This window comes from Paramisgurnus dabryanus, chromosome 2 (genome assembly GCF_030506205.2).
Source record: "Paramisgurnus dabryanus chromosome 2, PD_genome_1.1, whole genome shotgun sequence".
In the NCBI taxonomy this organism is placed as follows: Eukaryota; Metazoa; Chordata; class Actinopteri; order Cypriniformes; family Cobitidae; genus Paramisgurnus; species Paramisgurnus dabryanus.
In genome coordinates this window covers 11,787,963-11,860,051 of record NC_133338.1, presented here as the reverse complement: position 1 = coordinate 11,860,051, position 72,089 = coordinate 11,787,963, and the positions used below count along the sequence as shown (strand labels likewise).

General features: G+C 37.0%; 5 long non-coding RNA genes across 13 annotated transcripts; 3 read left to right on the top strand and 2 right to left on the bottom strand.

The window, feature by feature from the left end:
* Positions 1-12,620: 12,620 nt before the first annotated feature.
* On the bottom strand, positions 12,621-26,033 carry LOC135783576 (uncharacterized). 3 transcript variants are annotated; one of them, XR_010545685.2, is made up of 9 exons: positions 25,899-26,033; positions 25,556-25,638; positions 25,370-25,448; positions 24,405-24,470; positions 23,437-23,525; positions 21,657-22,600; positions 20,632-20,729; positions 19,201-19,286; positions 12,621-13,332 (listed from the first exon to the last, which is right to left on the bottom strand). It is a non-coding gene; the product is annotated as an uncharacterized lncRNA (long non-coding RNA). The 3 variants fall into 3 exon arrangements; XR_012335097.1 differs by having other exon boundaries at positions 25,556-25,610; positions 25,899-26,024; XR_010545686.2 differs by lacking the exon at positions 23,437-23,525.
* Positions 19,811-26,209, top strand: LOC135783575 (uncharacterized). Its single transcript, XR_012335098.1, has 9 exons — positions 19,811-20,039; positions 20,148-20,244; positions 22,269-22,613; positions 24,423-24,482; positions 24,579-24,623; positions 25,388-25,465; positions 25,576-25,629; positions 25,872-26,043; positions 26,153-26,209. It is a non-coding gene; the product is annotated as an uncharacterized lncRNA (long non-coding RNA).
* A 3,089-nt stretch (positions 26,210-29,298) lies between these two features.
* Positions 29,299-33,118, top strand: LOC135783577 (uncharacterized). 2 transcript variants are annotated; one of them, XR_010545688.2, is made up of 4 exons: positions 29,311-29,366; positions 29,466-29,540; positions 32,597-32,670; positions 32,874-33,118. It is a non-coding gene; the product is annotated as an uncharacterized lncRNA (long non-coding RNA). The 2 variants fall into 2 exon arrangements; XR_010545687.2 differs by having other exon boundaries at positions 29,299-29,540.
* LOC135783574 (uncharacterized) lies at positions 31,979-36,967 on the bottom strand. 3 transcript variants are annotated; one of them, XR_012335096.1, is made up of 4 exons: positions 36,953-36,967; positions 34,641-35,033; positions 32,883-32,937; positions 31,979-32,653 (listed from the first exon to the last, which is right to left on the bottom strand). It is a non-coding gene; the product is annotated as an uncharacterized lncRNA (long non-coding RNA). The 3 variants fall into 3 exon arrangements; XR_012335095.1 differs by lacking the exon at positions 36,953-36,967 and adding an exon at positions 36,126-36,381 and having other exon boundaries at positions 34,641-35,029; XR_012335094.1 differs by lacking the exon at positions 36,953-36,967 and adding an exon at positions 36,126-36,380.
* LOC135783573 (uncharacterized) lies at positions 35,390-41,459 on the top strand. 4 transcript variants are annotated; one of them, XR_010545676.2, is made up of 6 exons: positions 35,395-35,669; positions 36,728-36,895; positions 37,005-37,031; positions 37,180-37,350; positions 39,746-39,890; positions 40,678-41,459. It is a non-coding gene; the product is annotated as an uncharacterized lncRNA (long non-coding RNA). The 4 variants fall into 4 exon arrangements; XR_010545675.2 differs by having other exon boundaries at positions 35,399-35,669; positions 37,212-37,350; XR_012335093.1 differs by having other exon boundaries at positions 35,390-35,669; positions 36,728-37,031.
* The last annotated feature ends 30,630 nt before the right edge of the window (positions 41,460-72,089 follow it).

Sequence of the window (72,089 nt, the reverse complement as noted above, 5' to 3'; positions counted from 1 at the left end):
TTATAACAAAAACAGAATAATGCCTAAACACTGATGTGTGACTAGGCAAGGCAAGGCAATTTTATTTGTATAGCACATTTCATACACAGAGGTCATTCAAAGTGCTTTACATAGAAATGAGAACACAAAAAATCCAATATACATGAATTTAAAATATCAATTTAAAGAAAATATATGTGATTTTAATAAAAACTGTTTAAATGTGTGAAAAAGAATAAAACAGGAATACAGGTATAAAACTGTTAAAAATAAAAATAAGAATAAAAACAAGAGAAATAAAAAGAATTAAAATAGTGCATATAAAATATAGTGCAATCAGTTCGGACGCAGCATAGTGCTCATTCAGTAAATGCATAGCTAAACAGATGTGTTTTGAGTCTGGATTTAAATGTGATTACTGTTGGAGCACATCTGATCTCTTCTGGAAGCTGGTTCCAGCTGCGACTGGCATAATAGCTAATAGCTGACTCTCCTTGCTTTGAGTGAACCCTTGGTATTTCTAGCTGATGTGATCCTAATGATCTGAGTGATCTGTTGGGTTCATATTCAATGAGCATATCAGCAATGTATTGAGGTCCTAGTCCATTGAGTTAATTATATACCATTAATAATACTTTAAAATCAATCCTAAATGTAACTGGTAGCCAGTGTAGAGACCTGAGGACTGGTGTGATATGTTCATATTTTCTGGTTCTGCTCAGAATCCTGGCAGCAGCGTTCTGAATGAGCTGGAGCTGTCTAATGGTCTTTTTGGGAAGGCCAGTGAGGAGGCCATTACAATAATCCACCCTGCTGGTGATGACAGCATGCACAAGTTTCTCTAAGTCTTGTCTGGAAACAAAGCATCTAATTCTTGCAATATTTTTGAGATGATAATATGCTGATTTAGTTATTGCTTTGACATGACTACTGAAACTAAGGTCCGACTCCAGAATCACACCAAGATTCCTGACTTGATTTTTAGTTGTTTGACCCCTAGCGTCAAGGTATGCATTCACCTTGAGAACTTCATCTTTGTTTCCTAATGCAATGACTTCAGTTTTCTCTTTGTTTAACTGAAGAAAGTTTTGGCACATCTAACTGTTAACTTCATCAATGCATTTGCACAGGGGGTCAATGGAGCTATAGTCGTTAGGGGATAAAGCTAAGTAGATCTGAGTGTCATCTGCATAACTGTGATAGGCAATTTGGTTCTCTCTCATTATTTGGCTTAGTGGGAGCATATGTGACCAGTCACGGAAAGTAGGGACACAAGTCGGATCTGGGCATTTTGAGTTATTCACAGATTCTGAAAGTGCAGTTTCTAAGCTTTCCAACGATGTGTAACACATGGAAATCTGATAAGATTTGGAGAAGTTGTGGCCATTTGAATATAGGAACTCAGAAAAACTCAAACCGAGAAAATCGAGACGAAAGCAGAGTATGTGAGCGGAGTGGAGTGGAAAGAATTTGCGCTCCGCGCTCAAAGCATTTCATTATTAATCCGTTCAAGCTCCGCTCTGGGTATACAATTTTCCGCTCCTCGCTCACTCCCCGCGCCGTCCTTACTTACGAATCGCTCCGTTTTCGCTCTACGGCAAAAAATTTTTTGAAAAACAACGAATATGCAGTACTAAGAGAAGAACATCATATACTTTATTGGAATTTGAAACAGTAGCTAATATTAGCCGAAATTAGGCTATTATTTAGCTCACTTTTAAACAAAGCAAAACAAAAAATGTGTTGAAATTAAATAAATTATTAAATGAAAAACCTCATATAAAATAAATAATCAAACGAAAAACATCACATTAAATCAAAGAAAGAAATCACAAACTGAAATATTAATTTAAACAAATAGGCAAACGAAAAAATATAGAGCTACTGCCTTCACTTTATGCCAACTTTTATAGGCTATTAATTACAGAACTATTCTGAACAAAACAAATGCTGGCTGGTTGAACACATTTTTTATTAAAGCTATAACTCCAATGCTGTATTCACTTTAAGAAAAACGAGCTTTTGCCGAGTCGCAGGTGCCAAGCACTTGCGCTGAATTTCTATCCGCACTTGCCCTGAGAGTGTGCACGCAATTTATATCTCTTCAATCACTTCCATGCAATACAAATGCAAACGAATGCAAAATATGTTAAGAAACATTTTAAGTCCCCCTCCGTTTTTATTCACAGTGGTTTGGTCCAGAGTCTGACGAGTCCTGACTCGTAATTGAGAGATAGTGGAGCGTTTTCGGAGCGAGAGAACATCACAACGCTCCGACATAAAAAAAAAGCTCCTCGCTCCTGGCAAAATTACGCCACTCCACTCCTCGCTCCGCTCCCACTCCGCTCACATACTCTGGACGAAAGGGACTCTTCTTTTCAGCTGGGGGAGACAATAGGGCTCATTTACATCTCATTTAGCTAAGCCATACCCCCTGTAAAACCCTTTTTGAGATGTTCTAGCATCATATGTAGTATTTTATGACCAAATGACAACCCGCAAAAATAAACATGACTCTTTTACCTTTGTGGGGATCACAAGTCGAATCCAGTCTGTTTCAGATTATCCAATGACCATATTTGTCCACAAATGCGTATAATCCGTGAAATATAGATTGTTTACATCAGATTTCGCATGAATGTCTGGTAATACAATATAATATATAATCTGAAGACTATTTAAATCGTAACACGTAAGGGTATATGAGCTTATACTCCGTTAAACACATGAACCCGCCTTCAAAGTTTGTATTTAAAATAGGGAAGTAGTATAATAGATCATCCAAACAGCGCCGTCGAAAACGTGACATCCTTTAGAGATGTTACCAATGGCTCGCTCGTTCCTCCATCAGCCAATGACTTCATGGAAAATATTGATAAGACAAAACATGTAGCCAATTATATGAAGAATACAACGATATCTGTGTAACGTCTGTGTGTCTGGACTCATGCTGCGCTGCAAGAACTGACATAGAGATATACTCGCGGTACTTTGACGTCATCCCACTGCGGCGCCGCATAAAGTCAGTGACGCGGCTGACGTACGATGCGGCTGACTGTTATTTGTTCCGCCCCAGCTTCTTGTATTTTTCTTTTGTTTTATGCGCCCGAGCTTTACAGTTTGGGGAGACGCACGCTATAAGTTAAAAAAAAAAAAAATTAGCAAACATGTCTGAGGAACAGGGCAGTCGGGTCACTACAGTCACGTGACTTCACGCTCGAGCCGGAAGAGAAGACAATGCTGAATAAAGTCGTAATTCGGCTATTTTTGGACCAAACTGTATTTTCGATGCATCAACACAATCTTACTGACCCACTGATGTCACATGGACTACTTTGATGATGTTTTATTACCTTTCTGGACATGGAAACCATACATAGATTTTCAATGAAGGGGATAGAAAGCTCTCGGACTAAATCTAACGATAAAACATCTTAAACTGTGTTCCGAAGATGAACGGAGGTCTTCCGAGTTTAGAACGACATAAGGGTGAGTCATTAATTACATTATTTTCATTTTTGGGCGAACTATCCTTATTTAGTAGTCACGCTGTTCCCTTTGGGGGCGGAGGCGAAAACAAAAGCTTATACAGTATGTAAATATACACACAGACAATGACGCCCCCCGCTGCACGCTAGAATCTCCGGAAAAACAAGCCTATTTTAAACGCAAAATGTACGCTTTTAAATATACAAAAACTGCTATCTCAAACATGGAGAGGCTTCTTCGTGATCTCAACTAACAGATTCTGCAATAAAACGAAAATCACAAATTTTGAAAAAAAAACTTTGTTTCTCATTTTCTCGAAACTTGTGCTGCCGACTTGTGCCCCTGGTTTCCGTGACGGGTCACATATGTGATTGGTGCAGTATATATGGGACTGCCATATGGCAGATAGGTGGGTTTGAAACCAGGAAAGGCCGGCCTATAACACATGCTAGCGAAGCCTGACACATACTACAGGCTATGCAGGTACCTAATGAAGTGGCTGTTGTCAACTGCCTAATAAACCACTTATATCCCAAACCATGGTTTCCCAAGACAGAGTTAGATCTGACAAAATTGACAAACACGCACTGGAATTGACATATAGTTTCGGGGCTGCTTGTCACCCCAATGCCAGAGTAAAGCTGAAATAGTGAACCTGACTTTGACATTAAAACTTGACTTGCCAAAATCTGTGCACAGACAAAAATAACATGGCTTGACGCATTACCAATTGCATTAATGTCTATTCTAAATGCTGATTGGGTCTCTAATAGACACAGGTGTGGACCTGAGGACTCAGGTCCAAGAGAGGGAGGGTGGTGAACAGACAGAACCAGATACACCAACACCAACACTGCCTCATCAACAGAACCAACAACCAGGTTGTAAGATTGTACATAAAAAAGGTGACATTTTTTTCCCAGGTGACTTTTTTTTTCCCAGCCCAGCAACAGAACCTTTAGCACACTGCATAAGTGCAGACTGTGCCTACGGAGCAGGTATGGCTGTACAATTCAAGGCCAAGTACGGAATACAAAAGGTTGTAAGTCAAAACAAACACACAGGTGAATGTGCAGTTACTCATGAGGACGACGGCAGACTGATTTTTCAATTAATAACCAAACAAAACTGTACTGATTTACCAACATATGGGAATTTTACCAACAGCCTCAGATGCATGAAAGATTGGTGTGAAAAAAAAGGAATAACAGGTGTATCCACTCCCCGGCTAGGGTGTGGTCTAGATAAATTGGATTTCCATAGGGTGGTGGAAATCCTGATAGAAGTGTTCAGGGACCTGAACATCACAATTACAGTTTATTCATTGTAAACGTCATATAAGTTTATTTTTTCTTTTCCATCATTTTAGTTCTTTTGCTATACTCTTACCTGTTATTAAGTTTCAATTTAAGAGTGTTTTTTGAATTTAGCCAATAGGCATAAGTGTATTTTTCCACAGAGATGAAGCTATATGGAAATTGGAAGGTTCTGTGGGCCCTAGGGGTTATAACTGCAATTGTAATTACCATAATATTTAGCATAAACAATGGAGGTAATCTGAAAATTGACAAAAGGTCCAAGACAACACCACAAGATCAGTGCTTAAAGAGATATGGGGGAATTGAATTGAATTACACAAAAAAATTCAACGACATTATACACCTTTGATTTATGCAGTGTGATAGACTGTGGAGGGCAATAGTAACCTCTATAGTAGTGTCCATTGGTGTATTTGTGGCTATCCTGGTGACCTGTGGATGTTGTTGCATTCCCTGTCTTAGATCCCTATGCAACAGACTGATAGTGTCTGCAATAGAGAAAAAAGAGAACAATCCACCCCCATATAGCATGCCCCTATTAGGCTTACAGAACCTGGATGAGGAAGAAAATGTGTGACCTCTTTCAGAGGTCAAGAGAGGGAATTGTGGGATTTGATTTTGTTTTACTAATCGTGCTGTTTGTAATCTTAATTCATGTGTATTGTTACAACAATGATTTCTGTGCTGAGTACAAGAAGAAAGTCTCTTACAAAATAAACCGATGGACCTTTGAAACAGTCAACATTTCACATCAGCTAGTTTGTCTAGTATTTCACTTTTAACACCATTGAAAATGACCATTCCTGTTCCATCTCTGGCATAGGCATCATTTGCAGCGCTCAACTGAAGTTCAACATCATGAGAAAAATCAGGAATAACAAAAGGATCAGGCCAATCCACTGATGAGGCACTAGTAGTATTTGTAATGCAAAGTCAGAAACCGAACCAGAAGCTGTGAACAAAACTTTCAGTGTCACTCCATCTGATGGTAGATCTTTAATATCAGTGAAATTGCAGAGCTCATTTCCAAAGTCTGGATCTTCAAAGTGTAGAAGAAAGTTTCCTTCCAAGCCCAGAATGATGCACCATGTCACACATAGCTCCTTGACTGACTCAGGAACACTCTCTAGGGTGACACACCTTATTTCTTGAGATGACACAATAACTCTGAGAGGTATCTTAGGGCACCAACTGCTGTAGAAGTGAGAAAAAAGAGACTAAAGTTAGAAAAAGCAGCCTAGGCTTAGCTTATGAAATTGTACTATGAGTAAAGAACTGCTAAGTCTAAAGAATAAGTACCAAGTTGATAGCATTTGGCAACATTGTTTTTACAATACCTTATGTTAACTTGAACGTCGTCTAAGTGATGGCCAGCTTTTCTTCAATAGCGTGTGGGGCCACAAAGATGCAGAGTGACAAAACGAGACAAAGTAGTAAAAGTAGATTAGGAAAAAAACATGAAATTGTATGAGTGTAGAACTGCAGTTTACAGTAAATTTATTAAGTTAATAGTATTAGGCCAACATTGTTTTTATAATACCTTATGTTAACTTGAACGTCGTCAAAGGGATGAGCAGCTCTTCTTCCATGCAGCCACACAGATGCAGAGTGACACAACGAGACAAAGTACTAAAAGCAGACTAGAAAAAAAACATGAAATTGTATGAGTAAAGAACTGCACAGTTTACAGTAAATGTATTAAGTTGATAGTATTAGGCAACATTGTTTTTACAATACCTTATGTTAACTTGAACGTCGTCAAAGTGATGGCCAGCTCTTCTTCAATAGCGTGTGGGGCCACACAGATGCAGAGTGACACAACGAGACAAAGTAGTAAAAGCAGACTAGAAAAAAAACATGAAATTGTATGAGTAAAGAACTGCACAGTTTACAGTAAATCTATTAAGTTGATAGTATTAGGCAACATTGTTTTTACAATACCTTATGTTAACTTGAACGTCGTCTAAGTGATGGCCAGCTTTTCTTCAATAGCGTGTGGGGCCACAAAGATGCAGAGTGACAAAACGAGACAAAGTAGTAAAAGTAGATTAGGAAAAAAACATGAAATTGTATGAGTGTAGAACTGCAGTTTACAGTAAATTTATTAAGTTAATAGTATTAGGCCAACATTGTTTTTATAATACCTTATGTTAACTTGAACGTCGTCAAAGGGATGAGCAGCTCTTTTTCCATGCAGCCACACAGATGCAGAGTGACACAACGAGACAAAGTACTAAAAGCAGACTAGAAAAAAAACATGAAATTGTATGAGTAAAGAACTGCACAGTTTACAGTAAATGTATTAAGTTGATAGTATTAGGCAACATTGTTTTTACAATACCTTATGTTAACTTGAACGTCGTCAAAGTGATGGCCAGCTCTTCTTCAATAGCGTGTGGGGCCACACAGATGCAGAGTGACACAACGAGACAAAGTAGTAAAAGCAGACTAGAAAAAAAACATGAAATTGTATGAGTAAAGAACTGCACAGTTTACAGTAAATCTATTAAGTTGATAGTATTAGGCAACATTGTTTTTACAATACCTTATGCTAACTTGAACGTCGTCAAAGTGATGGCCAGCTCTTCTTCAATAGTGTGTGGGGCCACAAAGATGCAGAGTGACAAAACGAGACAAAGTAGTAAAAGCGGACTAGAAAAAAACATGAAATTGTATGAGTAAAGAACTGCACAGTTTACAGTAGGGGTGTCACGGTTCACAAAACCCTTGGTTCGGTTCGTATCACAGTTTTATGGTCACGGTTCTCTGTTCAGTACGGTTCTTGTTGTTATTTTTTTCTTTACATTTTTACAGGGTTCCCGCGGGGTCTTAAAAAGTCTAAAATTCAGAATCTTAAATTTAAGGCCTTAAAAAGTCTTAAAGCAACACTATGTAGTTTTTTTTTACCTTTAAATAATGTCTCTAAAATTATTTCAGTGATAGAACAACTTTTAACTGGACAAATTGTACTGTTGCTGCAACCTGAGCAGCCTCCTAGCTGCTACAAGCACACTCTGAAAGTGGCGGTGGAGGGTAGGAAACACAGCCCCGCCCCTCCCCCTTCCTGCAGAAGAGTGTCTGATACCAGGCACTGTTGCGCTTTTCAACCACATGGGGGAGCTGTAAGTCATTTTTACATGGAAACTACATAGTGTTGCTTTAAAAACAGCCAGATTTTTATCCTAGGTCTTAAATTTAATTTACCCAAGTCTTAAATTTCTTACCTCCGTTTATTCCCGAAAAGCATAAAAAATAAAATAGTAATTTAAAACACTGAAGAACTAACTTAATCAGTGGCGGAGGCAGAATGTGTATAATGGTGGGTGTCTGTAAAAAGAAACCTTCCGCACTTTGTCGTAATCCACGCTGATCTTGCCATAAGCTATATTTCAGGTGTTGTGATCTGACTGTATGCTGTGGGTTTGCGAGAAACGATCCTTAAATTTAGTTTTGTATCAGCAAAAATCTTTTTCGGGGTAATTTATAAGCCGTGGCTTACCTGAGCATTAGCCAGATTCAGAAACATAGAGGACCCAGAAGCGAAAAAAAATCAACAGTGCTTTATTGAAAATCAACTTAACCTCTCGACGCGCACTAGCTCGCGGACGGAAGGACGTCAGTTTTTTTTAATTCTGCTAACAATATATATATAGCCTACTGTGTACAAACAACAATAATAATAACACTACTATACATCGTTTAAAAGGTCTAAGGGTTTAGCGTCAGTGTATGGTGTCCGTTTTGAGATTAAATTGCTCTAGTATCATAAATATAGTATTTTATTACAGAAGTCCAGATAACAACATGCATAATATAAACTGACTCCTTACCTTTGTGCTGGTATAAGGAACGCGAATCGAATCCAGTCTGTTTCAGATGTGTGAATAACCCATAAAAACTCTCCAACAAAGTACATCCAATGACCAGTTTTGTCCACAAATGCGTATAATCCGTGAAATATGGATATATTTTCCATTGTTTACATCAGATTTCATATGCACGTCTTGTAATAGATTATAATATACAATCTGAGGACTATTTACATCGTAACACTTGTATATGAGAGCACACTTGCGTTCAAAACCAGCGCTCAAACTTGATTGTACAAGTAGGCGGGAGTATAATACATAATATCCAAACAGCGCTGTCTAATATCGTGACGTCATCTGACTCGCGCGTTCCTCCAATGACTTCATGGAAAATATTGATAGACAGAACGTGTAGCCAATTAGAACACGAATTCAACGATCTTTGTGTGAAGCTTTATTTCCTGGTGTGGATACGGCATTTTATACGCTTATATAAGGATAAACAATAAAAAGAACGAACGTGTATGCATGTAAACAAAAGACTTTTATTTTGTGGCTGACTGGCACTTAGAAAAGGCACTAGTCTTACAAAAACTCTTGCAAGAACCTCATTTTTGGGTCTATTGACTTCAAACGTGAAATATAACTTCTTTAGACTTGTGGCTTTGGCCTCATTGCATTTATAGGTTTCACACATATATTTATCATTAAGATTTTTAGTGTTAAAAAAGATGTTATGCAAAAAAAAAATTATTACAATGTACTTCAGCCTCTCTAACTTTTTTTTTTTAATCTTAAAATAATTTTGAAACATGGAAAACGAAGCTCAAAGTGTCTTCTATCTAATGATACCACAGTATGCTTATACTATAAATGGTTTAGTAAAAACAGCCCTTTTAGTGAAAGTAGGTATTTTCATGGTTTCGGGCCAGAATGGGGGTGCTTTTCAAGAGGTTAAACAGTTGGGCCGTCGAGTCACGAGCCACCAACAGTGTATAAACTTTAGTGTTACACAGTTTTATATTTTATACTTTAATATTGCTCTCTGCTGCAATGCACTCGAACCTAACGTTCTTTGCTGCAGAGCCCTTCAGCTCTTCACAAACAGCAGCGATTGGCGGACGGAAAGCAAGAAAGTACCGTAATAAACCATATATTTCCAAAAAGCGCAATTGTCTTCTTTTAGAAACAATTCAAATTTTTTTGATAGAGCAAATGCTACAGGAGTTACGGTTAAATGAATAGCGGTAGAATCAAAGCCCTTTAGGCCGTTTCTCAATCCGAAGGCTGCAGCCTCCGGAGGTCGCATAGGCAGGCTGCTGCATACGTCATCAAGCCTAGTTTATTTTACGTTAACTGAGCATTACATTCGCAAGTCATAAGCATATTACAACAACTTACGATTAACTAAGAAGTAGAATAATCAATATTTTAAAGTTAATTATATTCTGAAAATAAGACAGTCTTTGACGTATGCAGGATAGAAATGCGACCGTTCAGAGGCTGCAGCCTTCAGATTGAGAAACAGTCCTCGTGGATAACGTTAGCAACACATAACAAACCACGAACAGCGGAGTGTTTTTGACTCTGATCTCTAACTGATCTCATATTAGTGGATTTTATTTGTCAAAAAACATTGTTGATAGAATTTTATAAAAATACTACTTGCACATATTAGTGTGATAGATAAAATTTGCAAATCAATGCATTTCTTGACTATTAATTAAGAAAAATCACAGCTATTTTCCCTTTAACTCAATGTATTTCAATGGCTCACTATGAGCTTCCATGAACTAACTGAAATCATGAACTAACTGAAATCTCTATGAATCACGTGGGGTTTCATTTATTTGTCAGAAGTCTCTTCCTAAAGGGCTATGGGTAGAATTTTTCAGCGGCAACAATCTTGGTCTAATAGGGTTAAGCCTAATGTATTTTCATGTATTTTGATTATCTGTTTTAATACTGTGCTTATTTTATATTTTTCTATAACTGAATCAATAAAAATAGAAAGTTTTGAGATTTTCTGAGATCATTTGAATGCTTCTTCTAGTAATGTGTCGTGTTGGTCTTAAATTTTACTCATAATAGTCTTAAAAGGTCTTAAAAATGTCTTAAATTTAACTTGCTGAAACCTGCAAGAACCCTGTTTTAACACTCCAGAAATGTATTATCTTATTAATGTATCAATTATCTATAATTTAGGATACATCATTAAAAAAGTTATATCATGTAATCATGCACAAACTGAATTTGACTTTAAGCACATTATTGGGACCATCCCTGAGGAAAGCCAGGTGAGATTTTGATACAGCAAGAGGGAAGACATAGACGATTTCAACATGCTTTTCATTTATTTGGCAAAAAAGAGAATGTGTATTGCCATCTACATGAACTTATGTGCTTTTTTAGCACACAAAGATAACTTGCATTTATCAAAATGCCAACTTCAGTGTAGCTCTAAGATTTATCATTGAGAGGCTGCTTAAATACTGCAGAGAGTATATGTGGACGAGAGAGAAACATAACCTTTACACCTGTAATATTTAAATCCGTCTCTTTTTTGTCCACTTTTGACTACTTCTGTCCTGATTACTTTGAGGGGCAATTTATGAAATAAGATCGCGCAACTTTCACACGCTAGCAAAATGAAACTACGCGGAAATCAGCCGCTTTCGTTTTATCAATAAAAGGCTAAAAATAGCGCTGTTCATGTGTTCGCAGAAAAGACGTGAAACAGTGTACCTCAGATTAGATAAGTGGTCGGAGAGAAGGCGGTCTCCTGTGGCTGTTCGAACACATTCAACCCATAGACTGCAGTTCTATCTATTGTCTAATTTTCACTGTCATCATACGACGCTGGCGCATCCTCCAACTCCGGGCAGACTTCCATTTCTCTCCCACTTGCCATTTCTACACGTAACATAACCTGCAGTACTTACACTCCACACCAGTCACCTCTTCTTTCGCGCGAAAGGGAAACAAGCTATCTGAGGTCACATACAGGGCATGAGGTTACATTGCTCATGCCATGAACCGTTGAACCGTGCGACGCACACTCGCTCCGAACCGAGACAAGCGAACCGAACGGTTCGGATTTTTTTCATGAACCGTGCCACCCCTAGTTTACAGTAAATGTATTAAGTTGATAGTATTAGGCAACATTGCTTTTACAATACCTTATGTTAACTTGAACGTCGTCAAAGTGATGGGCGACCACAAAGATGCATAGTAACAAAACAAGACAAAGTTATAAAAGCAGATTAGGAAAAAAACATTAAAAATTGTATGAGTAAAGAACTGCACAGTTTACAGTAAATGTATTAAGTTGATAGTATAAGGTAACATTGCTTTTACAATACCTTATGTTAACTTGAATGTCCATAAAGTCATGGGCAGCTCTTCTTCAATAGCGTATCAGCCACAAAGATGCAGAGTGACAAAACGAGACAAATTAGTAAAAGCGGACTAGAAAAAAAATGAAATTGTATGAGTAAAGAACTGCATAGTTTACAGTAAATGTATTAAGCTAATAGTATTAGGTAACATTGCTTTTACAATACCTTCCCAGATAGCACACGTACGTCTCAGATACGTCTTGTAAAGATCTTTACATCTGCTGACGATCGTCTTTGAATAATACGTCTTCCATATCTCTACAAGACGTATTTAAGATCTTAAAAAAATTCTAAATCCTACCTGCCTGCAATGCATCTCCGTTTGGTCTTGAATCCGATCAAACGCAGACGAATCAGCAAAGACCTCCAACTCATTTCATTTTTTAAATAAATGTCTTGTTTAATTGTTTAAAAAATATAGTCAACATGTTTTTAAGGGTTGGCATTAATTTTGAAACAAAAAATATAATTAAATATAATTAATAAAAGCCCATATCAAGTATAATAAAAACAATGTAGACATTTTGCGTTTAATCCAAAACGTTAAAAAGGCACTTACCGTAGATAAAGCACCATGCACAAGAAAAGGTGATCTCATACTCTTTCTGACTACAAAATATTAACAAATACAAAACACACAAGAACATCATTGCCAACAGCCACTGCCCCTCTGACTGTTTTATCAGTCTGAAATGAAAAAAGTTATACATTTAATTAAATAAAACAATTGCCAACAAGCTGATTATCTTAAGGTGACCCTGCTTACTGCAATTCCTGCTTATTATAATTACTGGGTGTGACTCACATTAAGTGTGTTTGTCAACAGTTATATATCTAAGCTTGAAACTTTTGATAGTTTTTGACCCCACGCCATCCATTGAAATTGTGTAACACACCTTGCATTTTCACAACATTTAGTTTTAAAAATCATCTGAACAAACTCTGAGCAAACCAAAGGTGATATTGAGAATGTTTATATAGATGCATACCTGTATTTGTTTACCACTAGCGCATGTTGATGACAGATGTCGCAGCTTCAGATGCAATAGGTGTCTTCATCGACAGTCTACTGCTGAAGTTTAAACAATCCTTGTCACACAGTGTGATAAGGTCTTATTGGATTGCAAAAATCCTGCTGTGTATCCTGGGCTTAATATGTTGTGGAATGAAAAGTTTGGAAACCCCTGCTTAACACAAAGTCTCATTTAAAGTTTATAAGAACTTTTGCAATAGACCGACACTAAACGAAACTGATGGCAGATGAGGTGTTGGGATGACAATGGGCCAGAGTTGAATCTGTGCATCTTAGCAGATCACAGGCAGGTTTCTCCTGAAGTGCTGCATTAAGAAAAGAAAGGAAAAGATGTTAGAACATTTTTAAGGAAATTTAAATAATTCTCACAATCAATATTGGACTATAAACAATAAATTATTACCAGTGCAATAACATGCAAACAGACCTGTCAACCACCTTAATAATAGATACTACGCGGTAGGCATGGGCTGGTTACCAGTTTTAAGGTACACCGTGGTTTTAAACAGTCAAGGTTACAAAACCACTAAAATGGTCTGTGATTGATTTGATGTTTACATATATACATTTCGAAAATATTATATAAAATATAATTTAAAGGCTTTATTTTTACCTGCCATTTAAAAATAAAAAAAATTAGTGTAGCAATGGGAATACCGCAACACTGTGAAACCGTGGTATTTTCAGAGGTGTAAAGAGTAGCTGAAAGCCATACTTGAGTAAAAGTACAACTTCCTTACTGTAAAAATTACTCCACTACAAGTTACAAGTCACCAATTTAAATACGACTTGAGTAAAAGTATTAAAGTAACCCAATTTAAAAGTACTCAAGTATTTTTACTCGTACTGAATGTTGGCTCAAAGATGCACTAGTCCTCAACACAAAGAGACACTGTAGGTCTGGGCAGTGAAAACTAAGAAAGTTTATTTATGAGGTTTTATTTCCTAATATAGAAAAGAAATCAAACACCTCAAAATTTTGACCTGGCAGAACAAACACAGATTAAACATAGTCATAGTCTTCTTTTGACTAAAATTTTAGTCATATTTTTGTCATCTGAATTGATTTAGTTTTTTTTTGTCTAATTTTATTCAACTAAATGCCATAAGATTTTTGTCTAGAAATCTAAATTACATTTAATTTAAACCCATTTAATTTTAGTCTAGTGTCATTGTGTACTTGAATGTGCCATGCTGAAAAATATATAGCCTAACTTTGTGATATAAATATATGGTAACACTTTATAAGGTTAATTAGTTAACATTAGTTAGCTACATTAGTTAACATGATAATGAGCTGCACTTATACAGCATTTATTCATCTTTGTTAATATTAATTTCAACAATTACTAATACTTTATTAAAAGCTTGTTAACATTAGTTAATGCACTCTGAACTAACATGAACAAACAATTAAAGCTTACATTTTTATTAACTAACATTAACAAAGATGAATAAATGATGTAACAAATGTATTGCTCATGGTTTTTTCAAGTTGGTTAATACATTAGCTACTGTTAACTAATGAACCTTTTTGTAAAGTGTTACCAAATATTCTTATATAGGCCTATCCTAAAAAAGATATAATTTTTATATTTAGAAAATTCCAGTAAACTAAAATTACACTAACAGAAATATGATAATGCATATTAAAAACGTGAAGTTGTTCATTTGAAAGATTAATTGGAAACACATGTAGTACGTAACACCACTATCTCATATTAAGTGAACTACATTTCTTCCGTCATGCATCCGTCTTTACAGTAAATACATTACAGCATACTTGATTAAATGTGAGGACAGTAAAATTGTACACTTATTATCAATCTTATAATGTTCTAGGGCAATCAGTACAGGACCTCGCTGGTTTATTTTGGTTTATATAGTAAGTTATATCAAGTTATGTACCAGCTCAGGTTAGCTGATAAGGTAGCATCAGAGTATATAAACATTTGTGCTTGCCCTTGAGTTGCGGGATGACCCTCCTGCAATCGCGCATCACTTTTGTTTTGATTGTAGCATCACATGTTTAAAAAATGGTCCCTTGACTGAAGCAAATGTGATATGCATCCATATGTTTGCTCTTTATCTCTTCTCTCAGACCAGACGCGAACTTTTCTCTACAGTTTATGACATACGCAGCACGCAGATGTCCCGCTACGGTGGCTCAACGCAAGCCATTCAGCGTTTGACATCAAAGTACCGCGAGACCAGACTTCTCCATATGCATTTGATTCGCTCTCGCAGTACTTTGATTTCATACGATTGCTCTGCGCAGAGCCAAATGAAGTCCCTCAGTTGCGTGTGTGCGTGTAACCTCGCGACCACACATTCTATCCATCATCACCCTCTGACACTTTCGTCTCGTTTTTATTTGACGAATAAACAATGTAGCGAGTAACGTTAAGTGTCATTTCAAATGTAGTGGAGTAAAGAGTACAAATACCCAATCAAAAATGTAATTGAGTAGAGAGTAAAAGTTGCCTATATTTTTGATACTCAGTACAAGTACAAAGTAGCCCAAAAAATACTTAAGTACAGTAACGAAGTACATTTACTCGAGTACTTTACACCTCTGGGTATTTTTGCTAAAGGTAATCATACCGCCAGAATCTTATACTGGCCCATGCCTACTAAGCGGTTGTACCATGTGTGTCACGAAACATGAGAGGAAGCAAATGCAAGTTAAGAGTTTTATTGAAAACAGAGTGAAATGAATGATGCGAGCAGCTGAGCGGGTGACACAGGCAGTTGAGGTGGCCAGCGTGAAGACAGTGAAACTCCAGTGTGATATCCACATCCAAATCCAAAATACGATCACGAACACGAGAGCAGGAACACGGAAGACAGGAACACACACAGCACGAGACCTCACCAACAGCTAGACATCCGGAACGATCTGACAAAGAACACGAGAACTGAATGAGTATAAATAGGTGAGTTGATGAGCTGCAGCTGGAGCGAGTGATGATCATCAGGTGCGCTGGAGGTAAGTGCCAAACACACCCACACACACAGACACCACTACACAACACAGCCATGTGAATCAGAAGGAAACAATGTATTCATAAACCGTGACAGTACCCCTCCTCTTAGGAACGCCGCCTGGCGTTCCCAGACTCCTTTACCTGTCGATTGAATTCCTCGATAAGAGAGTGATCCAATATGTCCCGAGCAGGAACCCAACTTCTCTCCTCCGGACCGTAACCTTCCCAATCCACCAAGTACTGAAATCCGCGTCCCCTCCGCCTAGAGTCCAGAATACGATTTACCGAATACGTGGTTTCCCCATCTACGAGACGAGGCGGGGGGGGGGAACCGGGGCAGGCGGATTAAGGCGTGACAAAAACACAGGTTTAATTTTGGAAATATGGAAGGCGGGATGAACTCTCCTGTACGCAGGAGGAAGACTAAGGCGGACAGTCACTGGATTAATGATTTTAGTGACCTTGAACGGGCCAATGAACTTGGGAGCTAACTTATTAGAAACGGATCGGAGAGGAATATTCTTGGTAGAAAGCCACACTCTTTGACCAACGACGTATCTCGGAGGCCTAGACCGGTGGCGATCGGCTTTGGCCTTGGTGCGCTCCCGCACCTGGAGTAAAACCTCACGGGTTCTAGTCCAGGTACGACGACACCTCTGAACAAACGCGTGAGCAGAGGGGACCGTAACTTCGGATTCCAGACTGGGAAAAACAGGTGGTTGGTAACCTACACTACACTGAAACGGCGATAGGCCCGTAAATGATACCGGTAAAGAATTGTGGGCGTACTCCACCATAGAGAGCTGTTGACTCCAGGATGAAGGATTCTTGGAAACCAGACATCGCAACACTCTCTCCAAATCTTGGTTGGCTCTCTCGGTTTGACCATTGGTCTGGGGATGAAACCCAGAGGAAAGGCTAACAGTCGCCCCTAGTAATCTACAAAACTCACGCCAAAATTTGGACACGAACTGGGGACCCCTGTCGGAAACCACGTCTGTCGGGAGGCCATGTAAGCGAAAGACGTGGTTTACGACAATCACCGCTGTCTCCTTGGCTGATGGTAATTTGGGCAAGGGAATGAAATGAGTCGCCTTCGAGAATCGGTCCACCACGGTCAAAACAACCGTGTTGCCCTGGGAGGGCGGGAGGGCGGTAACAAAATCTAGAGCGATATGGGACCAGGGTCTCGAAGGGACAGGCAGCGGTCGAAGTAACCCATCAGGAGGACGATTGGAAGTCTTACCGCTGGCACAAACCGAACAAGCCAAAACAAAACTGTGAATGTCCCGAGCCATACGTGGCCACCAGAATCGTTGCTTGACCAAAAATCTGGTTCGACTTACTCCAGGATGACAAGCAACATTGGAACAATGACCCCACTGAATAACATTGGACCTTAACTTCTCCGGCACAAATAAGCGATTCGGTGGACACCCGACCGGAGGCGTTACCCCTTCTAGAGCCGCTTTGACTCTCGCTTCGACCTCCCATACGAGTGCAGAGATAACTATGTTCTCTGGTAAAATACACTCGGGAGTAGACAGGCGTTCGGAACGATCAAAAATGCGTGACAAAGAATCGGGTTTGATGTTTTTGGAACCCGGACGATACGAGAGAGAAAAATCAAAACGACCGAAAAAAAGTGCCCACCGAGCCTGCCTGGAATTCAGTCTTTTAGCAGTTCTAATATATTCCAAGTTCTTATGATCGGTCCAGACAATAAAAGGTACCCCGGAACCTTCTCCTCCCGGGAGAGTCGGGCTCGACCCACCTGCATGGGCTCGGGATCGTAGACAGGGCTGACCACGTCTCCACCAGTGACTCGAACTTCCTCCGTTCTGCTGATACCGGAGCTGGGTTTGACTCTGCGATTCATACGAGTCAACCGGGAGTCGACTCTTAAGGCCAGTTCAATGAGTCCGTTGAGTGTAGTGGGTAACTCCGTGGTGTAGATCTCCCGATGGACGCGGTCAGCCAACCCATGCAGGAACATGTCCCACTGCGCCTCCTCATTCCAATGACACTCAGCAGCAAGAGTTCTGAACTCAATCGAATAATCAGAAACTGACCTCTCTCCTTGCTTCAACTCCGCCAGTAGACGAGCCGCTTCCCTACCAGCGAGAGCCCGATCGAAGACTCGCTTCATCTCTTCTGATAGTGTCTGGAATGAGGCGCAGCATGGATCCTGGTTCTCCCACACCGCCGTTCCCCAGAGCGCCGCCTTACCCGTCAAAAGGGTTAACACAAACGCCACCTTGGTCTGTTCGTTGTTGAAGGTTCTAGGTTGCAAAGAGAAATGCATTGAGCAACGTGTTAGAAATGCTCTACAAAAATTCGGCTCACCAGCGTAAGATTCGGGAATCGGTAGGCGGGGCTCCGAGGACGTGTTGTTATCCGGTGGTATGGGTTGAACAGGCGGTGTGGGCGGCGCAGTGGGCATCTGAAGTTGTTGAAATTGTTGGGTGAGCTCCGATACCTGTGCCACCAACGCCTGAACAGCACGACCAGTCTCACAAAGATTACGTTCTTGAGACTCCATTCGTCTATTGCTGCGATTGAAGAACTCCTCCATGGATGTAATATTTGAACTCGCTGCTTCCATGATGTGGTCAGATCGTTCTGTCATGAAACATGAGAGGAAGCAAATGCAAGTTAAGAGTTTTATTGAAAACAGAGTGAAATGAATGATGCGAGCAGCTGAGCGGGTGACACAGGCAGTTGAGGTGGCCAGCGTGAAGACAGTGAAACTCCAGTGTGATATCCACATCCAAATCCAAAATACGATCACGAACACGAGAGCAGGAACACGGAAGACAGGAACACACACAGCACGAGACCTCACCAACAGCTAGACATCCGGAACGATCTGACAAAGAACACGAGAACTGAATGAGTATAAATAGGTGAGTTGATGAGCTGCAGCTGGAGCGAGTGATGATCATCAGGTGCGCTGGAGGTAAGTGCCAAACACACCCACACACACAGACACCACTACACAACACAGCCATGTGAATCAGAAGGAAACAATGTATTCATAAACCGTGACAATGTGTTAGAAACATCAAGATTCTCAAATTTTTAGGGCTAGCGCAATACCACAGTTTTGGCTATTCTTCATGTTCTCTAGGGCAGTTATTTTGCCCCAGTGACAGAAACAGCGACAGTAATCAAATAATTCATTACCTTATCTACATGTGGGTAGAGGCCCACAGGTGAAGGAAGATTTTTGGCCTGCACTTTCACAGCTGGTAAACATGGATTGTGGTGGGCTAGTGACAGAATGAAGAAGATCAGTTTAAAATGTGCTTTACAACCAGAGGTTGCATTATTTTGACAGACAAGGGCTGTAAGAAAATTGTCAAAATCAATAATAATAATGAGCCAACAGCCAAACAGTAACAACTAAACTCAATCAACTATCTTAATCTGCCTGAACTCAAATCTTGTGGTCTATAAAGTGGGAGTTTATCTGTGTGTAATTCAATCATCATGTTAGACTGAAGGAATTGCAGTTATCATTAGATTTCCAGACAGCACTGGACAAGTGACTTCTCACACTCAGTGTGACTTGAGACAAAGGATAAACAAAGACATTGCGTATGTTTACATCCACATAATAAGAGGACAATTATCTTATTATGATATTAAAAAAATCAGCTTATTACATTAACATGTTTCAAGCGTTTTAATTTACTTTTATTTGTGAAGTTTATCTATCACAGGTGGAGACATACGCACATACGAAATGGCAAAAAAGACGTTAAAATCTGGTTTAAGAGCAAAAAAACTACCTGTGCCAATCAGTTTTTGCCATTTATGGGCTTTACCCTATAAAAGAAAACCATTTTATGCATTTAAATGACCTTACACGTTATCAGTTTATTAAGCGTTTAGACTATGTAGACACACTCACTGTGCACTAAAATTAAAAAAATTGGTTAACACGACCACTCGTGGTGGCTTCACTCAGAGGTTGGAGAAGACAACCGGTGGACTAAACATCAAGCCTCTGCACGATTCAGGTAAGTGGAATAAAATACATTGTAAATAAACATTATTAAAACAGATTGTGAAGTCATTCATTCAAAACTTGCTATGATCTAAGCCTAAATGACTTATTTTCTTTTTAGAATTAAGACAACCTTAGCAGGAGAGCCCCAGCAGTAACTTTCTCTCAAGCAGATGAGCAATAAGTTGCTTTGTATGAACACCACCCTAACAATCAAGGTAAAAGAGCATTAAACATTAAAGGTATTGCGGAGAATTTAGGTTTTCCGGGTGGATCATCAAGACTATTGGTCCTCCTAGTTGTCAATCTGGAGTGTTGCGCAATTGCATTTTTTTTTAAAGCGGAGACGGCGGTTTTTTTTAAATTCGAGAAAATCCTCCGCTACACCTTTAAGTGGAACATTTCTATAGCATGCTGCTTATAGCTAGTGAGAAAGATAATCTAATTGATCTACCATGCATATCCTTCAAATAACTTAACAGAACAACTGAACATGTATAATATAATTTAATATGTACATTATTAATAATAATTGTTAATAATATTTAATATTTGTGAAATTATATACTTGTATAAACATTGCAAATAAAATGAATTCACATTACCTGTTTTTAGGTAAACAGATCCATCAGTGGGTGACTCAAGGTCGGCTCTGTAAATACTGTAATCTGCATGTTTCCGAGCACACGTTTACCAGGACACACTAATATTAAACAGAAAAACAACATAAATCAGTGTTAAACACAAACAAATTTTAGGTAAATTAAATAAGGTTTTCATTTTCAATCAATATAAAAGAAATAAACGCAATAAAAAACAATGTCAGTGACGTAATAAATATGTGTAAATTTACACGCATCATTTATTAACCATTATAAAAAAATCCAGCAATATTATTAAACTTTGGCGAGCTGGTCGCGAGCATAGACAGTGGTCGCGAGGCCATTCGTACGTCACCTGAGCGCCATTTTCATCATATGACCGTTTTCCCTCAGGCACACTTCAACATTTTCTTCGCATTTAACATCATTATTAACATGTAAATAATATAATTCGTAAACATAACGTTTATGTTAATTTATAATGTTTTTTTTAATTGTTGGCTTTAAGTTAATTTGTCTGTCAGACTCAGTTTGTTCGTGTTGGTAAGTAACTTAACGTACGTTATTAACGTTACGCTAGCCTTTTGTCATGTACGTGTTGTTAGAAACTGATAAAAATACGAATTAATTCACAGATATAAATAACTTTATAGCTAATAGAACTGATAAAATATATTAACTTAATTATCAAACCACTTCGCTATAAAACTTTAAGGCTTCTTGTGAATACCGGTCGTTTACATAACGTTAACTTACTCCAAGCAAGTCGGGCAGGAAGATTGATACATTTTATAACTCAAGTAACTTTAAGTTAAACAGGGGCTGGTCTAGGCTAACTTAGCAAATGTTTACCCCACCACCGCTGAGAAAACGGTTACATGTTCAACGTGCCTTGCCTTCAGGATTTGCAGATCGATTTTGGCTTGCATTGATAAACGTTACAAACAAACAAACCAAAAAAAGAATGATCATATACGACAATCAATCTTTAGATCCACTACATGCATAACATAATGTTGGTTACTTACCTCTACTGATGAAACTCCTTCGTCAGCGTTGTAACTTCACATGTTGGTTTTGGTAAATCACACGAGGCCAAAGATCGAGGTGAAAAAGAGAAATAAATCGTTCTGCGATCGTTTAACGCGATGAGACACGAAGCCTTAAAAACCACAGGCTACTCCAGCCCAAAGATTAGTGTAGCCCTTGTGTCCGGCTTCACGTGGCTTAGCGTTAACCAGTATGACATCACAGTACCGCGTGATTACACTGTTTCGTGGGCTTTTGAATCACTCTCGCGGTACTTCAATGTCTGCGCATGTCTGCATGAAGTCAACCACTCATGCTTGTAACAGGGGTAGCGTTTGTGCGCTCAGTGATTTAGGGTGTTACAAAACAATATTATTACATTAATATTATCAATTAGTATTGTAATAAAGCTTTTTAAATGTTTGTTAATGATTAAGTGTCATTAACAAACTCTGATTTAAAACATCAATATATATGCTACGTAAATTTTCCTTAAATCATCAAAACATGCAAATTCAATGAAACAAAAACAACAACAATGTATTTAAGATGAGACACATTCAGCATTTATAATTTTTTCTCTCTTTTTTGTTTGACTTTGTTTTCTACAGTAGCCTGTTAACAGTAGACCAAAGGTATGATGATCAATTATAAATGCAATATGGTTGAAAGGTCAGTAAACAAACAACAAAAAGGTAATTTCTTAATAGAATGTCTATACATTTTTTGCTTTTGTTACATATTTCATACATCAAAATCATTAAACGTTAATAATTATGTATTCCAACTTGTTGCAGCTTGACAAAAATGTAGCTTGAAGGAGAAGGGACAGCTGAGTAACAAAGTCCTGGTACGCAGACGACGATACTATTACACTGACAAGAGTGTAATGATGATGGAGACACAAGCCAGAGAAAGGGGGACCAAACACCAGGCCAGAATTCTGCATGAGTCAGGTAAGCATAATGAGTTACAGCAGTGGTTCTCAACTCTGTTCATGGAGTCCCACTGCTCTGTGCATTCTGTATGTCTCTTTGATTTGACAGACTGATGCTGCGTCCAAATATCACTTTGTGCATCCTATCGTGCATCATGTTCTGGATGTAAAGCATGAGACTTTTAATTGTATGTTAACATTTCTATGGTGTTCACTGCATTATTGTTATGCATTTTGTGAAACATCTGCAACATTGTGTCGTTTATTTAGGGACTACTGAATAAATAATACACTTTAATAAAGCTATACTCAAAACAAAGAGCTTTTTTACAGGAGCAAAGAATTCTGCATCTAAAAGTTTGATATAAGCAAATGTTCATTTCAGAGTGTTCATTTTATTTACAGAAAAACTTAAAAATGTTAAATATAAATTAAAAGTAGTAAATAAAACACAAATACGTTTTGGTGCAAATTGCTGGCACTACCTGGATTGAAATTTTTACACATGCTAAGTGTGTCCCATCGGATGAATAATTCTACATGCACGCTTAGGATCTTCACGCCCACTAGAATACTTAGGCCAAATAAAAAAAAAACGTAATGTAAGTAGTCTAGTGCAAAGACAACAAGTGTGAACATTTGGACACAGCCTCAGTTCAGTTCATGAAGATCTCTACTAATGAGCTGATGATTTGAATAAGGTGTGTTAAATAAGGAAGACATACAAAATGTGAATAGCAGAGGACCTCAAGGAACAATGTTTAGGTACAGTTACACTGTATAAAACATTAACTAAACAGACAAATTATTTGTCATAGCTTCAATAAACAAAAGAATGTCACCTGCATTTTAGTTTCAAGCATTTTTCCACAATGAAGCCAAACTGGCAGAAAATAAGCTTCTGCTTTGCATCTGACATCAATTCAGAAACCTGCAAAAATAATTACAAGAGAATGAAGAATGTTTAAAATATCATAGAAATAAGCTCTAAGGAGCGGCATGGTTTACAGTAAAATTATGGGGTACTCACACTATGCATACTGTATCGTACCAAAGTATGTTTTACCTCCAAAGTTTGGTGTTACTAGTGTGAGCGCTCCGTACCCTACTACACTTGGTCTCTGCAACAGTCCAGTTTAGTTCATGGTAGGGGGGCATATTTTGAAACATAAATATTTTCAAATTATTTGCGACCCTTACAAAGACACTAGTTTCCCACAGCCAGCAACAGCACAATGTTTGTCTGACATCACAATCTTACTGTTATTACAACTTTATGATTGTCAACAACTACTACTTTAGACTGAACACCAGTGGGCGGAGCCAACGATATAATGATGTGCTGTGTCTTTCTGTGGGGAGGTCAAATGAAAATTAATTTAGCTAGTGACATCACTACTCCAGCCATTTTACATTCGTAAAAGAAGAATGCTGTCTGCGATTCACTTATGTTTCCATGATTGCAAAAACCTTTATCGAAGTACATATACAATTGTTTAAGTGTCATAATTAAAACATGCCTAAATTGGCAGTGACCCTGGCTTAAGTCGATACAAAACTCAAGTGCAAATCATGACACTCATATTAACTGTAGTTTTGCAAATTATTGTAACACCGATATCAGATATGAATAGTGTCTTATGTAAATATAAAAAGAGCAGAACAAAAAATGAATATAGTCAAAAAAATGTGATCTGTGCATTAAGATTTGCATTGTAAATGCAGTCTTATTGTTACGAAAAAACTTGGTTATTGCTGGAATCATGAATGGTCTGAATAGGATTTGAGTTTGTTTACTTGTGAAACTTACCTGCACCACCATTTACAGATCCAGTGGGTGCAGATCATCATACAGATGGTTCAAGTGTGGATCCACCTAATATTCAAGGTAAAAGAGCATTTGTTCACAGCATTATCTAAGAAAACATATCACTAGATATTACATATTAGATGTTAATGTCTGACTCTGATCCATACAAAACAGATTTTCTGTCCTGGGACACTTGGCTAACCATCAAGAAAGAACACAGTAGGTTAACAAGAATCTGACCTCACGTTTGATCATTACAAAATTATTGCAGTACATTACACATTTAAGGACTGTTATTCCTCTGGCTGATTTAAAAATACCCAAAAGTTCTTAAAAAGAAGCAGCCCTAGTTATTTTGGCTTGTTAAACACAAACTATATAGACATAGCTATTGCGACACCTCCTTCTAATAAACAGGTTTAAATACTTTACTTATTTCCATGAGCACAAATCTTAATGCTACAGCATATGATATTCTAGAAAAACCGTTTGATGCTAAATTTATAGCAAGAGTTTTGGCAGGGCCCTTTTCAATACCAACTTAAGAATGACCCTACAAACAAAGTAAGGTTCAAACAGAAAATTAGTGATTCAGTCTGGTGTGGAAGAACTTTGACTGGTCTGAATAAACCCCAGACCTTAACTCAGCTAACACCTTTGATATGACTCAAAGGTTTTTAGCCAAAAACTCATCACCTAAACCTATCAATGACTTGTACAAGAAGCTGTAGTCATTTCGGAACAGAAAAAGGCACTTACAAAACTGTTGCAACAAAAATCAAAATTCTTTGTAGTGGTATTATATGGTATAGCATTTATATTTGTTTTGATTGGACATACTGGAATAAATAAACATGTTTATTAGAATGAGGCCTCCCAATACTTTTGTCTAGTGTATTTGTCACAGAAAGGGTAACGCAATCCTTAGAGTGTGCTTCTTTGTAAATGTGACAAATGAAAATGACCTGATCCATCATTTCCAGCTCCAGTGGGCATCCTTTATCCATCCAGACCCTCATACAGATGGTTGGAGTTTTGATTAATCTAAAGTACCATGCAAGGTAAGAGAGCATTTGTTGACATAATTAGGAAGAAAACATAAACGCATTGTTCATGGCATTTAAATACAACATAACACTGTTTAATACTACCTTTTCTGTTCAATCCATAGAGCACTCATTTTCCCTCTTGAGACCATGGTGTGACCTGCAAGGTCGAATGGAGAGTAAGTTGCCTAAAAAAAAAAAAAAAATAAATGTATTTAAAATCGTCATTAGCTAAACATCAACATGTCTGAGGCAGATGCAGGTCTGATAATCTGTCCAACATTCAAAACCTCACAGTAAATCTACAGTCTTGAGTACTGTTTTAAATCAATGTATACATATGCTCATTATGAATTTTAATAAAAAATAGTACTAAATGTATATAAAAAGCCTCAATTCAATTATTTTTTTGATATTGCAGCTGTAAACGAGACAATCTTGGAGTCACCTGCATTCACTGGTCCAGTTGTTAGTCCAATTACAGATGGAGATTATAGAAGAGGATGATGTCTTTTCTCCAACATCTTTCTAGACTGATAAAAGATCTAGACAGGCTTGAACAAAAGTTAACAGAGGGGCTTATATAGAGAATGGTAAGAACCATTTTATCCGTCAAACTTTTTACCAATTATTGTAAACATAAACAATATTATAGGGCTTAATTTGTTTTAACATTACTTCAATGTACTGTATCTGTTTAAGGTGAGCAGCTACACATAAAAGAAGAACATGGAGAATCTTCCCAGAGGTGTTTATCAGCAATGCAGCTATACAACTAAATTGATGCAGGCTGAAACAATGTGTGTATGTTATGTCCAAATGTTGTTATGTTCAAATGTTTTACAATATACTTAAACAGGTGGACCTGTCATTATTGCATTAGTCAAGTACAACTGAGTAGGTTAAGTTTACATATCAACGTCAATAAATATATATAAATAAATATCAGTCTTGACAGCAAACATAATAATGTTAAATAAAATAATAATTACAGCTTTTTAAGAAATTTACACGGGCTAAAACTATCAGTGAAATTAACTATCAAAAACCTAAAATAACCACAGACACGTGAATAAAAAAATATCTAACGTGAACTAGCTAGTTACTGTACATACATTGCTTATTATCAACGAAATTTCTAGTTAACTGATCCCACACCCAGCATTATTAAAATGTATTATTACTACATACCTTAAACAAATGTTCCCTTAAATCGCCAGACCAGGACAGGTTTCTTTCTTGCCGTTCTTCTTTTGCATTGCGACGTCGATATAAGTGCATGGTGTTGTGTAGCACAAATTTAACGCAAAGACGCTCATATTAATAATATACACGATATTGACGATTAATACGGATGATTTTATCTTTGTTTGACATTCTAATCAGAGTTATATTGAGGAAACAAAGAAAACATATGACATAGTTTGTAAAATTAATTTTTCCTTATTTTTGTAATGGTTTCTTTTAGAATGCAGCTGCTGCAGATGAAGAATCCGTCCGTCTAGCACTGAAGGAGATGCGGAAAATCGGGAAAAGATGTTCTTTGCCCGAGGAAGCATTTGATTAATTTAAAGATATTGTGTTTCTTTGTATGTTATAGAAAAACGTTGCTTTTTTGCATACACTCGTGTAAATATGCATCTTATGAATGTTTTCCTTTGTCTAATTTAATAAATTTTACGCAATCAACTGCCTGTTTTATTGAAAATACTGTTTTAATTGTTGTCAATGATATATTGTAATAATATGTGTGTATAACTGTGTAGAATATGTAGTTTAGAGCAATTTATTTTTAATGATCTTTTAATCGTCTTTTAAAGCTCTCAGAAACATCTTAGAAAGAGCTCGATTAAAGCTCTTATAAAGATCTTTTAAAGATCTAAGAAACATCTTGGAAATATCTTAGAAACATCTGCTAACCATCATTCTACCCAGATAGCACACGTACGTCGCGGAGATGTCTGCGCGATGTCTTCTTTTTCGTCTGGAAGACGTATTATATAGGGCGTTTGCTCATCTGGAAGGCGTCGCCGAGACGTCCGACCCAGCTGTTTGCAAGACACCCAGCAGATCTTTACAAGATGTATGTTATTTAGAACGATGGCGAGCCGCCGTTTCCCAGATCTTTACAAGATGTTAGAACAGCAAGCCGCTCTTTCACAGATCTTTAGAAGAGCTTTAAAAGATGCCGAGTCGCTCTTTCCCAGATCATTAGAAGAGCTTAAAAAGACGGTAAGCCGCTCTTTCCCAGATGTTTGTAAGATTAAAAGATCCCTCATTAACAAATTGAATTGCCCTAAACTACAGCAAATTATTTCTACACACATCTACACATGCATGCTGTGTCGTCGATATTAAGTAATTAAAACACCATTTTCAATTGATCTTAAAACAGGCAGTTGTTGATTTTATAAAACACATTTATTCAAATTAAACAATGAAAACTTTCATTCATTTATCTTTAAAGATGCATTTTACACGACAGTATGCGAAAACAACAACATATAAACATAACATATTTAAAATAATAAAAACCTTTCCGCGTCTGCTTTATTAATCTCCATTCTGAAATAAAACATTACAAAAAATTACCAGGAAATAATCGTGAAAGGCTGTTCTTTCTTCATAGCGTTAATTAGGATCTAGAAGATAAAATTACCCGAAAGTGTTGTCATTGTTAAATAAATTACGAATGTGCGTCTTTGCGTCAAGGTCATGATTCTACATAACAACATCCGCTTGACCTCGCAATGCCAAGAAGAAGAAAGGCGTGGAACACATGCTTAAGGTATGTAGTAATAATGCATTTAAATAATAAACTGTTTGCTGTCGGATCATTTAAATAATACCTCGAAATTGGGTTGATAACAGTTATTCATGCTTTAATATTGATCTTTCGCCCACCTGTCTGACGTTAATTTATTTTGATCGTTCATGTAACTGAGTCTTGTGTAAGATTCTAGAAAGATATAGTGGCTTACTTTTTTAAAACGATCAGTATTATGGTTGATATTTGTATTACACTTGTTAATATTTGTTTTTGCCCCCATTTTTCATTTCATGAGCTGAACTTAAATATTTTCTATGTCCCCAAAAGGCCTATTTCTCTCAAATGTTATTCACAAATCTGTCTAAATCTGTGTTAGTGTTGCGTTTATAATTGTGGTTAGTGTGTGTAAGGCTCTGCCTGTGAAAACCCAGCTAAAGTCTTTTTTGCGATGTACTGTTTTCTACATAAAATCATCCTAAACAATGAAAAGAACATTTTGTAAAAATATCTTATCTTTAATATTGGCTGAGTAAGATTCTTTGTATAAACCCTCAGTCTGTTAATTTTGTCTCCAGCCTGTCAAGATCTTCAGATGATGTTTGAGCAAAAAGTCATCATCCTCTTCATCACTCTTCATCCGTATTTGGGGTAACAAGCACCTGCTTCCCACAAGACACTGGACAGCTGATGTCAGGTGGTTAGTCTTTATTTGCATTCATCCTAGTACCATCAAGACTGCTATTGCAGCTGCAAAAAGGCAAAGATAAATGAATTAGGAGTGTAGCTTTTAAAATGCTTTTACTATTAAATGCATTATTTTGATTTATTTAAACTTAAGAATCAAATAGGTGTGTAGTTTAGGTAAAATTCTTATAACTGCATTTGTCTGTTTTACAACAGATAAACAGTAACCAAGAATAAATGTACTGTTTTTTTATGTTGGATGGATCATCAGACCTGCACCTTCCTTGAACATGTTGGTAAGGTAACACTTCATGCAAGTTAATGATGATGCTTTTTTATAAGAACTTTTTATAAATAAATATTTTTATTGTTTTTTTAGGTAACTTACTCTGTATTTGTTCACGTTGGTCACCCCAGGGTCTCAGGACTCAAAACGAGTGCTCTATGGATTGAACATAAAATGTAGTATAAACAAGTGTTATGTTTTTAAATGCCACTAATAATGTGTTTCTGTTTTCTTTCTCATTATGCTAACAAACACTCTTTTACCCCTCATGTTAGGTAGATCAACACTCCAACCATCTGCATTAGGGACTGAATAAAGGATGCCCTCTGTAGCTGGGAATGTTAGATCAGGTAATTTGCATTTGATATATTTTTAAAGACACACACACTTATGCTGCTTTTACACCGCCAGCGACTAGCAACACAATCTCGTTCATTCCAATGAAAGCTTTGCCCCATTAAGCAACATGAGCAACTGTGACCATTGACAACAGGAAGTGAGCATGTCCAGCTATGCCACAACTTTGAGTAAAGTTCAACTTGATGAAGGACTTTTGGGAGCAACTACCAATGAGAGTGAAGCAGTGAAGTTCATGTCATCCGTCTTTTGTCATTTACTGAGAGGATTGTTACTCATTTGTTTATAGTATTTACTAGGACAACCAGAATTGGGAACGCCTTCTAATAAATGCAGCATAAGGCCTTAACTGTCTGTGGCAAATATTTTTAGCACCCAAAATAAATAGGGGTGCTGCTTTTAAAGAAAAACACCACAGTTTTTCAATATTTTACTAAGTTCTTACCTCAACTTAGATCAATTAATACATCCTTATCTTTCATCAATGCATGCACTTAATATTTGTACAGCACGTCGTGAATGTGTTAGCATTTAGCCTAGCCCCATTCATTCCTCGGCGCGCAGTAACATCATCACTCCTGACTACTCCCCCCCTTTTGAGTTTGAGCGAGAGGTGGAGTAATCAGGAGTGATGATGTTACTGCACGCCGAGGTCGAAGTGCTGCAAACTTAGTGCTCTTTTGCCATACAATATAGTTCTCATTTTTATCCGCATAAAAAAATCGCCACGTTTTATTTTGTGCCACCATACTTACTCGTGTAACTACTCATGTAACCGTCTTTAAATAAGGAAAACATGAAAGGGTTGGGTGGCTTCTAAATTCATCCCTGTTTGGATCCTAAGGAATGAATGGGGCTAGGCTAAATGCTAACACATTCACAATGCACTGTACAAAGATTAAGTGCACGTATTGAAAAAAGATAGGGATGTATTAATTCGTCTAAGGTAAAAACATAGTAACATTTTGGAAAGCGGTGGTGTTTTCCATTTAAAGGGATAGTTCACCCAAAAATGAAAATAATGTAATTAATGACACACCCTCATGTTGTTCCAAACTTGTAAGACCTCCATTCATCTTCGGAACACAGTTTAAGATGTTTTAGATTTAGTCCGAGAGCTTTCTGACCCTCCAAAAAATGTATGTGCTGTATACTGTCTCATTTCCAGAAAGTTAATTAAAACATCATCAAAGTAGTCCATGTGACATCAGTGGGTCAGTTAGAATTAGTTGAAGCATCATAAATACATTTTGGTCCAAAAATAACGATTTATTCAGCATTGTCTTCTCTTCCGGGCCTGTTGCGAATGCGCGTGCACAGTGGCGCTGCTGACGTACGACGCTGCTGACGTGTTATCCTCAGACATGTTTGCGAAGATTGTTTTGTTTACAGCGTCTCTCTCAGACTGTAAACGGAAAAAAAAAGCTTGGGTGCACCAGATAACAAGCCAACAGCATCGTACGGAAGCAGTGTCATGCACACGGTTCACAACAGACCCGGAAGAGAAGACAATGCCGAATAAAGTCGTAATTTTTGGACCTAAATGTATTTTTGCCGCTTCAACAAATTCTAACTGACCCACTGATGTCACAAGAACTATTTTGATGATGTTTTTATTACCTTTCTGGTAGGGCTGCACGATTAATCGAAAAAGAATCACGATCTCGATTCATACATATAGGCGATCTTCATTTTAAATGACGGCGATTCACTTGCATTTACAGTATTTCCCTGTATTCAGTTTCTGCGTTCAAGTGTTCACGTATTTACAACAACCCAAGAATATCAGTCAAACTTGCTAACACACACTCATACAGGGTAAAACCAAACCCTATTCATTCACCAATCAGACCCGATCGTTTCTCTCCTCTCTCTCATCTCATTTGCGGCGTTCCGCTGTCACTCGCGTGACGTATAACAAGGCGGCAGACCTAAACACAGTCGTTTACTTGGTGGATCTGGAGCGGCAATTTTCACAAAAAAGAGAGGATAAACGAGTGTCACTGTGGAAAATCCTGGTGGCGACGGAGAAAGTGAAGATGCAACAACATTGGTTTCGAAAAAGGCAAGGAAATTATTTACCTCAGGCTCCGGACGTTTCTAAATCGGAAGGCTGCAACCTCAGGAGGTCGCATGCAGGCTGTATACGTCATCAAGCCTGGTTCATTTAAGTTAATGGAGCATTACATTCGCAAGTCATTAACATACTTCAACAATTTATTATTAACTAAAAATATTAGTCATCTTTATAACGTTAATTGTTAATATTCTGAAATTAGACAGTCTTTATGATGCGCAGTTTAGAAATGCGACCTCCAGAGAGGCTGCAGCCTTCACATTGAGAAACGGCCTCTGTGCGTTCCCCATTAGAAAGGGTTTTTCGCACGAGGGGAACATTGTTACATGTCTGCGTTTCTCTCTGATTCCTCAAAATGTTGATCTTTTAGTCTTTTAAAGGTTTAACGTTAGTGTTTTTAAAGTTTTAAGGTTGGCCAGTTTGATAGTACAAAAAGCACAGGTGCAATTTAACAGCTAACAAATTTTAAATTATTCTAAATTTTAAGGGGTCTAAAATAAGAAAAAGAGACTTTTAAGAAACGTTATTATAACTGAAAGTCCTGTAGCACATTTTTTAGTTAAGTGCATAATAAATGTTTTTGTTAAAATAAAGAGAATCGGGTGAGAGAATCGGGATCTCAATTCCCATGGAAAAAATCGGGATTCACATTTTAGCTTGAATCGTGCAGCCCTACTTTCTGGACATGAACAGTATACCGTACATACATTTTTAATGGAGGGTCAGCAAGCTCTCGGACTACATCTAAAATATCTAAATGGTTACTAAAATTGAGGTCAGATTTTTGAAAACGTGGTCATCCAAAGTTCTCGGTACAGAAAATCTGTTTTGTATGGATCAGAGTTAGACATGGTCATGTAATATATAACAATGTAATAGCAAGTGTTATGTTGTTTTTGAAAATGCTCTGAAAATGAAAAAAGCTTTGTTTATCCACTATGCTATCAAATGCTCTTTTACCTTGCATGTTAGGCGGATCAACATTCCATCCATCTGCATTAGGATCTACCTTAGAGACACTCACTGGAGCTGTAAATGGGAAGCAGGTAAGTTGCACAACAGGTTTCTTGTAGCATTCTTAGACTAGCAATTTTTATGTGAGAACTTTAACATGATAGAAATTGTTAAACTACAAATATGGTCTATATTGTCTGAGAGAAATTCTTACTCAAGAATCTGCATATTGCTGTAGATATGCAGAGTACTTATCTCGAAACAGTCGTAAAAGATTAATGTTTTTGTTTTGTAGGTCACTTACTTTGCATTCGTCCTTGGTGGTCACCCAAGGGTCTCTAGAGTGAAAATTACTCAATCTATGGATTAAACAGAAAATTTAGTTGTATGAAGTGGTATGTTGTCTTTAAATGCCATTAAAAATGTGTTTCTGTTTTCTGTCTCATATTAAGAAATACTCTTTAACCTGCCCACTGGAGCTGGGAATGGTTAGCTGCATTTTTTACATTTACAAATAAACAAACAGAGTTAGATAAGTCCATACATACCATTCTCATCTCCGTGTGTGCTGTAACTCTGTCTGACGCAGCCCCTGCTAGCTAAGCTTAGAACAAAAGACTGGTAGTGAATTTATACAAATCACAACACAGTGTTTCCCATATATTCATTTATCTGTGGCGGGCCGCCACAGAATCAACACTGGCCGCCACAAATAGATTTTTCATGATTCCCATTTACATTTTAATTTTACTATTTAAAACGGCTTAATTCATTGCAGCGATCGCTCAGCGCGCCTCCATCCTCCCTCTCTCGTTGTGTGCAGCGCAACAGCGCGCGCCCCCGGCCCCCTCCCCCTCCCCTCTCTTTGCTGAGCCTGCACGGAGTGCACGCCTCTCTCACATAACAGTGAAAAGTATTTAACTCTGTGTTCCTCCGTGTACTTTCTCTTTTCGCGTAAACGTCAACAGTCACGGATGTTACTGACAGAGAAGTCGGTGGCTGATTAAGTTCATCATGAGAGCGACTTAACAAAAGGTTAGCATAGTGTTTCCCACATATACCCGTTCAGATGTGAGTATGTGTCCGAGCTCTCTCCCTACCTATTATGCGGCATGCCCATGCACGTGTTCTGTAGTAACAGCAACTGTGTATTCTCTCATATTTCTGAATTTGCAACAAATTGTCTGCGCTATACAATAAAATACCACTCGTATTTCTAATAAAAAAGCGCTCATAACACAACAACACTGATGAGAAGAGCAACACCAGTACAGCCTCAATGTAAACGTATGATGATTTTTTTCAGATAAGGTCGCGTTTTTAGCAGCAGTTTAAGAAAGAGCTGATTGGATTAAACAAAGAGTTACTGAGTCGTGGGTCGTTACTGGGTCCTGTTTAGTCACTATTTTATAGACAACCGAACAGAAACTATGTAAAAATAGCATCTTAGTTGTGTTAAAATGCAATATAATGTGACGGATCAAAGAGTAAAACACGACGCAATGACGTCACATATATGCTAATCAGCGTGTGACGTCATCGCCGCCACAGTATCTCAAAATCCTGTGGGAAACACTGCAACACATAAATTGGAAAATGTCCACGTTACTTTGTCACTTATTGGAAGCAGTATGCTAGCTGGAGCCATTCACTTCCAGTCTTTGTGCTAAGCTAAGCTAGCGGGGGCTGCATCAGACAGAGTTACAGCACGCACAGGGATGAGAAAGGTATGTATGGACTTATCTAACTCTGGGGGATACGGTGAATAAGCTAAATTCCCAAAATGTGGGCGTGTTCCTTTAAGGATTTAGGGGTATTTTGAAGTTAAATGAAGCCGTTTTACTTTTTAAACTGTCTCTTTTATAAGGACTTACTGAATTTATTTTTGCAGCAATTTGGGACATTCTTCCAGTTGTCGGCAACTTTGTGAAAAAGGCTGGAAACTTAAATGCAGGTACTGTTTCATTCTTTTTTTTTTTTTTACAGCTATGAAAAATAATGTGTTTTTAATTGTACTGTCTATTAATTAATTATTTTATACAGTTTAACTGATTCTGCTTACCTGACTCATGCAGAATTCTGGCCTGGTGTTTGGTCTGTGCTGTCTTTGGCTCTTGCATCTCCATCATCCTGACCCTCTTTAGCAGCCTGTCCATGTATTTATTTGGAGGCCACCATGAGCACCCATCTGCATAATATGACTTTGTTACTCAGATGTCCATGCGCTCCTACAAATTCTACATTTTTTGTAAAGCTGCAACAAGTTGAAACCCTATAATTATTAACGTTTGATTTTGAACTATGTAATTCAAATACATGAATAAGTAACAAAAGCAGAAATTTATTAAGATATTACCTTTTTGTTGCTTGTTTACTGATCTATCAATCCTTTTGCATTTTCATAATTGTTCATCATAACTTGGTATACAGTGGATGTGTGGCTGCAGATAACTTTCTGAAGTCAATTTAAAAAGACAAAAGTTAACAAAAGCTGAATTGGTCAAATATACATTGTTGTATTTTCACCATTTTGATGTTTAGGCATTTCATAACTTGAGGGTTAATTCACGTATAGTGATGTTTCAAATCAAAGATTAATTTATTAATGACAGCTAATCATTTTATAAAGATTTTTATTACAATATTTATTTATATAATATCAATTTAATACATTTAATTCGTTACACCTACATTACTGAGCGCAAGGGAGTGCAGCCAACAAATACATTCAGGTGTGTTCGACTTAACACCGAGATGCGCAGACAGCACGTGGTATGACATCAAAAAACCGCGAGAGTTTGGGAAAGCCCCGGAAAAGGTTTGATCTCGCGGTACTTGATGTCACGATCGGTTTGCGTGTAGATCAGCATGAAGTCGAACACATCTGAAAGATGTGTGGGCTGCCTGCACTCAACGTTGCGATAATTCAGTAGAGTGTAACCTCAATCGGTTTTTGCAGCTTCTGGGTGTCGTGTCGAACGATCGCAGAACGATTTTTTGTTCTTTTCCAACTCGATTTTTAACTCCCTAGACTAGTAGGATGTTCCAACGGGTGAAGCAACAGTGCTGACGGCAGAGTTTCAGTGTCAATGTAAGTTAACCATTTTAACAGAATATATGTTGTTATGCAGGCATGTAAGTTAGTCGATCTACAGAATGATCGTCGTATATTAATGTTCTATACGCGATTAAAAGCTTATTAACGTTTATCAATGCACTGCTATTCAGGCCGCTGCAAAGTCCCGAAGCCACGTTGTAACGTTAACTTCACATGTTACGCACTGGTGGGATAAACCAGCCATTTTAATAGAGTTATTAAATGTCTCAAACCTTTCCCGCCCTTTAACGTTACGTTAAAATGGCCCTTATACGGATAACGTTACTGTCATTCAGACCTTTTCCTAGAAACCACTCAAAACCGTTAACGTTGTTCTATTGGAGTGGTTTGATAATTGTATTTATTAATTGTTTCAGTTATATTAGTTATATCTGTTCTTTAATTCGTATTTCTAACAATTAAAATCCAGGAATGACAAGCTATACTTACCAAGATTTTGACGATCAAACTGACAGAAAAACTAACTTAAAGCCGACTATTAAACCAAAAAACATACTATTACAAAGTGAAGAGGAATGTAATGTGTACAAAGTTGATTATTTACAGGTTATTAATAATGTTATTTGCGACAAAAAAGTTGAGGGTACTCGAGCAAATAACGGTCTTCTGGTAAATATTGTGGTCACGTGATGGCCTCGCGACATATAAGTCGTTTCCGGTCGTTTCTCAAACGCACAGCTGCGTCCTTTTAAAATTATTTTTAATATTTTTTTTTATAATAAGAAATACAAAGGGGGACATTATACATATATAAAATAAAAATAAATAAGGAGCCGTCCTTATTTTTATTTTTTTTTTTTTTTAAATAAGGCTCAGTCCTAGAAGGCTGCATGTCTCGGCTGCCACGTCATCAAGCATCGTCGAAGGACATCTCAATCTGCTTGTTTTCTATTTTGTTGTTTTAATTTAATTACAAAATGTTTAACTGTCCATGTTGTAAAGACAGTTGATACATGACTTTTATTCACTGTACTACATTATTGGATTTTTTTTGGTGATGCATTGCTAATTTTCAACTTCTCTCTTTAAAGTTTTCATGCCATGATCACTGGGGCGGAAACCATTATGACGTTGCCTTGGACATCAAACTAAACCATCTCATTCTCGCTTTTTTCTAACATCGAAATCTCAGAAGGCCAGGACTAAGATGGACGCAGCCTCCACATGCAACCTTGCATTTGAGGAACACCCATAGAACGGTCAACTTACCCCATACTCTAACCTGAATGCAGGGATCATAAAACTTTATCTTTTACCTTAATTGTTAGATGGGTGTTGATACCATACTTTTTTGTCTCGTCTACCCAGGAGAAAGTCATGGGTTCTGCTGCTGAGGTTGTCATAAAGCATGCTTTTTCCATTTGTTGCATTGGGCAATATTATCAAAAGATTCTGAAAGAAATAAGATAATTTTCAAAGCATTAACATGAATATGAAAGCATTAAGTCATTAATGACCATCTTTTATTATTGTTTATTTATAGTGTCTTTTATTCTGCTTACCGGACTCATTCAGAATTCTGGCTTGATGTTTGGTCCACCTGTTAGCTGGCTCTGGTGCTTGGTAGTCTTCTCAAACCTCTGAATCAAGGCCACCATGAGAGGCCTTCTGAAGACCATCATTACGCTTCAGATCCAGTTGTCTTAACTATGAGGTAAATCTTTTTTAACTGCAGCATTGAGCGTTATGTGCGCTGTTTATGCGCACTGAACGCCTTGCATTTTTGCCCTCTACTGCAACATGCATTTTTGAAGGAGCGCTAAGAGCGGAAAAGCACCCAACGTCATTTGTGTCTTTCCATTGTCCAATTGAATATGGGGAGAGGCGGGCCTTCCGTTGTAGGGACCGATGTTTACAGTTATTTGAAACAATCGTACTTCAGTCACTTACTGTCTCCTGTGTGTTTATGCACCTCTCATCTTCGATCAAAGTCAGTGCAAGCGTCCTCTTTTTAAAGTTTCTGCTTATATGACAGTTAACAGCAAAAGAGCGCTCACGCTTCAATATTTGATTGACAGGACAGCTGCCTCTGTGGTTGCCTAGCAATATAAAAATCTGCGCTGCACTGCTTTTTATAAAGTGACCAAATCAAGGTGCACCTTGTGTTTCCACATCTTTAAAACGCATTTGGTGTGATTGGCCCCCAACAAGGGTTTTTTCTGCTGCTTTTTATTTTTTCAGCTTTTGCCTTGATATTGTATTTTACATTGGTAAATGCCTATGGACATTGGCTACTAGCGTTCTGCATGTGTAAATCCACATCGATGCGAACAACGACGCAAACGTGTAAATGAAAAGTGGCGGATAGCCTACTGTGTAGAGGCATTGGGGTAGGTCTGACTAAATCAGCCTTAATGACAACTGCATCAGTCTTCAATGATGGTTTAACTTTTACACAGATAAACACTCACTTTGTCTATCCAGACCTCAAGGTTAGAGTTCGAACAGATTCAGATAGTTGTTTTTGTTCATTTTCTAAGTATTTTGTTGATATTTTAGTCCTAATTGATTATGACAGATTTGTTACAGCCTTATCTGTCAAAATGACAGGCAATAAGAAAGTTTAATTCAACCTCTGGTTGTAAAGCAGATTTTGAACCAGTCTTCTTCAATTGTGTCACTAGCCTACCACAATCCCTGTGCACCAGCTATGGAAAGTGCAGACCAAACTTTTACCTCCACCTGTGAGTCTCTTCCCACATTTAGTAAAGTAATGAATGCAGTTTTACAAATGAAAGGTTTTTTAGGGTACATTATTTTAATTATCAAATGATTTCTCGGATGAATTGGATAAAAAGACAATATTTTATTTTTCATTTATGAAAACTGGTTGTTGCTGCATGAACTCAAGCACATTTATTTCAAACACATCAACGCAACGTCATTGCTATAAACCAATGCAGCTATTTTGGATAAAAGATAATGCACATCAGGTCACACAAATCAAACACGAAGAGTTGTCATACACAGTGTGTACAGTCAGTCATTCAAATTGGATATACACAAAAATCAGATTTAAACTGACAGTGTAAACATAGTCTATGAGATCAATGAGGGGTTAATAGATCTAGTTCAATCAACGCCCTCACCATGCTCTCCCAGCTTTAGGTGCTTAGACCTGTTTTTCTAATCAAACAATACAAGGACAGATGTTTCGGCGTTATTGCCTTCATGGCATGAAAGATTAAAATCTGCATTTAAACCCAAAGGGGATATGATCTTTAAATAAAATTGCCTGTCATTTTATTGATTACAACCATAATACTGAACAACTTTAAAGGTCCCGTTTTATCTGTGTTTTTGAAGCTTTGATTGTGTTTACAGTGCACAATATAACATGTGTTCATGTTTCACATGCGGTATTTTTCACACAATATACTTATCTATATAGTGCTTTCACTGTCCTAAAAACAGGCTGGTGTCTTCTTTGTCCTATGAAGTCCCTCCTTCAGAAATACGTAATGAGTTCTGATTGTGTAGTTTGTTATTAGTGTGTTGTGATTTGACAGCAGCTTAGCTTAGCCAGGGTGGAGTTTAGTCAAACACACTTGCTTTGATGTCATTCAACCGGGAAGTAGAGGGCTGTAGTCCAAACCGGCCGTTCGCTGTATTGAAAGGGGAATGAAAGGGCAGTGAACTTTGAGCTTTATCATTTATAGGTATTATTTATGCTACTACATACAGCAACATTACACACTAACTAAAGTTTGAAATAGGGGATCAGAAAAAACGTGACCTTTAATGTTTAAGTATTGAGAAAATAATTAATTCTTACTGTGGTGGAGATATTGAAAACTCTTACAAAGAGAGTCATTTTGGGTGTTTTATTTAAAGACCATGTCCCCTTTTAGCCTGACTACGTCAGACTTTGTACTTCCGCTCAAGCAAAGTAGCAGAGAATGGTATTACTATGCTAGTCCCCTTTGGGTTTAAATGAAGATTTTGATCTTTCATTTTTTTAATATTTTGGTTTTTCTTTGGGTGCAATTTATATAAATGAAATACTTTGTCTGATGTGATGATGTTCTCATTGTGTTCTGTTGTTACAGATAGAACTGAACTGGAGTCTGTGAACTAATGCTGTGTTCGAGACAACTGGAACAGCAAACAAAGTTGAGTATCCGACCTCTCAACTTGTGACTGATCGATCAGCACCAACCTCAACGAGATGCATCATTTGACATTGCAGACAAGGTGGTGGCTAGCCTTTCACAGCCTTACATGAACCGCAAACAAACTTTAAACTATTTTTACAGCACATAATATTTATGAACATGAATGTTAAATTATCCAGTAACCGTTTTCTGCCATAATTGGCACAAGAGCACAAACTTCTCCTGGCGTCTCATTATGTGGTAAACACGCAAATGTGATATGTGATTGACTGGAATGCATTGAGGTCGGTGGTAGGATATTTAATGACATAACATCAGAAATCCGAATTGTCTGTAACACTGCGCAATATTTCACATAATTGTCATGACCTGATTATCCTCCCATGTTTTTAACACAACCATTGATTGGTCACACGGAAGCAGAGACTTTGTCCTTTGTATCTCTCAAAAAAAAAGAAAAAAAAAAGAATTCTATATTTAATGTTAAAAAACACTTACAGTAGACTGTGTTAGATAACTGTGCTTTTGGAAGTCATTTCTGATAAATGCACACCTAACTTGTCTAATGTCTTAAAAATAGGCACCAGAGCAATGTTTGTGGTAACCGTGGTATAAGAGGAATAATTGACTCCGGTCCTTTGAATTATTTGAAAATAAAGCACACCCGCGGTGTAACGGCACTCTGCTTCTCGTCGTGCCACATTGCACCTTGGGTGTGCATTATTTTCTTATAATTCAATGGCCCGTCGTCAATTATTCCTTACATATTGAAGGTTGACAGGTTTGTTTGCATGTAATTGCAGTATTATTAATTTGGGGTTGATAGTCCAATGTTGATTTGAGAGAAATTTTTTTTTTCTTTTTAGATCCTTTCTCTTTTTAATGCAGCACTTAAGGATGAACCACCCTGATCTACTAAGATGCACAGATTCAACTCTGGCCCAGCATCATCCCCACACCTCATCTGCCATCAGTTTAATTTAATGTCTGTCAATTGCAAATGCTATTTATTTCAGTTATATTACAACTTAATGTTAACTTTAATTGAGACTAGTATTGTGTAAAGCTGGGGTTTCCAAACTTTTCATTTCAAAACCTATTAGACAAGTGTAATCTATTCTAGACCCACTAAAATATTTTTACATATACATTTTTTTAATGGGGTAAAACACATTTGTTCTCTTTCAGTGGAGTCATTTTATTTTCATAATATTTCATAATGTAAAGCAGTGGTTCTAAACGTTATTCCTCGAGGCCCATTGCTCTGCACATTTTGTATGTCTCTTTTATCTGACAGACTCAGTTCAGTTCATTGAGATCTCTTCTAATGAGCTGATGATTTGAATCAGGTGTGTTAAATAAGGGAGACATACAAAATGTGCAGGGCAGTGGGCCTCGAGGAATAACATTAAGAACCACTGATGTAAAGTAAATACAAGTTTATTTGCAATACCAAATATTTTATGGTATATTCTTTCAAAACCATTGTCATTGTTAATTATTAATTTGGCCAAACTGTTGTTGCATCATTAAGGTGTGCAACACACCTTAACCTACTGTGTGACCGACAAGTGGGTCCTCCTGACCCACAGTTTAAAATCCCCTGGTGTACTGAATGTATTGTAATTAAAGTCGCATCTAAGTCTTGTGTAACAGTCTCCATTATTTAAATTGTGATTATATTCACAGTTTCACATGATACTTTCAGCACTTACTACATCACAGTGTTTTTAATGCTTTAATTTTTAGGTTTATTATAAATTCATTCATTTTTAAAGAATTCTTTCTTTATGTAGAACATGCAAAGTCTAAAATGGAAAGTGTCATGATCAGCTCTGGGTCTTGTGCAGTGATTAAAAGAGCAGGTAGTAAATGTCATAGCTTTGCAGTATATTGGTAGGCTCTGGATGTAATGAACATTCAGCACATATGTTTCATAAATTAAATTTGGTAAACAAACTTGTCAGAACAATTCATGCTGTGATGCTGGATAATACCTGGTCAAATTAATACATGTATAATGTGTTTCGACATTGTATAAGGTTTCTTCATCTATACAGACATCTGTTGGAGAACGGTGCAGAGACTGCTGTCCATTATTGGTTACAGTATATTTGTTAAAATGTTGCCAGCAAGATTATTTCCGTGTACATGGTACTTTCTTTGAGAACCTTTAAGTGTTTTATTCTGCACTTAAAGCATAAACGCAATTTAAATGCAGGAGTCCCCTCGTCCTTACTGCCAAATATGCAAGTGAAACTGGACTAAACGCATACAGTATACATACGGGTATGATTTCATGTTTCTATATTACACGTGATACGAGGTAGGGTATATAAAAATAATATTTTATGAATGCTACATAAATCCAAACTCTTAAAAAACTGGCAAATTATATGCAGCTGGGTTTTTTTTATCTTTTGTTTGTGTTTAATACAATTAAACAAGAAATAAGTGTAAACAATGAAATGAGTTGAGCATTTAGGTCAGCTGATTCGTCTGCGTTTGCTCGGAATCAAGAGCTCCAGAAGATGCATGCAGCTCGTAAAAATTTCGAATGTTTCAAGACATCGCCAAGACGTCTTGCAGAGATATTGCAGACGTCTTACTTTTCAATGTTCGCAGCCGATCTAAAGAAGATGAAGCGATATTTAGCAGACGTCTTCGCGACGTACGTGTGCTATCTGGGTAAATATCAAGCGTCTTGAAAAGATCTTAAAAGCGTCTTCAAAACGGCTGGGCTCGTACGTCTCAGATACGTAATTCATATGGGCAAACGACCTTTATAATACGTTTTCCAGACGGAATGGAAATCTGAGTGATTACCTCGCAGATACGTATCTGAGACGTACGTGTGCTATCTGGGTTATGTTAACTTGAATGTCCATAAAGTGATGTGCAGCTCTTCTTCAATAGCGTATCAGCCACAAAGATGCAGAGTGACAAAACAAGACTGTAAGAAGTAAAGCAGTCTTTTTGTGGTTAAATTGTTTAAAAATCACTTGAGTGATAACATTTGCAAGACTTTGATACACGTGCAAATGACAAACTTTGTATAGATATTAATTCGCGAATCTCATGGGAGCCGAACCATGGGTCGTGATCTATTTTTTTACAGTCATGTCGTCTGCGATCCGGTAACTTACAGCACTGTAATCGCTATGATCAAAATACTTAGTACTCTTGTACAAAATACCAAAAATACGACATACATATTATAAAATGATAAGAATCATGCAAATACATGTTCATTATTGCAAGATAGGGAGGCAGTTTTTTAATCATATGGTGTCATGTATGTTCAGCAAACGTGTGCGTCCTACATGTAAATCCAGAAACACAGATAGCACGAACAGCATTTAAAGCCACTGATTAGATTTAAATAATCAAAGAACAACAGATTAACTCTATGCAACACAGCTGTCACCATCAACAACATGTAAAGGCGATTCCCTGGCGAGACGTTGCAAACCTGTGCGCGTGCGCAGTAGCCTGAAAAGGCTGCCCTGCAAGACTTACTGTGCATTCAGACTGCCACTGGCGAGAGCGTCAATAAAAGCTCTGGCTGCCCTGCCAACGATGCTAAAGTAAAGGTATAGTGGTCGCTCTGACGCTCGAATGCATTCTCTGAACTCCTCTCAGGCGGCGGTTTCCGCCTTCCGATTGGTTGCCGCTGAACATTTCCGCCTTCCGATTGGTTGCCGCCGAACCGCGTCATATCTCATCATTACCATAAAGTTGAGCTGATTTCAACTCTCTTCGACGCTCACGCTGTACATGACGCGCCGCTGCTCGCCGGAGCTCGCCGCCGGCTCTCATTGAAAATGAATGACTTCCGGCCAGTTTGACGCTCTCGCCGGTGGCGGTCTGAATGCACAGTAAAACACAAAATTCTGTGGAAACGAACAGAGATTGTGTCCACTTGTTAAGTGACTGAGAAATAAATCTATTTAAAGATTTTTAATGGCCTTTATGTCAGACGAACAGATCCTCGAACACTTATAAGACACTATTTGCGTTCATTTCAACGCATATTCCCCTCGTGCCCTTAAACGCACGAGGATAAAAATCCCTCAAGCACCACAATAATACAACATTACCCGTTAGTAATATTAAAAACGTACCATGTAAACAAATTGAAAGTAAACGAAGACTCAGCCCGTGATTAATTCACATTGATGGTGAACAAACAAATCTGTTAAAAAGCTAAATGTTATACTGTAAGCTATTTATAATCGAAATAATCGATATAACATTACGCACAACCAATTGAAATATCAAAAATTCTCCCCATGGTGTATTTTAACATTTGATGCTTCGATGTGAAAGCAGAGAAATATCCTGACGACGACGCATTCGCAAAGCAGGCTCGATGTCTGCATATTTTCTTTACTTTAAACTCAATATTTTTACCTAAAAATGTATAAAGGGCATCTTTATTACATCAAGACAAAAAAAATCATACATACCTCCTTTGTAGCCTTGCTTAAATGTATTATTGGTCATTTCAGATAAGCGCTGTGTCTGAGGTAAAGTTAACTGGAATTTTCCCGGTCTTTTCTGGACACGACCCCTCCCTCTCTTTGTGATTCATAACTTACAGAAGTTAGTCAAATGAACATTCACATCACAGAGACAACTCACAAGTAGTTAAGACAATGTGTAACTTTAAGTTTAACTTTGTGAAAACTTACAGACTTGAGTTGAATATCTAAAACTTGCTGTGTGTAGTAGAACTAAATAGCAAAAGTAAGTACACATAACTTAATGTGGCTATAATTTTTTACAGTGCATAGTAAATGATTTTGCCATATTTTCGGTCTGATGTTGCTGGCAATGTCCAGATGAGATGCACAAAAATCACGTGACACCCTGTAGACCGGGCTACCTTCAAGAAGTGAATGAGCTTTGAACACAGGAGAAGTGGTGGCACTGCTCCTCTTAAAAACGGCATTAAGGATAAGTGTTTTGTGAAAAATATACAGTCTACACACACATATTGCACACTGAATGGCATTATAGAGAAAATAAATCCCCATGCTATGCAGATTTACACATTTTTAAACGTATTACATATGAGAAATATTGATATTCTGTCAGATTTTGTATAAAATAATTACCTATCCTTTTGTTTTTCAATAATTGCGCATGCAGAGCGATTCTACTATGGAAAAGGAATACACGGTCAGAGCCGGGTTTCCCAAAAGCATCGTAATGCTAAGTAGATCGTAAAAACTATCGAACGAATCATCTTAGAATTACGGGCCGTTTCCCAAAAGCTTTGTAACTTAAGTAGTACTTGAAAATCATCGTAAATCTATGAGTGCTCTGGAGTAATCGTTAATTCATAAGTGCATCGTAAGACAACAGAGTTACAAGGTCACCTGCAGGACAACCAGCAAATTGCACTCCAGCAATGACGATAATGTATAATGTTTTAAATGTATATTTATTTATTGGTTTCTTCTTTGTTTATTTGTTTAAATTACTTTAATATAATATATTTACAATTCAAATGTGATATCAAATTTAAATGACTAAACATAAATTAATAAAGAAGGAAAACATATTTGGTACAATTTTGGTAAAAGTTACAAGGTAGCAAATTGATAAATGGTTCCTACCAATTACTTCTATAATTAATCTACAGTAAAAATAATTGTTTTGAAGGAAAATGGCATCTGATTAAGGAAACCAAATAAATATGTATGGTACAATGTATTCCCTTATAATAAATAAACATAGATAATAAAAAACAAATAATAATAATAATAATAATCTAAACTATTACATAAAATGCAGAAGGCATTTCGCAGTGGGCAGAGTCCTAACTAAATACATATGCACAAATTATTAAAACATTTAAAAAGTCATTAAACAATAATGGAAAATATTATAAAAAGCATTAGTGCACATCGGCTGAAGATCATTAGCCTAAACAAGCTTCTGCTACAAATTCGAGTCATTCTATTGGTGACATTTCAGCACTTGACAAAGGGATAGCGACTCGTATGTAGCACTTAAAACCCAGCTGCGAGCGATCGTTATACGTGCATCTTTGGGAAACGCACGTAAATGAACAATGAATGTTCGTTAAGTAGCTCGTAGAAAGCGCTCTTAAGTGCTAAGTTCAATCGTTATCGGGAAACCCGGCCCAGGGCAGTTAAGAGTCTCTTGTGTAAAACAAACCCACACATATTATGATTAATCATATATATTATGATTAAAATGGAATTTTGATTTTGTGACGAACATTCTTGGTCTGTTATTTTTCCCCCTAGAGTACTAGCCTATCCCCAACATTTTCTGCAGTAACGTAATAAAAAAGACTTAAAGGAACAGTATGTAAGAAATTTATATCAATTAATCATAAAATGGCCCTGATATGTCACTAGACTTTAAGAAATTATTTTCATTTTAAATACTTATATCACTCACAACAGTGGTCTGGCCAGGATATTGTCATTTAAAAAGTGGAGTTGCAGCCCTCAACTGATGTTTATGTTGTCATTTTGTGCATTGGCCACCAGTTGGGTGATTGCAGTACCAGTTTTAGCCACAAGTTTTGTTATTGCAATACCAGTTTTGGCCACAATCCTACATACTGTTCCTTTAAGATTATTGTGGGAGTAAATTTGTATTTTCAAAATACTAATTACTTGTATTTTATTTAAATACATTTTTCACATCAGTATTTTGTATTTTATTTTGTTACATTTCATGAGCCAGCATTTGTAGTTTGTAACAAAATAGTTTTTGATGTATTTGTGCCCACCTGGTTATGTGTAAAAGCATATAAACACAACGGTGCTGCGACGCATAATACACATACTTGTACACATAATTGTTAATGAATTGAAAAGGCCAATTTTCGGTAGTTTAAATAATACAAATGTTTTAAATATTACAGATTTCTTATTTTAATAACTTAAAGAGAACAACACTTCTACTCACCTAAATATACACGTCCGGCAGAGAAGGCCCGGTCTTCCTCTACATTTTGCACCAGCAAAATCCTTCTTAGATGGATGAGCGAGTCTTTAAGTTCATCCGCTGTCTCTGTTCTTAACAGACTGGCAACTCTTGATAAATTTCTGAGACATGCATCTATGGCACGAAGATGTTGTTGACCGCAAACGCCATAGTGGTATGTCCTTTCAATGGCATAACATTGCAGTTCAATTTCCCTCAAAACCTCCTCTGCCATTGGCTTGTTCGCACACCGCCATTTTGAGAACGCGAAAGCATCATGCTTTTATTTAAATGTAGTCTTATAACTATGCACATATCCAAGAAGGAATTCATTACTATGCACATATCCAAAAGGGATTTGTGATATCAGCAATAACAATTTTTACTAGTGAAAATTACATTTTAACATGTAAGAATTGAATTACAGATATCAATAATTAAATAACAGATATCAAGAATTATGTTTCTTACTAGTTTTGATTTAATTTCAGATATCATAAATGTATTTCTGTGAATGATGAGGTCATTTTTTATATCAATAATTCAATTCCTGATATCAACAATCAGTATTTCTGATATCAAGAATTTAATTGATGATATCAATAATTAAATTGTTGATATCAACAATTCATATCCTACCTGTGTGTAAATGTTAAAATGGCAACAAAACTATTACAGATATCAAAAATACATTTCTTACTAGTTGAAATTCCCATTTTTGATATCAAAAATACAATTCTTACTAGTAGAAAAATATTTTTTGATATCAATAATTACATTGTTACTAGTAAAAATGTTAATTCTTGATATCAATAATTCGATTGTCACTAGTGACAATGTTAATTTTTGTTATTTGAAATTGTATTTTTGATATCAAATATAATTTTAAATATCTAAAATGGCTTTCTTACTAGTAACAATCCCATTCATGATATCAGATATTAAAATTGTCACTAGTGACAATCTAATTGTTGATATCAAGAATTAACATTTTAACTAGTAACAATTGAATTCTTGATATCACGAACTCGATTGTTGATATCAATAATTTAATTATTGATATCAACAATTAACATTGTTACTAGTGGAAATGTAATTGTTGATATCAAGAATGTAATTGTTGATATCAAGAATTGAATTGTTGATATCAAGAATTAACATTGTTACTAGTGAAAATGTAATTCTTGATATCAACAATTGAATTTGAATGGCAGCCTATGGTGACATTTCACTAGTGAAAATGTAATTGTTGATATCAAGAATTGCCATTGATACTAGTTGGAATGTAATATCTGATCAAGAATTAAACATTTAACTAGTGAAAATTGAATTGTTGATATCAAGAACACAACGAATAAAAGTTAAAACGGCTTGCCATACAAACATGATACACATATCCAAAGAAAGCCTGAAATGTCTACTTTTAAACAAGCTAATTATAATCAAAAACAAATATTGATAGTTTATACAGATGTGGCCTTTAAAAATGCGCGTCTCTGAAAGCAGAATGCCGCGAGCACTTCCGAAATTCTGCGAGATCCCGCAGAAGGGGGATTCGGTGGGGGACGCAGGAAATAAAAAACCTGTAGAGGGCAGTCGTGTTTCAAGTAGGGCATACTGACGACAATGTGTGCTCTACTTTATGCTTTAAGCATACTATATGATATTGAAGTAACATGACAGGGATTCTCGGTGCTTTGGCAGAACTTTGATGTCACATGCAAGCTTTTTGACACAAAGTTTTCTTTTGCCAGTTACATAAACAGTCAAATATTCTTCATAAAAATCTGACTTAAACGCGGATCATTCGTCTTTTTTTTGTGTACACTTACAGTAGAAGAGACGTGATGATAACGGAGTCTTATAACAAAATAATTCGCGAAGACCTTTGATGAAACCGAGAGCATTTGCGCAATATCATTAACTAGTTTATCTAATTGTACATTTAGTTCATTTTTGAATCTGAACGTTTTTAATAGCCTAATAGCCAAATATTCAATTCGAGGAGTTTCTGAGGTGTTTGTCATCGGCAAAAGGCGCAGTTTCTCTGTTGCTGATTAAAACCCGTTGGCTATATGGGATTTTTTAAAATTAACATTTGTTCTACTTATTATTTAATTTTTTTGCCTACATTTACTCAAATAATATCAATGTAAAAATAGTAAGTAAATCATAGTTCAAGTTAGGCGTAAAACGTACATTTTTTTAAGTTGATGTTAAATACAAATAATATTAATTTGAAGAAAGCAATTATTACAGGTTTAAAAACTTAAATATATAATTCTGACATTATCAAATATATTGATTAAAATAATCTGTAAATTAAATACTTATATTATTAAAGGAGACATATCATGCTAAATCCACTTTCTTGGCTCTTAAATGCATTTTGTTGTATATTTGTAGTGTTTATAAGTACATAAAAGTTGAAATTAGTCTCTTCAGGTGCTTTGTTGATATCTTTATATTCTGTTTTGGTCATATTTTCCAACCGGTTCTGATTTTTCTATTATCTATTACGTTTTTTGAACAATTACGTCACAGTATTTGCAGCGGAACTGCTAAATAAGGACATCGACTTCCAGCCCAACACTACGAGCAATCCGCCATTTTATATTTCTGGCTGCGATATTGTAGTCCAAGCTCAAGGATGCAGAAGTTACGAGAGCGTAAGAAATGTACTCACATCTGTGGATAAAGTCATTTTTGTGTGCCCGAGGCACTTTAAGGATAACTACTTCACCAATCTCCGCCAGTATAAAGAAGGATTTACCGATAGACTTCGTCTGATTGAGGGGTCAATTACTTCTTTCTTTGGAGACGACGAGCAGAGCACTTCGGTAAGCAGTTTATAACTTAAAGTAAAAAAGTAAAGTACACGGTGGTCATGGTTTAGCAGTGCTGTTTCTCACTCCGAAGGCTGCAGCCTGCGGAGATCGCTTTTGGGCATCAAGCCTGGTTTAAGTTAACTGAGCATTACATTTGCAAGTCATGAGCATATTACAACAACTTACGATTAACTAAGAATAATAGTAAACTTTATAATTGTTAATATTCTGAAATAAGACCGTCTTGATGACGCATGCAGCCTAGATATGCGACCTCCGGAGGCTGCAGCCTCACACCATTGCGATACCTCAATATGAAGACGTTGTTCTGCAGGTTCGTCGTCTTCATTTTCCTCTCAGTCCGTTTCCGACTCTGGCGCGAACATATAAGGCTGGATGGACAAGTCTTCCGTTGTTGACATTTTGTGAATAACGAGTAAATAAAAAGTTTCTGTGCAGCTAGATAATCGTATCTCTGCTATAAAACTACAAAAATGGCCGAACGGGGTGGAGTTTAACCGAGTGTCACCTCTGCAACCTGGAGAGGGGGCAGGGTATGACGTGCATTTAAAAAGACAGTACCAAAACGAGTTGCTCTCAGATGCACATCAGAAAAGGGGTAGAAAGGGGGCCTGTGGGGCTATAATAATGAGGAATTCAGACCCAAGCATTGCAGTTTCGCTTTACATAGACCACAAATAGATGATTTATATGTAAAAAGGACAGATTTAAAAGCATGATATGTCTGCTTTAAGGCGTATACATCAAATAAAATATGTACATTTTAAACAAAATATCTATTTCTAGTCATTTATTTGGGTTTGTCTAACTAAAAAAAAATCACATAACTGACATTAAAAGATTTTATTAAGTTACTTTAATCATTTATTTTAGATAGCCTACATTTACAAAGCCACTGAATCATTTTTACAGTGTATACATTGTGATCTTATGGTATTATTAAATGCATATAAATAAAAATATGTAAAACTAAATAAAAGAGATGTCATACACGGACTCCATGAAAGGATACGTTTTCTTGTTCGGTCCACGTGGGTTAAACTGTCACATAGCCTATTCTCCATAAAAATCCGACTTAAATGCGCATCATTTGATTCATTTTTTCTGTGCAATTAGAAGAGACGTGATGTATAACTGAGTCTTATAACAAACCTCTATTCGCGTAGACCTTGAAGAGACCGAGAGCATTTGCGCAATATCATTAACTAGTTTATCTAATTGTACATTTAGTTCATTTTTGCATCTGAACGTTTTTAATAGCCTGAACATGGTTGTAATGCGCTTTTCTGCATTACTGTACTTTTTATATTATCATGTTTTCCTTTACATGGTATGAAACTCGATATAAAGTGTGCAATGGTGTTGAATAAATTTGTATAATGAGTTATATTTTTGTAGTAAGTAAATAAAATCATATTGTGAGTGTAAAAATTCATAAATTCGAGGAGTTTCTGAGGTGTTTGTCATCGGCAAAAGGCGCAGTTTCTCTGTTGCTGATTAAAACCTGTTGGCTATATGGGATTTTTTTAAATTAACATTTGTTCTACTTATTATTAATTTATTTTTTTGCCTACATTTACTCAAATAATATCAATGTAAAAATAGTAAGTACATCATAGTTCAAGTTAGGCGTAAAACGTACATTTTTTTAAGTTGATTTTAAATGCAAATAATATTAATTAGAAGAAAGCAATTATTACAGTTTTAAAAACTTAAATATATAATTCTGACCTTATCAAATATATTGATTAAAATAATCTGTAAATTAAATACTTATATTATTAAGGCGTATACATCAAATAAAATATGTACATTTTAAACAAAATATCTATTTCTAGTCATTTATTTGGGTTTGTCTAACTAAAAAAAAACACATAACTGACATTAAGTTAATTTAATCATTTATTTTAGATAGCCTACATTTACAAAGCCACTGAATCATTTTTACAGTGTATACATTATGATCTTACGGTATTATTAAATGCATATAAATAAAAATATGTAAAACTAAATAAAGGAGATGTCATACACGGACTCCATGAAGCATACGTTTCTTGTTCGGTCCACGTGGGGTTAAACGGTCACAAAGCCTTTTCTCCATAAAAATCCGACTTAAATGTGACCAGTCACGGAAAGTAGGGACACAAGTCGGATCTGGGCATTTTGAGTTATTCACAGATTCTGAAAGTGCAGTTTCTAAGCTTTCCAACGATGTGTAACACATGGAAATCTGATAAGATTTGGAGAAGTTGTGGCCATTTGAATATAGGAACTCAGAAATACTCAAACCGAGAAAATCGAGACGAAAGGGACTCTTCTTTTCAGCTGGGGGAGACAATAGGGCTCATTTACATCTCATTTAGCTAAGCCATGCCCCCTGTAAAACCCTTTTTGAGATGTTCTAGCATCATATGTAGTATTTTATGACCAAATGACAACCCGCAAAAATAAACATGACTCTTTTACCTTTGTGGGGATCACAAGTCAAATCCAGTCTGTTTCAGATTATCCAATGACCATATTTGTCCACAAATGCGTATAATCCGTGAAATATAGATTGTTTACATCAGATTTCGCATGAATGTCTGGTAATACAATATAATATATAATCTGAAGACTATTTAAATCGTAACATGTAAGGGTATATGAGCTTACACTCCGTTAAACACATGAACCCGCCTTCAAAGTTTGTATTTAAAATAGGGAAGTAGTATAATAGATCATCCAAACAGCGCCGTCGAAAACGTGACATCCTTTAGAGAGGTTACCAATCGCTCGCTCGTTCCTCCATCAGCCAATGACTTCATGGAAAATATTGATAGACAAAACATGTAGCCAATTATATGAAGAATACAACGATATCTGTGTAACTTCTGTGTGTTTGGACTCATGCTGCGCTGCAAGAACTGACATACAGATGACGTCAAAGTACCGCGAGAGCGAGTCGAAATTAAACTACTCCGTAAGATTTCTAAGAGCTCTCGCGGTACTTTGACGTCATCCGACTGCGGCGCCGCATAAAGTCAGTGACGCGGCTGACGTACGAGGCGGCTGACTGTTATTTGTTCCGCCCCAGCTTCTTTTATTTTTCTTTTGTTTTGTGCGCCCGAGCTTTACAGTCTGGGGAGACGCAGGCTATAAGTTTGAAAAAAAACAAAAACTTAGCAAACATGTCTGAGGAACAGGGCAGCGCGTCACTACAGTCACGTGACTTCACGCTTGAGCCGGAAGAGAAGACAATGCTGAATAAAGTCGTAATTCTGCTATTATTGGACCAAACTGTATTTTCGATGCATCAACACAATCTTACTGACCCACTGATGTCACATGGACTACTTTGATGATGTTTTTATTAACTTTCTGGACATGGAAACCATACATAGATTTTCAATGAAGGGGAAAGCTCTCGGACTAAATCTAACGATAAAACATCTTAAACTGTGTTCCGAAGATGAACGGAGGTCTTCCGAGTTTAGAACGACATAAGGGTGAGTCATTAATGACATTATTTTCAGTTTTGGGCGAACTATCCTTATTTAGTAGTCACGCTGTTCCCTTTGGGGGCGGAGGCGAAAACACAAGCTTATACAGTATGTAAATATACACACAGACAATGACGCCCCCCGCTGCACGCTAGAATCTCCGGAAAAACAAGCCTACTTTAACCGCAAAATGTACGCTTTTAAATATACAAAAACTGCTATCTCAAACATGGAGAGGCTTCTTCGTGATCTCAACTAACAGATTCTGCAATAAAACGAAAATCACAAATTTCGAAAAAAAAACTTGATGTATAACGGAGTCTTATAACAAACCTCTAATTTGCGTAGACCTTGAAGAGACCGAGAGCATTTGCGCAATATCATTAACTAATTTATCTAATTTTACATTTTTTTTGTGATTTGTGAATTCATGTTCTGCTTGCCCCAATTCCAAATATTCTGTTGTATTATTATTCCCATTTTTTGTTAAACCGAGTATAACTCCCAAGCTGAACACCTACAAAACTAACCGTTTTGTCCAGTCTTAACAGTGTATGATATTCAGCTGTCTTAATTTAATTATTTTATTCCGCCGAATGGAAAAAAATCCATAGGCTATCTGAATGAATGGGATTCATAAATTAAGTACAATAGTATATACGTGCGTTAGTGAGACCTGTCGGCAGTTCACGTTTGCCAAAACATGAAAAGAAACGCGCTTTCAAAACATATTGCGAGCAAACACAGACGTCTTCATCCGGACGGGATTACATTTCTCAGATGACCTCTGAGTTCGGCAAAAAACAGTAGGTAAAATGCTCTGAAATTTACAGATTACAGAGGTCGTCAGAGAAAAACACAGACATGGCCGATTCAGACGGGATTAAAAACACAGTGGACCTCTGAGAAGCATGATTTTCTCAAAATGATTTTTGTCGAGGGTGCCCCGCAAGCACGAGTTTGAAGCCTATGAATGAAAACCTTATTATTCGCTTTGCGCCAAACCCTGTTGCTGAAGGAGACGGACCGGAGCTCCTGCAAGGTGTGTTGTGGACCCGAGGAGGCAGAGCTGCGCTCCGGTGCGCTCCGGCCCAATTTAACCTATTACTTCCACTAACTGAGGTATCCTTCCTCCTTTGCTGTCTGCCTGGTATGATTTTATTGGTCATCTAGGAATAATTTTCACTTTATCTTACTTAATGGGGCGCAGCGCAAACCCGTTGGCCTGTGACATCACACTACCGCGAGATCTATTCAAAAGCATACTGTAGGCCTCCTGTCTCGCGGTGCTAAGACGTCACATGTCGTCCGATCGGGCTGCGTGGCGCCGCAAGTCGTCAAACGAGCGCTGAGCATTGAGTCAAATAAGACACGCGTCAGAAAATTACCGAGGTCCGGACGGCCATGCCCTTTTTTTGCCTCAAAATGCAGACAAATAATGTTTTTAGTAAGGCATGTTTGTTAAAACTAGTTACATTTCCTATTTAAACTAAGTCCTGGCTTAAGCTTATAAAGACCCCGCAAAAACCCTGCTACAGCTCCTGAGGGGGTGCTCTCACTATTCACATGTAAATAAAATGGTTAGAAACCATTTTTTCTGGTTCTCATTGCAGGACAGTGCGGGGGGAGGGCATTTGATATACACCAAGTTCCAGATTACAACAAAAACCAAAAACACATCACGTTTGATAGCAGTGCATGTAGGCCCTACTTATTTGAGTATAATGATAGAGTAAGTATTATGTTGGACACTATTTTGGATATCAAATTGTCCTTTTCTCCAGAGAAATAAAACACTGATGTGCATGTCTATAGATCTTATCTAAAGAGTCATTGCTATCATTTTCACTTTTGTGTTGGGTTAATTCCCTGACCAGACCTCTGTCATTTTCTTATGCTAGTCTTATAATTTGACTCAATGCTCAGCGCTTGTGTGGCTTCTTGCTGCGCCGCGCAGACCAATCGGCATGTGATGTCTATAAGCAGAGGTGGGACAAAGTCATTGTTATGCAAGTCACAAGTAAGTCTTTGCCCTCGAATCCCGAGTCAAGTCGAGTCAAAGATGAGGCAAGTCCCAAGTCGAGTCAAAAGTCAAAGCCAACAAGTCTCAAGTCGAGTCCAAAGTCCTACCATTTTAGTTTCGAGTCATGTCAAGTCCTCTTACCACAGAAATAAAATGCATGCTGTGGACAGGTGGAGGGAGGCCCCTATACTGCATTGCATTTTCAAAAGATCAAATATGCCATGATGCCACCATGGCTGAAAACTCGCTCCACTGTAGCACTAGAAGCAGGCACTGCCAAGGCTACTTGAAAGAGTGAAGGAAGAGTGCCCAGAACAAAATGGCATTCTGTCCTTCTGCCATGTCAATGTAGTGACTTAGCTGCAGTGGTATAGATCAGTGGTGTAGTCTAGATTTTTGTAGTGAGTATACTGTGATTTTTCCCTCTCATCCTTATGCTCACTCGTCCCAGCGCGACACCTCATAAGCACCACAACACTCACAGATGCATACAGTATGGATCTTCATGTAACTAAGAGCATTCTGAAAGTGTACTCATGAACACATAAACTGAATGTGTTATCAACATGTCAGTTTATTACAAGAAAAAAAAGACTTTAACAGCCAATGGGTTTACAGCTGGGGAAACTGGATTGATTTTTAGACTGGTTTAGTGTTAATCAACATCTAACTCAGGGACAAAAGTTACTTAACTGTTAATTAAAATTAAATTAACTGTTTACAATCTTCAATTCGTGGCAAACACATGCATTGAAGGTGAAAAAAATATCCACTCCTTCAATAGCTATTATCTGACAACTATTGATAACATTACCATGTGTTATTTAATGGTGTAAATGTTTTTAATTAATACACATTTAAGATGACCATGAATTAACTCTTATTTGCATAGTCATTGATATAAAAGCTTATTTTTGCATATAATATAAGCATTGTCTAAAACTGAAAATAGGCTTATACTTAATTATTATTACAAGACCATCTAGCCTAATATTTGCAAGTCTGAACTGAACATCAACGCAGACATGAATTTCCTCACAGAAGTTTAAGATCATAATACATCTTGAACGTAGATAACAAGCAAACATGCAGAGCAACTGAAGGCAGCTAAAAACCATCAGGATATTATCACAGGCTTATTTTATTGCATTTGGAGCCTTACCTCCAGATAAAGTAATAAACTGGACTGATGATTTAAATGTTGTTTACTCACATGTGCGTTGTAAACTCTATGGATTTTATGTTGCAGCACTGCTTCACTTGTTCACTTCTTCACATGGACTGTTTGTTTACAGTGTCGCGTGAGCAGCTACACTCCAGGTTCGACTTCATTTGGCGTAAAGCAGACCTCTTGGTAATGTCAAAGTACCGCGAGAGCGATTCAAAGCAGATTTCTCCATGTGATAACTGGAGACACTCTCGCGGTACTTTGCTATCACTCGCTTGTGGCGCAACACCAGTCTGCTCCCCAGTCACTTTCGCTTCACTATAGTAATTTGATTTCATAGAAATTAATACGCCGATCGGATCGCGCAGTTCGACAGGAAGTATATAGCCTATTATGTATTTCAACCAACCCACTAAAGTAGCAAATGTAGCATGCTAATGCTCCGTTATTCAGCATGTTTATTAACAACATTCAACGCCACCCTTTAATTCTTGAAGATATGTTTTTAACTGTATAATGATTAGATTCCCTGTGTTGCACTGGACTTCTGCTAAGCTTGAACTTGAAAACGCGATGCATCACGTGCGCGGTACAACGCTTCATCCACCCGTAGCGCGCGTGCACGGAGTTTAAATGTTCATATTTTGGCTTGAACATTTTATTGCATTCAGTCTTAAAGCCTAATAAACAGTACCTGTTGAAGTCATTAAAGTTAAATAAACAAATAAACAAAAGAAGAGAAAGTGTGCAGCAGTGTGCCCAGGATGGTAAAATAATTATTACAATGTATTCCTAATGACCAACACAAGTCTTCTGCATACTGACATGGTTTGAAATCTATAGGTATTTGATTCTTTGGTTTTCTGATGTATTAAAATTCATATATGTAGAGCAGGGAAATAAGAAGCTTTTTTTCCTGGGGTGCATGCTCTGGAAAATACTTAAATGGAAATCGGTATTTATAAAATCATGAAATGCGGCGTGTTTGTCTTTACAGTTATGAAATTTATTATTTTAAACACACATTTAACAAAGTATATATTGTTAGTGTAAATATTCATAAACTCAACACTTCGGAGGCGTTTTTCTAAAGAATAATGTTTAAACTTTATTGGTGGTGGTTGAGAATAATTCCTCTTTCCATATGTAACGCATTTTAATGCAATATAAATGTATCATATTGTTATTCTTAATATATAAGAATACTAATATATTTTTTACAACATTTATAACATATATATATATATATATATATATATATTTATATATATTTATATATATAAAGATGCTTAGTACAATAGCTTTGCTTCATATAAGTTTCTGTAATAAATCATTAAATCAATCACAAAACGTGTTGACAGTGGCAAATAAAATGCTTGTTAATTTAAACAAGGCAGAAAGGTGTATAAAACAGCTTTAATTAACAATATCTGAATTGGCTCTTTTGCACACTTCTAATTTTCTCATGTCATAATTTATAATTATTAATTAGATTGAATATAAATACGTTTTGAAAAGTGTTGAATGCGAACGTGTAAGATATCTGGAAGGCGATGCGGCGTGTTTGTCTCTACAGCCACATGTTATAAAATTGATTATTTTACACACACATTTCACAAAGTACATATTGTAAATATTCATAAACTCAACATTTCGGAGGTGTTTTTCGTCCGCAAAAGGCACAGTTTCTCTGTTCGCGTCAATTATTTTGGTTTGACCAACTAAAAAAACACATAAGTGACATTAAGACATTTTATTAAGTTATTTTAATAAATTATTTTAGTGATATTCTATTTTACAATAATATTTTTTACAATTATGAATTACGTAGAAACACTGACTGCATATGCGCAAGAAAGGTAGCCTATTATTAAAGGGATAGTTCGGCCAAAAACGATATTAAACCCATGATTTACTCACCCCCAAGCGGTCCGAGTTGCATATGTCCATCGTTTTTCAGACAAACACATTTTCGGATATTTTAGAAAATATTTTAGATCTTTCTGTTCATTAAATGTAATGTCACGGGGTCCAGCAATAGTCCACGACCTTCAAGTCCAAAAAAGTGCGTCCATCCTTCACAAATTAAATCCAAACGGCTCCAGGATGATAAACAAAGGTCTTCTGTGGGTAATCCGTGCGGTGTTGTTGTAGAAATATCCATATTTAAAATGTTATTAACATTATAAACTACCTTCCGGTAGCGCCGCCATCTTGGAGTGATCCGCATTCAGGATGAGAGCTTACGCAGCGTACAGAGTTTCTCTGCTGCTGCTCTGTGCCCCCGCCCTCCGAATTTGTCATACGTCACTAAGAAAAGTGCGTACACTACGCTAATACTCTCTCCTGAGTCTAAGATGGCGGCGCTACCGGAAGGTAGTTTATAACGTTAATAACATTTTAAATATGGATATTTCTACAACAACACCGCACGGATTACCCACAGAAGACCTTTGTTTATCATCCTGGAGCCGTTTGGATTTAATTTGTGAAGGATGGACGCACTTTTTTGGACTTGAAGGTCGTGGACTATTGCTGGACCCCGTGACATTACATTTAATGAACAGAAAGATCTAAAATATTTTCTAAAATATCCGAAAATGTGTTTGTCTGAAAAACGATGGACATATTCAACTCGGACAGCTTGGGGGTGAGTAAATCATGGGTTTAATATCGTTTTTGGCCGAACTATCCCTTTAAAGATTTTATAAATATAAATATGTAAAAACGAAATAAAAAGATATCATATGCCAACTGTACAGCCCGCATGGGTTTAAACGCCTTTTTTCTAAAGAATAATTTGTAAACTTTATTGGTGGTGGTTGAGAAGAATTCCTCTTTCCATATGTAAAGCATTTTAGCGCAGTATAAATGTATCATATTGTTATTCTTGAAATATAAGAATACTACTATATTTTTTACAACATTTTTAACTTTAAAACATGTCTTTTTTATACCACATTAATCTCTTTAAAATATTGATACTTTTAGAAAAACTGACAATTATAAATATTATGAACAAACAATGAAATGGTGTCATAATTCGACAACACAAATAATTAAGATATTCATTGTAAATAGAGTCGCGTTTATTAGGCTAAAACTAAATTCTCTGTTGCACTTCCTATAAATTCAAATTGTACGTATCTTAATAGTTGTATGCGCTGTTATGCTGGCAAGAAGGGGTTGACATATCACTTTGCTGTTTTAATACAGTAGCAATGTAAAATATTCAGCAATGCCTTTATTAACTTCTGGAAACAACGGCAATGGAATATTTTTATGCGCCACCTGGTGGATATTCTGTGAAGCGAAACACATTAAGGGAAAATGGAAAGTAGCCCCCCCCCCCCCGAAAGCACTTGCAGAATGCTGCGAGACGAATTGGCGAATGCAGCGGGAGAAAACGCGCATTTTTAAAGGCCACATCTGTATAATCTGCATTGAAGTAAAGAGAGTACTGTTTTTCCTGGCTGACTTCATTATCTTTAATTCGGTCACGCCCACAGGCGTACACGCTGTTGACATGGTAATGAGGAGCAGCTCAACACAATAACAAACAGACAAAGTAAAGTTTGATCAGATTTAAAGACTTTACCGCATGGTTGGATTATTAACTTTATACACACACGTGAGGAATATCTTCATTTATGTCTGGACATTGAGGAAGAGAAGCGTTTATCTTTAACGTTAGCTAAGTAGAAGAACAATGGAGGACGCACTGGAGGAGGATATATTCCTGAAGAAACTGTAAGTCATTTGTCTTCATTTATATTTGCTATAATGTCGTAATATGCTTATGGCTTGTGCAGTTCAGCCTACATAAGCAACCTCAGCAGACTGCACGCTTCGGATTGAAAAACTTTCGCATTGTTTACAAACGAGGACGCGTGATCACGTAATGGCGGATTTCATTGTTACATGCTGTACAGTGTTAGACACTGTTATTCACTTTCGTATCCTTCATGCAACTTTGAGTAATGCTGCACTGCGGGATCTGCTGTAATATGATATTGTTTACATGCAACGCATACCATACATTGTGCTTTACACGCGACACCGTTTTATTATGAGCGCCGCGTTGTTTTCATGGAGACGCGAGCTCGCGCACATGGACGCCATATGCGATGTGTTTTTAAAGTTCATACTCGCTTACAGAAAACGCATTTAAAACAGAAGCTAGACGATAAGGCAATGAATGGGCATCTGAAAACAGTCATCTGAAAACAGGTTTTTATATAACTAATCACTGCAGATGTTTATCTGAGATACTAATTTAGTTCATGTACATGATATTTATATCATTTACCCATCAGTTATGTATGTAAGGGTATTTCTGTGGACAATTTATGCTAACAGCTGTTTATAACTCTCTTACAGGTCTGCATCTCTCTCATCAGTACAAAACTATGAAGTGGAAAAACATATTCACACTTTTTGGACATAAAGTTATATGGTAACATGAGCCACATGAAGTTTACAGCTCTGTTGTTTATCAGTTTCTTATACAAGTTAAGTTTTTGAATAGGGTTTGTTTACAAATAAACTGAAAATGTCCTACTGACATTCATTTTTATTTTTATTATATTGTTAACTTCTTAATAAACCTCAAACAAACATGTATACATTTGTCCTCACATTCTTTACTGTAGTTCCCTCTCACATTACTGCCTCATTATTCAGCTCATTATGCGAGCCTTTGTTTGCTAGCTGTCAATTAATCCTTCTCGCATACGGCCCCTCTAAACAAAAAGTGTCTTACAATTTCTAAATCAATATATTGTTTTATGTGAATGAGTAGGCAGGATGATTTTCACATCATTTTAAAGAAAAAACTCTAGACTACTAGATTCTCTTTAGAAAAGTCTTGTTAAAACATGTTTAGTATGGTTTTTGTGGAGTTATATATGTGAATTAAAAATTTAGCTTTTTTAAAAACCACGCATAAACATTTTTCTCTCAAAAATACAAACATGTACATACATGTAGCTCATATAATATTTTAGCCCAGTTTGTGCTGAACACAGTGGTATGAGACACTTGCCATTATTATGTTTTAAAGCAACTGAAAAAAGACCAAATATAAGAGCATGTCAGAACCTCTGACAGTGTCTCAAAATGGTCGGACCCCAGAGGGTTAAACACTGAAAACTAACAGACTTGTAACAGTACGCCCCCCTCAAGACGCAACCCGTGTCCTAACTTAAACAACACCATAGTGGTGGGGGGAATGACGACAACAAAAAGTCAATAAACAGAAGATGTGATGAGGATGGGAGGAGCCAGGGAGGGGCTTGGAGCATGAGGTGCCTGCTGGAGGGAAAGAGGGAAGCTCCAGGGTGGGGTCACCGGTGGAGCCAGGGTGAAGGCACGTCGCTCGACACCCTGGGGACAGATGACAGAGAAGCCAGCATGGAGGAGTGGAGCCGAACAGCCAGAGAGCCAGGAGGGAGCCGAGGATCTGGAGGGCCAGGGCAGTGCTGGCGGATGGGTGGGACCCGAAGGAAACCTCATGGTTGGCAAAAAGGCACACCTCAGTTCAACCGGTCCAGTGACGACAACGCGCTGAGGGTGAGCGGAGCGGTGGCTGTTTGCCAATTGTGGGGTGGCTGATAGACCGACTGGAGAGGAGGAGGGAGAGGGAGGCTGGGTGGGACAGTGGGGAGGCTGGAGAACTAGGCAGAACCAGTGACAATGATGAAAGGCTGTACGGGACCAGCAGGGATGACGGGGAAGGTAAACAGTCATTAGCACAGTCAAACAAAAGTATCTTAGTCCAGGGACCAGTGTTGGCTTACCCTCAGCGGCGGGAGTGTGGGCCGGGCTCTCTTCAAGGCCCTCAAACTCCACCAGCACTCCCACAGCGACTTGCGGTGTTGCATGGAAAATAAGAACAGACAAAGACTGAACTAAGGCAGGGGTATTTAAACAGTGGAAAACAGGCGAAAACAATGAAAAATGATGATGATAAACAAGGAAATGGTGAGGATAATACAACAATGAAAACTAACACAAAACAAACAGACTTGTAACACAGAATCATTCAAGTTTTTTTTCCAGCCACATATCTTCCTCAAAGAAGCTGATTCCCCACTATCTTTCCAGTTTTTAATAATGCATTGTAGACAGTTCTTAGCCCAATTTTAGTAGTTTCAGCTGTTTCCTTTTTACAGTGCACTGTACATACAACTTAACTGATTTAATGTAAAAAGAGTGGAGTGAGCACAAAACCATTACTGTACTATTACGTACAATTGTATGTTTTACAGATGGCTTACTTGAGAACATGGCAGGAAAAAAGAGAACTAGATGAGTTTCTGCAAGATTCAGACAGTGATGACAGTCAGCCAGGCATTCAAAATGTTTCAGACAGTGACGAAACTGAGACTATGAATAGTTTAGAAAGGTTCAAATTCAACAGTGATGACAATCATGGCTCAGAAACATACTAAGAAAAAGAACAAAAAGCCGAAATGAATGAAAACGACTTCAGACAGTGGGAGGAAACAAGATGAAGGAGCAAATTAAAAAAAGGACTTACAACAATGGGCCACAGAAAACAGAGACTCACAGATCTGTGAATCAGTTACAGTGTCAGGATCCGTCAGAATCATGTCTTTTATATTTAGTCTTGGTGTGCGGGGTCCTGGCAGTACCATGTTCTATGTGGGAAATGTGTGGTTTTAGTGGTGTATTACTTTGACCACACATTTCACGGGTCTCGTCACTTTTTCCCCGATCCCTTACTTGTAATGATTTCCAGGTGTATGTAATTTATTTTGTCCCTATTTAAAGTCCTTGTGTTTGATGTTCTTTGCTGGTGCGTTGTCTTGTTGTGAGTATCGTGTGCTTAAAGTATCCTGTCATGAAAGTATCCTGTCTAGTTTATTGTTATTTAGTAGAGTTTGTTTGTTAGTCATCTTAGTTCCCAGCGGGCATATGACCGACCTTCAACGTTGAAATGTGGTTGAAATTAGGTCAGTTGTTTGTTCAACGTTGAAACAACGTTGAAACAACGGTGAATGGTAAACGGTTGAAAAAGGTTAATAAAATGCTTAAAAATCAACGTTGAAATTTGGTTGAAATAACGTCAGTTGTTTGTTCAACGTTGATTCAACGTTGAAACAACGTTGAAACAACAGTGAAGTAAATGGTTGCAGAGAGACAATAAAATAATGTTTTATAATATGTGAATCATTCAGAAAAAAAATGTAAAAACTAGGGCCGGGACTTTAACGCGTTAATTAAGATTAATTAATTACACAAAAAATAACGCGTTAAACATTTTAACGCATTTTAATCGCACTTATTAATAGAGTCATTCGTAAATGCTGCAGACCCTGTTTTAGTTCGAGAACTCCGGGGTTGTGATGCAGTGTAAATAAAAGTAGACGGAACCTAAACGAACAGCTGATTTTAACGTGACAACGCATCAATTTCAAAGTAAAAATGATTTATTCTGGTAAATGGAGGTTTGCAACGGAGGTTTTGCCCAATAAACATCTACCAACAAACTACAGATTATTTTAACATGTATCCTAATGTCTGTTATATGTTAATGTTTGAGTATTGTTGGGTTTAAATATTGTTGTAATGTTGTTTTGTTTCAATTTAATTAGTTTATTACGAGTTTAATTTAAGTTTTGTTTGCTACTTTAAAACGAATTTCGTTTCAAATAATTTGTCTCGTAATTATAAACAATGTTTTGTTGTTAGGTTTTGTGAATATAAATTAAAAAGAACATTAAAAGCAACACCGTGCATCTCATTGATGCATATGCTACCGAATGCCAAAACATGCAGTGAGTAGCCTATATCACTTACTTTTCAAAAAATCAGCCTGGCAGTGCCCAGAAGTTAAATTTACACGCGCATTTAGAGCATACTGTAGCAGCACGTTTGATTTGCGGTGTGCTTAAGACTTTTAAAAATCAACTTCATATTAATTTTAATAGGCTACTTTGACGGAGGACACGCACAGAGAACAGCGACGGCAGGTAAAGGAAAAAAGTTAAACGAATAGAGTCAGTTTGTAAGAACATTTTTAAATTGACTATAAGATCATCAATATGAACTCTGAACAATGAACTATTATAAACATAACAGCAAGAAAAGCTGAAGAGGAACTCGCAACATTAAAGCAATAAGCATTTATGTAGGCTAAAGCTATATATCACCTCTTATTTTTTTTAATTTAGTTAAGTTTCAATGGTAACACTAAAGGCGCGTGCATTATGCAGCGCTTTTCACATCCGAATCCTACTTAAGAAACCTATAAACGATGTGCAACTTAAAAAATATATTATGCACATTTTTATATATTTTATATATAGTATATTATGTTTTGTTGTTTTTATACGCGAGGTGGGGCATCCGCGCACATAGGTACCAGAACACAGACAGTCAAAACCTGAGAAGTCCCGAACCCTGCAATATTAAACAAACTACTTTAAGAAATGCGGGCCAGGAAGCGGGTCGGGTATAATATATATATATTTTTCGTTGCGGTCCGAGTTGCGGGCGGGTTGTTTATACATTGACCCGCGCATCACTGGTAAGCGTCGATAAGAGCATGGTTGTGTGTAAGATATGGAACAAGGAATTCACATATCACCGCAGCACATCGAGCCTCAAGTATAATCTCAATGCAAAACATACAGCAGCTAGGGTGGACATTAGCCCGACTCCGGGTACAACGACATGGTTGAACAAAAATAAACAATATTTTGTTAAGCTTATGTATTCAGTCATTATTCATAAAAATCCATGTAAAAATTACTTCTTAATGTTCTCAGGTCAAATATTTATATGAGATTAAAATGCGATTAATTTAGATTAATTAATTACAAAGCCTCTAATTAATTAGATTAATTTTTTTAATCGAGTCCCGGCCCTAGTAAAAACTCATTTTATAAAATTGATGAAATTATAAAAAAAATGTAAAAAATAATTGAATATACAGGTAGCGAGGTAATCTCGCGAGATTACACGAGACTGGACTGTTTTAACGGCTGAGATCTTGCGTAGCACCTTAACGTTGGATGCCACCCGCCATAAAACATAAGAAGAAGAAGAAGAAGAAGAGATCTTGCGTATCACACGAGAAAATGCTTCAGAGAAAGAAGAGGTAAGGAAATATAAGTCAATGTAAACGTATAACGTTATTTTATTCACATAAAAGTGGTATGACAAAAAACCACGATGCCAAAGCGGGTTTTTGTCTGTTAGTTGCGAATGTATTCGTTATAGTAGTTACTTTACTAGTCCACGGGATGTTCCCGCCGAAATCGGACTTCGTTATTATGAATATTAATAAATTAATATGAGGTGTGGTGTTATCAACTTAACCACTTGGTTGTTTTTGCTTCAGAAAAGCAACTAGTTATAAATGTAGGGGCTTTTTTTGGACAACTTCGGTGAAAAAGTGTTGATTTCGTAGTTCAGTCAGCGTAACTTATATCCGAAAGGTCTTACAGGCGCCACGGACACCTATCAGCCTTTTGTAAGGAGGAGCAGCTCGAGTGCGGTGCGGTCCGGTCAGTGTTAAGCTGCTTAGTTTCTCAAATTCATATTACTGATAAAGTGTTAAAACTTAGATGAGATGTTGGTTTTATGGCTCACGAATTCGCAATAACGGATACGTTTAGCAGTTCGTGTTAATGACATTAATCCAAACTTATTGATGACGTGATAACATGGGCGTCGAATCCAATATTAATCATGCTGAGGTTTTCTCGACGGGGTAATGTGTATAAATGCAGTTATAAAATTAAAAGGGACCAGATAGTCGACGTGACCTTCATGTTTCCATGGCAATCGAGTCAATTACATGTTACGCTTAAGATCGCACCTGCGGTCATTCGCGCAGTATCCATGATTTTAAGCGGCATGAAACACTTAAGTTAACTCCTTTGTACGAAAATATCATGTCGTGTAAGTTTGCATGTTCTATTCGAATTGAAATACATTGTAACGGTGTAATTTTGCTTACTTGTTGAGTAGTTAGCAAGTTTTAATGGAAATAGAAAATAATGGTTATCTAGACAAATGTGCTCTTGTTTTTAGTATATTTTTATAATTCTTTTGTAATGTCTTCGTTATCAGAGCCCTTCAAATTAGAATAGTGATGATGATCATGTCAATGCTGAGATTTTCATGCATCAACAGCCACTACATCTGGATCAGGTAATGTTGTGTTAACCCTGCTATTCTACAGTATTTACTTAAATGCAGTATGCAAGTGTATGTATTCATGTTCTGATAAAAGTCATTATAGAATTCTCTTCCAATATTGCACTAATTTTTCTTTTTTATATTTGGTCAAGATTGAACAAGAAACAGACAGCAAGGGTTGTCAGATCAGAAACAGAATGCCACACAAACACAAGAAACTTCACAGGTGAGAATTGAGAGTGGCTTTTTAAAAACACCTGCTACTTTCTCAAGACTGGTCATTAGGAAAAAAAAAAAACATTGTCATTACGAAAATATAAGAAACTAATTTAGGATACAATGGTTACTTTTCAGCACAGCAATTAATTTCTTTTGTATGCCACTATTCCTTCTACAGTATGCAGGCCTACATATTGCAAACACTTTGTTTTCAGTATACAGAGACAAAAGTTAATCCAGTGTTCAGAGTGGATGTTGATGCAAGTTTTATAGAGGCTTCATATTGACAGAAAAAAATGGGTCTTTGTGGTGGTGTACATGACAGCATTGATTTGTTCTTATCTTTATGTATTATGGGTTTAATCATAATTTTTTTAATTGTCAATGAGCTACCACCTACCCTGGTAATGCACCCCCAAGATACCATGTTGTAATAGAAATCCGTAATTTACCATTTCTTTTTTGTGAAGCGTCTCCCCTAAAACCTTACAATGCATTTAATATTTGTTTTGTAACCAAATCAAATTCTACTAATCCTAATAATTAAGATGCAGTGTTTTGTATTTCACAATTTATGTTTTCTTTTTAAAAGGGGCTATGACTTGTTTTTATTTTATTATGTGTTTTAAATTGTAGGCAGATCAACATGCAATTTGAAGACGTGTGATAAAATACAGAGAGGTGAAGTAGTGTGTCTTTCCAGATCCCCAAATCATTCCCCCTTAAAAGGTAATGAATAGTGTTATGACAAAAAATTTAAACATTCTTAATTTCTATAAAAGTTGTACTTGGGCCACAGTTTTCTGTATTTCTAACCAAAAGATTACATTTATATTTCTATACTAATGAAATATGTTTTTCTTTTTCCAAACTTTATCAAATGCAATGATCGCTAAGATGAGCCTGAAGAGGAGATTTGGGAAGATGCTGTTTCATAAGTCGCTTTGCCAGATCACCTGTGGTAAGTTTGTAAAACATATATTAAAAATAGGATTAGAACATCTCCTAATCAAAAGTTTTTGATCAGGTCGGGATGTCTGCTAACAAGATGCCTTGCTGGTCTGGGCGAGTTTAAAGGCTTACACAGACAGTCCAGAGGTTCTGAAGTCCATCTTCGATTTCATTGGTAAGGGACTACACAAAAGGCTGTTTGACCCACACGTAAAGCAACCTGTCAGTGTTTGCTTTGTTAAGCATCTCATTTCGGGGTGTTGAAAAGTTAATATCACTTAAGCATTCAGTATTGGATTCATTTGTAACCAAATCGATCAGAAGCACCATTCACTACCATAGTATTATTTTATCCTACTATGTAAGTCAATGGTGCTTCTGGTCAGTTTGGTTGCAGACATTCCTTAAAAAATCTTTGTGTTCATCATGACACTTTAAGGTGTAGAAACATCTCAGCAACCTCAAGAGAAATTGGAGGCAACGGAGCTAAATTTCAGATGTTGTTGCAAAGGGTCTGAATATGTATAATGTAAATATGATATGTTTTCTTTTTTCATACATTTGCAAAAGTTTCTAAAATCCTGTTGTTACTTTGTAAAAATATCTAAACAATTACAGTATCATGCAACAACATAAAATTGAAAGTGAAAGGTGTATGATTTCTGAATGCACTGTAGATTATATTAATTGAACCTCATTGTCATCTTCGTAAACACAACTTTGTTCTTTCATCAGATGGCTATGCAATGTTTCAAGTCAGACTATCAAAGAAAACGCATCTTGCCCTGATGTGCAATAACAAGATTTTTTTTGTACATTGGCTAAAATGCAGCATTTTTTAAAAATTAAATATCTTGTGTTTTTTTTCCCTCTTTAGATGCTGTCATCGTATTAAGTACAGCATGAGCCAGAATAGATGGGTGGTGGTGGCCATAAGAAGACTGTCAACTAAACCAACAACAAAATTCATATTTGCAGTTTTTCTTGAATAAAGTTTTTCTATTCAGATTAATAAAATGACTTTTAAACATGATTTTGTTTCATATTTTGTGACTTTATTATATATTTAGAAAATTCCACTTCTGCACTACTAACTGGAAACCTAACTGTTTGAAAGAATGTGTTTTATCCATAAAAAAATATTTTTAACAGCTGCTTTCATGTTTATTTGGAAAGGGTAGGCACCTGCCATCTTATTTGTCCACATTTAAACTTTACCTTCCTTAAGTGTTTAGTTTTATGAATGGGGTTGTACTGTAAGTTATGCATAGCAAGTTGCATTCATATGATAATTGCACTAAAAATGACACGTTTACAGTAAATAATTTAGTGAGTATTGCAGTGTAAAGTAAAAATCTATATTTAGTGTTAAAACAACAAGGAAATAGAAGGTTGAAATTGCGTCATGATATCAACCATAATTCACCTATGTTGAAAGTGTGACGTTGAAACAACGTCGTGATTTCAACGTTGAAATTTTTTGCAAAACCGAAAGGTAATCCAACGTTGATTCAACGTTGGTACCTGACGTTGATTCAACGTTGAATCAACGTTGAAATGCCGACTGGGTTTAGTCAGTGTTTTGTTATCTTGTATTTGTGATGTTTTGCCCCCTCGTGGGTTTAGTTTTTTCTGTTTTTGTGTTTTTAATTAAAATCATCAGTGTTCTTTGTATACTTCCGTCTGCGCCTGGGTTCTTGTCTTGCCAATCTTGACATACAGTCCATATTAAGAAAGCAAGGGCACCAGGTTCCTATGGATGCCAAGACACTTCTTTCTACACCATAAGATAAAGGATCTGATGTTAAATGTGATGGACTGTACCAGTACATCTCCACATGAACATTGATGGTATCCCGCTTTTCAAAAGTAGCGGCATCCAATTTTGGCCAATACTGGCAAAGTTTAGCAACTTTGATCCATTTATTGTATTACATGCATATGGTCCTTTTGGGAGTAGTAAGACGCCTCTTGATATTCTTGATTCGTGGCCCAAAACACTGTCGTTTGTCTGTAAGGCAAAAGGATTAAATATCACAAAAGCTAATTGAGCTGAGAGGGAAGATGCCAAGTGATTTTGCATGCCAACCTCGTGGTTTGGGAGAACTGGACAGATGGAAGGCCACAGAACTATGTCAGTTTTTGCTGTACATAGGACCTGTGGTATTGAATGTGTAATTTCCTCAAAGATATAAGCATTTTCTGTTATTAACTGTAGCTGTGTCCATACTGCTGGAGCCAGATGAGAGTACACGAAATTCTTACCTCCAGTTCGCTAAAGAACTATTGAAGCACTTTTTCATGTGCAGTGCTGACCTGTATGGCAGGTGTTTTCCTGTGTACAATGTACATGGACTTATGCATCTTCATGAAGATGTCAGGCACTTCAACGTTTCCTTAAATGACATAAGCTGTTTTCCTTTTGAAAACTACATGCAGAAATTCAAAAAATGTGTGAGGAATGGTAAAAGTCCCCTGGAACAGGCCACCAGGCGTTTGTCAGAAATGGAACATGCAGAAGGCAACACAAGCAAAGCACAACCTGACACACAATATGTGTTTGCTTCTGTGAAAGAAAAAAACTGTCGTTTTCTCTTAACCCATTTGCGCCTGATGCTGCGCAGAAACATTACATCTACCACTGGTGCGTGCAGCATCAGGCGCAAATGGGTCAAGAGAGGAACAATTTGCTTTCATTCATGAAAAAAATGCAGACGGAATGTTTGCGTGTGAAATTCTGCACCAGCATCACACTTCAGCCTTGTTTCATGAACCATGCAGCTTAAAACTACTAAATATAGTGTGCATAGAAAATGTACAGGGAAGGATGAAAAAATAACTTCTGCTTAGTCAGACTTTATCCGCAAGGTGGCTTGCCTTCACTCTAAAAACAAACAGTGCTATATAGCACCAAAATTGATTCTTTGCTCGTAATCATAGAAGAACCATTTTTAGTGCCATATAGCACCGGTGAAGCACCTGTGTAGTAAATGGGACTTTCTGGCATAATCTTGTGTGTTTTTGTTTATTCAAGCATGAAAGAGTGTTTAATACTAGTGTGCTGTGTACCATATTCTGACAGAGATTCACTGATGCAGCCTTTAGCCTTACACCAGACCAGTTATTACAGTATTTATTTCACATTACAAAATTAAAAACCTTTCACAATTGTGTGCGACTTCTAGATAATATTCGTGACTGTGAAATTTTTTTTTGATGACTATGTTGTATGTTTCTCACTGAACAAAGAATATCAAACATGGAAATATGTTAATTAAAAAAAGTTAACCATTTGTTTTTAAACTAGGGCTGTCACTTTTGAGAAAAATCAAATTCGAACGGATTTCGAATATCATGCAATGTATCCGAATATATTCCAATATCTAGCAACCCCCCCCCCCCGTGCGGATAAAAAAAACCACCGTAATGGATATTCAATCACAAAATTATTAACAGTGACAGTCATAAACAGGGTTGTCTGGATTACTTTTTTACTTAATGAGGCCCTTCCACATAAAACCGTTTTTACTTGTATTTTTTGATATGTGTTAGGTCCATATGTGTTTGTGTTGTGTCGTGAATGTGAAAATTAACTTCCACCTTCTCTGTCAGCTCTAGCCACTGAAAAGAAATAAGCGGAAAAATCAGGTCAGTTTGAAAAGCTTATCAGTGTGACGTGCAACTGATCGAGGTCATTAATATTCATGAGCTCTTCAACTTGAGACCGCGCCCACATATTACGTGTAGTTGAGTTAGTTTTCATAACAAGTTACTGCAAGGATGGCTAAACGTTAACCGTACCATATTCGGGCCATTGTTTTTCGTCAAGAGACATCATTCCTATTAAACGAGGTAATCATAACAGTTGCTACATGTTTGGATGTTCAGAAGAACGCTGGATTTGAAGAGAGACTGCGATTAAAAAGCAATGCTCCTCTATCAATATTGGATCCGGACGTAATGGTGGCGCAGCTTATGTGAGTAAAACGCTTTAGTACTATGTGTCACTGTGGTGGCCGGTGTTTTCTCTTCCGAGGGACGCGAATTCATGCTGCACACTCTTTGAAAGGGTTTATGATAAAAGACACGCGTGTGTGTGAGAGTAAAACGCTTTAGTACTATGTGTCACTGTGGTGGCCGGTGTTTTCTTTTCCGAGGGACGCGAATTCATGCTTCACACTCTTTGAAAGGGTTTATGATAAAAGACACGCGTGTGTGTGAGAGTAAAACGCTTTAGTACTATGTGTCACTGTGGTGGCCGGTGTTTTCTCTTCCGAGGGACGCGAATTCATGCTGCACACGCTTTGAAAGGGTTTATGATAAAAGACACTCGTGTTTGTGTGAGTTATTAAATGTGATAAAAAACACATGTGAGTGTTTGTGCATTCGTTACACACGCGTCGAAGGGTTTATGTAAAAGACGTGTGTGTGTGTGTGTGTG